The sequence below is a fragment of the Schistocerca americana genome, chromosome 9 (assembly GCF_021461395.2).
Source record: "Schistocerca americana isolate TAMUIC-IGC-003095 chromosome 9, iqSchAmer2.1, whole genome shotgun sequence".
Lineage (NCBI taxonomy): Eukaryota > Metazoa > Arthropoda > Insecta > Orthoptera > Acrididae > Schistocerca > Schistocerca americana.
Genome location: NC_060127.1, coordinates 135,886,216 through 135,958,304, shown reverse-complemented (window position 1 = coordinate 135,958,304; position 72,089 = coordinate 135,886,216). Strand labels below are relative to the sequence as shown.

At 42.5% G+C, this 72,089-nt stretch overlaps 1 pseudogene; it reads left to right on the top strand.

Moving 5' to 3' along the window:
• Positions 1-36,910: 36,910 nt before the first annotated feature.
• LOC124551650 lies at positions 36,911-37,027 on the top strand (annotated as a pseudogene).
• The last annotated feature ends 35,062 nt before the right edge of the window (positions 37,028-72,089 follow it).

The window sequence follows — 72,089 nt, the reverse complement described above, 5'->3', positions numbered from 1 at the left end:
AATTCTTCACCATAAATTAGTGTTAGTCTGTCAATTATATCTCTGCCGTCATTCATTCAAATATATTCAACTGGTTTTTCTGAATATTTGTTTTTACTTAGCCTTCGCCAACTTTTTCTGGTGTATCATTAAGATTTCTTTCTGAGAAACAAGGAAAATAGTCTTCAACATTTGTTTTAATGAAATCTTTCATGATAATGGATGACAGCCAAAAACAGTTGCAGGATAAAAATTTATTGTTTCTATATTTTTTATTTTACATAAATGTTTTTAAATGGTCTGATATGTTTTATTTATTAAGACAGAAAGTTTGAATTAATACAACTTTTAATAATTTTTGATGCGCTTATGTATGTATTCATGGATTTTAATATGCGTGAGTGTCTGGCACATACAAGTGCCCTCTCTCGGTGAAACCATCTGCCCTAGTGCTTTCACACTCTTGTCTCGATAGTTCATAGGCGAAGTAATGGTGGTGAACTGTTCGCTTTGACCCTGTGTCCATAGTCATGTTGTACAAATGGAGAAGATGTCTTAATTATTGATGACACCTTTGGCACAATTGTTTTATTAATCTCCATTGCATGATGTAATTTTAGATTTTTTACTTCTGATGAAAGTATATTTATATGTACCGAAACCTTGGTCAAGAATTTTAATAAATTTTTATCCTGCAACTGTTTTTGACTGTCATCCTTTATTGTAAAGAATTTCAACAGTTGCTGTTGCAGCCATGTTTGAAATCTTTTAATGAAATGTTTAAATTTACTTAATCTACTTATTTTTGAACAATTTTGTAATAAACTGATTTTGAATCGAAAAACAAAAATAGTTTTGTAAATCAAGAGTATCAAATTCTGTTCCTAAATCATCTATAGTTATTTGTTTTTTAGTTAAAAGTTTCATCAGTAGGTTCTTATTCGACTTTTTAACTCCAAATATTACATCAAAAGATAATAAACTTTATTGTGATGCAGAATTAACAGTTTGTCAAAATAAATCATATACTCACATAGAAATGATAGAAATTCCTGTTATGTGATACAGTTTGAAAAATTTAGAAAAATTTATGCAATTGACAAAGCCAATAGAGTTTATTGAAAGTGATGTTAACTTATTTATGGATAAAGAATATTGTGTTGCTAAAGTTTTAAGACTTAATAATCTCATTATTGAACCTAATAAAAAGCTGCTGCTAAAGATGTTCCTAAATTATTGATTTTGAATTAAGTAATGTAGATTTAATTTGGCTGACGGATTATTTTCATCAATAAACTAATATTATAGCTTCAGTTAAACCCAATTCTGAATTTGGTGGCGCAATAATTTTTGAACCAAACTATCCCATAAAAATTCCAGTATTCAGTACTATTCACAATTGAGAAATAAGTATAAATGATGAGAATGATGATTTGATTGACTTTAATTGTGCTAATGTAACAGTGATTTCGAAAATGAATTAATGAATATTTTCTTGTTAAATCATCATCAATTTTAATCTCTTTTCTTGTTAATGAGCAAAAACAAAAAAATAATTTAAACCTTCCTAACAAGGAAACCGTAATTTTTATTAATACTGATGATGGTTGGATTCATTCCAGTTTTTTTCAACTTTATGTGACTTTTGATATTATTCATATAGAAGGAACTGATTTTTCTGTATATGATGGTAAATCAAACATTAAACAAATTGATAATTATGTTTAAAAATTGTTTGACGTTATAACTATTAAAAAATAATATTTTATCTAGAATTGAACATCCTTTTATTTCCTCTTCAATTCTTGTTCATTCAACATCTTTTCTTTTAAATGTACTAAAAGTGGAAGGACATATTCTTAAAAATGGAAAAACTGAAACTTAACAACATGAAGTTCTTTATCCTTTAGAATTATATAGTGGGTTTTTTAAAAATTATGAAGAAATTATATTCGAAGGCGATTTAACTGTTATTTTTACTTGGAGTCCGAGAAAAGATCAAGAAGATTCTATTCTTCATTGGACTAATGGTAATGATAATTCTGCACTTCCAAAATAAGGTAAAATTGTTGTTAAAATTATGGAAATTTCTGTTCCTGTTATTAAATATGAGCCACAATAATCACTTGAATTAGAACAAGAAAGACTAAAAATTAAAAAATTCCAATTTCTTCCTTCAAACTTCGAACTACTGAATTTACTGGTTTACAGTGAAACGAAAATTTGAACTAGATATTACTAATTATTACAATTCTACATAATCAGATATGCCTTCTTTTCAAAAATAATTGAAAGAATTATCAATTACTCGACTGTTCTTTATTTGATCATGTTAAATTACAAAATATTTATGTTAAAAATGGAAGAAACGAAGTTTTTCCACAAGAATTACGAATCTTGATCCACCATATATCTTTTTAAAAGGTTACGATTCTTTTAGAAGAACTTAATTACATAATGATGTTAATGTAAGTCCTTTCAATTTTACAAAATTATCCTACTTACATAATTAGTATAACTAGAAGAATGAATGTTTTAACTACTCAAAAACAATAATGAAATGATATGCATCGTTTAACAAGAATATTCCAAATGTTACTATTGCATATGTTCTTATGTATGGTCAAAAGATTTTAACATATGACTTTGAACATAGAATGATGCTGAAAATTTTTAATTAATTAAAGGATTGAATAATTAGAAAAATAAAAAGATCTTTCAGCACATTGAATTCATTTCCTTCTGAAATATTTTCGTAAAACTATAGAAGATAAAAACTGAAAAGTTCAGTTCTTTACAAATTAAAAGTTCACCAAATGCCTGGAAAACATGGTAATTTCTTCATTCCTTAAATTTCCTCTTTATAAATAAAAATATTCATGAATGGTAGCACTGACAATCTATCAACTGAACTTAACAATTCTAGTAATGGTTGTTTGGATGTGTTGACTAAATTATCAGAACTTAAAAACATAAATCTTATGCAATTTGAAAAGCTGAATTGTTACCTTTGAGATGAAAAATATAAAATTACTCTTCAAGATCGATATACCAAAATCTTTAAATATGATGATGAAAAATTAGATAATCTTCTAAATTTACAGTTTGTTTATCGAGTTAAAAACGTAAATAAAGTCAGTCTATTCATGTTATCGAGTTTGAATAAGTTTTAAAAATTTTGTTTTGTTTCTTTAATTAAATCAACATTTCCTTTGCAATAATTTTCTAAGTTCTTTTAAATTGCTCAGATTTCTTCGTCACTTCTTTTTCCATTGTATTTTGGTAAAACTTAACTGTTTGAAATGGGGGAAATACGATATGTTAGTTGTGGAGAAACTGAGATATTAGCTTCTTGGTCAGCATCTGGGAAATTTGATTCAGAAATGCTCACTGCGCTAGACTCGGCATAGACATACTACTATCCACGTTAAAACACTTTATTCCAAGCGTCATATCCTTGGCGACGAAAAATGACTGTTTACCTGGATCCAGGTACTTCTATATCAACTTTTTCTTGTATTTCTCTTACTGCCACATACACATACCCATGTGCAAGAATTTTCCTGCACCAAGCAGAAGACATGCAAGTACACCCCCAATTTCGATCGCATTTTGGCGTATCTCCACCCAATTTATATGTATTTTTGATAATTTTTCGTAATAATATCAATTATATGTCACTTCCACCCATACGATCATGATCACTACACTTCTCGCCACGTATTCTAAAATTGCTTGTAAATGTAGTACAGTTGCCAACACCTAGCTCACATGCACTATTTTTCTGGCCTGATGGTACAGTATAGCACTATATGCGTATGCATCCAGTCACCTTGTAACCGAATCCGCCGATTCCATGTGTGACTGATTTGACTTTGTGTTTCAATTGTCCAAATCGTGTGTAATCAGACCGTTTTTCCATTACAAAGCAGGGAAAAGAATGCTTTTTAATTATGAACATGACAATATTTAGCTAGATGACTCGCCAGTATTCCTTAATATGAAAATAAAATTGTGCAGAATAATTTCTGCATCGTTCTCTAGTGATGGTCGCGCTACCGAAAGTGAATCCGTTTAGCGGCCGGATTTAAGTACGCCCATGTGTGTACCTCTAGCTTTAGGCAATAGCTAGCACAGACTGCACATGACATCATTTTACTGAAACCAACATCTAAGTCACATGACTCGGGGCACAAAGCCGAACATGTCATTACGTATTTATAATGCACAGTTTATAACGTATTTGCTACAGATCAAGTTTTGTGCTTTTTACTAGATGCAGAAGTAAAGACCTTCACCTATGCTCAGATTATGTATCCTACAGATTAGGTAAAGTGACGAAAATCTCTGTTGCGTAAGTGAATTACTTTAAAATACTTGTGGAGGTATTTCCACAAGTTGAAAGTTAGTATGGTTTCTGGTCCTTGGATGTAAAACTTTGTGAATGACCAAGATTTCGAGATGATATATCGTTGATATCTAGCTCAGTACACCAGTATAATCAGCATTTTGTAATATATTCTTCCTGTCTTGATATCGTATCGGTGTCTGTACTGGATTAAGCAAAAGTCAGAAAGCATACATGCTTATTTTGTGTAAATACCAAGCAATATGCTCATAAACGAATATCCTTTCTTACAAGAACGTACTGAAGTATTTCATACACATTCTTGTGGAATCGTTTGAAAACTGATCCTGCTTTTGAAACTGTTATTTTGTCTTCCACTTGTGTGGAAGCGGCGAACTACAATAATTCACAGCGCAAAAAAAAGTGTTCACTAAAGAACAGAGAGTCTGTCACTTGTTAGAAGAACTGTCAATACATTTCAACTTGACCATATGCAAAAACGATAACCACTGCTTTATTATCATCAACGTCAGAGAAACTAGGTTAACTGCACTACTACATGTGTAAGAGTGGTACTACAGTTCGTTGAATTGTCCAAATCAATGCTTGATTTCAGCTTTAAATGAGAGAAACTGTAACTGTCAGCTCCACTTCACACAGCATGTAGTGATGGGATCTTGGCTCTCTGCCCTGAGTCACGTGACTTATATGTTGGTTTTAAGCGTTAATACAGTGGAGATAGGGACATGCACAGTCTATGCCTCTACCTGCTGGGACTGCTGACTTACATGAAAGAAGAACCTTTATTCCTCCTGCACTGACTACATGTCGCTTCTCAAAAACATACAATTTTTAGATCGCACGGTAGAGCTTTTTCATCAAAATGCACAGCATTACACTGTTTTAGCTAACCTTAACAACAGTTCCCAACACAAATTTTTGACATGTGTTATCGAACAGAATACTATTATTAGCAAGACGCCTATTTATGTTTTAAATTTCTCTCCAAAGCGAGGTGTGGATAATGGGGTTAGATTTTCAGGATTCGTACGCCACAGAAGTTGTTACGCACACCTAGATTTGCTTTTATCCACACCACTGAAGAAAACAGCTTGCAGCTACGTAGTCTTACCTTAAATCCACTGAAAGAAAACTGTATTACGAAGACTGCTTTGGTCGCCTGTGAAGGAGCCATTTCAGTACTTTATGTCAGTTTATCTTTAAAGTGCCAGAAATAAATTTACTTTAACAACTTTTGAGGCAATAATTTTATTTGCAAACAAGAGGGAGGCAGATTGAAATATTCATACGTGCCTTAATGGCTGCCATCTTTAATTTGAATAATTATGTAAAGCTAATATTCTGATAAATAAATTTTAAAGGTAAGAAATCTCATTAAATTGAACTTTACAATGATATTTCGAATGGACCACACTTCTTATCCCTTCAGTTAGAAAGTAAACAATTATTACTGGAAGTTCCCCCCATGGGAATGTCTCACACCAGACGAGTGTAACCCCTATGTTTGCATGGTGGAGTCATTATGGTGTGTGCATACATGGAGACAGTGTTTGTGCAGCAATTGCCGACATAGTGTATCTGAGGCAGAATAAGGTGAACCAGCCCGCATTTGCTGAAGCAAATGGAAAACCGCCTTAAAAATCATCCACAGACTGGCCGGACACTAATACACTGGGCGGATTCGTGCCGGGGACCGGCACACCTTCCCGCCCAGAAAGCAGTGGGCGGGCCATATGCAATTTACAACAACTGTCTGTTCACTTCTAAGAGTTCACTATACAAAGTCAGCCATGGACGATGATCTCAAGTGGGCGAGAGCTGCTCTTCTATCGTCCGAGTAGGCTTCTGTCTGTTGTCGTCCGGTCATTGGCGGATAGCACTCGGCCGGCAATTGGCCGAGGCCAAGTCGATATCTTGAGCCTCAGCGGCGCCCGTGGCGCTGGTGGAACTCATGCAAGTGGCGAGTCTCTATGGCACTGGCACCTACTCCCATCTTTGCGCCTGTGGTGCTTTTGCCTTGGCTGTGTGTTGTTCGGACAACACCACACTAACATTCTGTCCCCTCTGCTCCCACTAGAAGTTATCACTTTTGGCAACAGAAGGCACCACAGTTACGGAGCTTGGTCCATGAGGATCACTTAGCGTTCATGAAAAAGAAATAATCCACACATCAGAACCTAGTCTCTCCGGAGTTCTTACACCTGTGTAGGACCTAGTGGCCTAGTGGTAAGGCTCGTTTCTGAAAACCGAGAGGTTACGGTATCGAATCCTGGCCGTACCACGGAAGTTTCCATTCTGTCTTTAATGTAACCTTCACCTCTCAGTGATGTGGAGAGTCGTGTGGAATGTATTCCACATTAACAGGAATAGGTTATGGACACGCAAGTCACCGATGTGGCGTTCAGTCGAAACTCTCTCGCCAGGCCACTAAGATTCCCAATCTGCCAGCCATTTCAGATGACCGTGAAGATCCAAAAACACAATTACTAAATTAGCTAAGTACGACAGTTATGTACGTTAGAAACGAAAATATGCTGATACTTACCTAAAGTATGATATTCGAACCAGTGGCAGCTCATGCGAAGTTACGCCAGTGTACCAAAATGTGGTGGCCTACAGCCTTTTGCCTTACAGTAATAATTACATCGAACTGTTTAAATATATTTATATTTATAATTAATATAATAAGATTGCGAGGAATAAAATAAGATGAAAAAAATGGATGCCAGCAGGAATCGAACTGAAGTGCACAAATTAACAATCTATTCTTTACACCACTGTCGCACAGTGGAGTCAGATAATGGAGCTTTATTAATTCCTCATAATCTAGGCTTCCACAGTATACTACACATAATTTCAAATAAAAATACTGACGTTTTGAATTTATTAATCTGTGGAAAATGATTGACTTCAGATTAAATATTTGTTTATAACAAGGTCTGCTCTTCCTAATACCACCTTGATACTCACCTAAATACTCTCCAATATTGTCTCTACTCTGTTTAGCAGGATCTCGTAAAATATGTTATATGAAGCTGATTGCAATGAAATTCCTATGTTGTTGTTAACATCTTGTTTATTGCCTTTCTCATATAGTGGATGTATCAAAGTCACCTTGAACTCTCTTGGGAGTTTTTCTGTTCTCAAAGTTTTCTCAAAGATTAGTTTTGGCTCATTATTTTATTTTTAGTTGAGAGCATTTCAAAAGTTCTGCTGTAATTGAAACTCCTCCACTACCTTTACAAGGTTTGATAATGTCTTCAATTTCTTTCATAGTTGGGGGTAAATGTTTTTCTAGATCTGAGAGTTTGGTTGTTTCAGCTTATGGATTGGTTCTGGACATCTAAGAAGCTGCTCAAATTACAAGTATTTCGAGATTTCAGTGTTACGTGAGGCACATCGGTGAGCCTCGTCCCTGCCCCTGTATTCTTAGATTTAAATTTGAAGTACATCTACCTAACTCTGTAAATCTCACTTTTTCCTCCAAAGATGTACTGTAAAACGGCCTCTTTAGCAAATCATCTACAGGAAACACAGGAAAAATTTTCTCGTATAGTTGCTAGCTATAGCCTTCCAACCTGCAAGGATAGTAATCGTATCTTTATCGAATTTATTAATTTCACGTACTTAAACTGAAGTGTTACTTATAAATTTTATAATCAACTGTTTAACATTGCGAGGAATAAAATACAATGAAATAAAATTGGTATGAATAGGAATGTAAGCTGGATCCACAAATTACCGGTCTGTACTTTACAAACCTCACCCACAATGCCGTCACAACGTCTCCCTCTCTATTTTTGCTCAGTAAACTACACGCAGTTCCAACGTTGCACTCGTAGTGCTGGAAGGAGTGACATCATCAGAGCGTGCGCACCCGAAAACAGGCGGCTGCGTCGCTTCTCTGAGTTTCTTGCAGTGCGGACGTACATCGTTTGGGCACTCCACACTGGTTTCCAAATATTGCGAAAAGAGTGCGACAAAACATACTTTCGTCCATTTTATTTGGATACTACCATGCATTCGAAGGGAAATGGCATATATTTAGCACGTTTCCAGCTCGCACTCGAAGAGAAATGGCGTAATTTAAGTGACTTCTTGCATTCGAAGCGAAAGGGTATAATTTTAGTGCGATATTTACAGTGTGCACATTGGTACAATATAACTGGCCGCCACTGCCTTTCCAACTGATTCGTAACTACAATTAGTTCAGTTATACACTGAACGTAGCCTACACTGGGCGTGATTTGTGTTCAACAAAAATACATTTTAAATTACATTACGAAGACAAAAATATAAAATTATGGAAGCAAGACTTAAGAAAAATCAAGAGATCTTCATTCACGAAATTTATTTGCAGTTGCAGAATCTTGCTGACATTAGCTGTATTAGGTATAAAGGTATCACATGTTCGTGACACATGAAAATTGGTGCTGGACTAGGACTTGATCCTGCATTTCCTGCTTCTCACAAGCGACCGCCTTAACCAGTTCGGCTATCTGAGCACGCTTCCGTGTGTCATACATACTGTAAACGTACCCATCGCTCGCAATTTCACCTGCATACCCATCACAAGGTTTCAAGGAGATGAACATATTCAACATTAATATTATGGTCGCCTTTTGCCCGTCGATGCTTGTAATACCTATTTTCAACTATGCCTGAGGAAGCAGACACTGATGACGATCTTGGAACTGTACTACATTTATGAAATTTATTCGCAGGTGTGGGATTTTCCTGACTTTAGCAGCACTGGGTAAGAAGATATTTTTGTGACACATGAAAATTTGTGCTAGACTGGGACTCGATCTTGGATTTCCTGCTTGTCACGAATGGTGACCTTAATCACTTTGGCTACCCGAGTATGCTTTGAGAACTGACAGTGACATATGGAAGTTTCGGTCGAGTCTGGAAATGCGCTCAGGTTCGACCCATACTACCGTGCCACGTCCAATTTCTATACTGCTTTCTTGTTCGGTTTTAGAAAACCAAACGACACATTTGGCGATACCGTCTGTGGAATGCCACTGGAATCTGTTTTTGTTAAAAATTATTTCTCAGCACAGCCCACCCTACAACCAAGCTTTTCGACTGCTCCTGACCACCCTGTAGATTGAGAGTAAATCGAAGAAAGACGAAAGTAATGGCGATTAGCGGAAATGAGGCTGGCTAAAACTTAAGATCAGAATTGGTGACCAAGAAGTAGACGAAGTTGAGGAATTCTCCCACCTAGGAAGCAAAATATCCCATGACATACGAAACAAACGGGACAGAGAAAGCAGATTAGTGCAGGGGAAGGGGGAATTCGTGATCAAGAGAAGTCTACTGGTTTCAAACATTGGACTTAATTTGAGGAAGATGTTTCTGAGAATGTACGTTTCGAGCACAGCATTGTATGGTAGTGAATCCTGGTCTGTGAGAAAACCGGGAAAGAAGAGAACCGAAGCGCGTGAAATGTGGTGCTACATAACGTTTAATGTTAAAAATTGGGTGGACCGATAAGGTAAGAAATGAAGAGGTTCTCTGCAGAATAGGACAGGAAGGAAATATGGCCGGCCGAGGTGGCCGAGCAGTTCTAAGCGCTACAGTCTGGAGCCGCGCGACCGCTGCGGTCGCAGGTTCGAATCCTGCCTCGGTCATGGATGTAGTTAGGTTTAAGTAGTTCTAAGTCCTAGGGGACTGATGACCTCAGATGTTAAGTCCCATAGTGCTCAGAGCCGTTTTTTGAAAGAAATATGGAAAACACCGACAAGAAGAAAGGACAGAAGGTAGGGCATGTGCTAAGACATCAGGGAATAACTTTCATAGTACTAGAGGGTGCTGTAGATGGTGGAAACTGCAAGGATAGACAGAGTTTGGAGTACGTCCAACAAATAACGCTGCTGAGTGGTGGTGCTTCTTTGAGATGAAGAGGTTGGGCGCGGACCGCATCAAACCAGTCAGAAGACTGATGACTCAAAAAAAAAAAAAAAAAAAAAAAAAAAAAAAGAAAAATGTGGAATGAGAGAGAGAGAGGAAACCCCAGCTTGGAGGAATATTCTCCCGCATACCGAATGTGGCGTAGGCGATAGTTACAGAAAAAGCACGCAGGCGCAGCCCGAGCGTCTGTGGTACTCAATTAAAATTTTAAAATTTTAACCAGAAAAATACTGAAAATTAGACGGGTAAACAGCATTAATAACAAGGAGACATTGAACTGAATTCTACAAAAAAGAAATCTGTACCACAACCTGACTATAAGATGGAATCGCGAGAGAGAGGCATGAAGGAATCAGCAGTTACGTAGTGAATACAGGTCTGGTGGGGTAACCATTACAGGAGACCAACATCTGACTACAGTCTACATTATGACGGTCCAGGAAATCAGTTTGCAAAAGTAAAAGCCAGACATGAGTTTGATTGCTCAAGGTAAACAATCGTTGAAAGCTGCGTCAAATAAATTTCAGGTTGAATACAATAGCAACAACAACACAGGGTACCAACAATCGTTCCTCCCGCACACGATCCGCTATTGAGTGGGAACAAGGGGAGTGCTGAGCTCAAACTGCGAGTTCCAGCTGGAGCGCTCGCGAACTGCAGTGCGGATTTAATATTCTAGGAATTGTCGCCGGGACAACAGGAAGTCGTAGGACCAAAAAGTGCTAGCAGCGGCAGCTTCTGCAAAAAGATAAAAGTAACGCTAATGAAGAGGCGCGGATAGTGGTTTCCATACTGGGGAAGGCTGTGACATTTATCGATCGGAACTAACATAGACCTTGGGCTACACTACAGATCAGTCTGTCACCATAACCAAGATTTCAGAACGGCGGGGTGGAAGCGATAAGGCGCACTGTATCTTCTTTCCGTTTCGTAAGCAACTACTAAATAAACATCAAAAGCTGGAATGAAATTTTTACTCTGCAGCTGACTGTGCGCTGATATGAAACTTCCTAACAGATTAAAACTGTGTGGCGTACCGAAACTCGAACTCGGGACCTGTGCCTTTCGCGGGAAAGTGCTCTACCGACTGACATCAACATCAAAAGCTACCTCCAAGATACAAAGCTACCTCCAAGATAAAATCTATAGATAGCTTATTTTTCTCCGAACGTCATGTTTCTCGACAGTGGACCGAAACAAATCGTACTAAATGACGCGTTTTGAAGAGATCTGTAATGCGATGTTTCGTAGCGTCGCTGAATTTTTAATGCTTTTGGTATTTTCGTTTGTAAACTGAGATGTTTGATGTATTGTGCGCTCAAATCGCAGCGTTTGAGTTCGCGTTACGAGAAAGTGATGTTTCTATGACGTCACAGATCTTGTGCAGTGACTGGTTGACATGAGGAACCCGAGTAACGCCATTGTAATTACACACTGTATGTATATTACAAACATAGGCATTTTAAGTGATATAGCGCACACAACTAAGCTGCTGTGTTAAAACTGTGTATACCCTTGTCTGGATTTACACTGTTTTTTTTTTTCTTCAATCTTACATCGGGTCTGGGCGCACCAAGTTCCTTCACTTTCATCATCCCATCCCAATCTGATAAATTGCACACTGCGTTCATATTGTGTTGTTTTCGAACACGTGGTGTGCTGTTATTGTTCGCAAGAACGTAAAGCTCACTAACCTCACTCAAAAAAAGAAACTTGCTAATAATGCACGTTACCCACAGGCAGCAAACAAGGAAATTAAAGTAAGGGGCCATATTTCGCGTCCGGAGTATATTTCGCGCGGTTTGCTCCAGTCATTCGTGTAACTCTCACTAGGTGCTAATACATGTGTTACTGTACTCTAGTGCACTCTGCTGGGACATTTGCAAACTTATTCCAACGATGCATAGAACAGCAAATGGTGGAAACAAAAAAAAAAAAAAAAAAACAAAAAAAAACGAGAGGTCTATTAATGATGTACTAAAGCGTGATACAGAACAGGGATCCGATAGTGAAGTTTCAACAACTCCGTTCACTCTCTTTTGATGCAAACAATTGTGATGATACTTGAATTACATAACCATTACGGCACCTCACCTCAACCTCTCGATACCAGCAATATTCTACTGTGTTTCTGTGAAATAGTTAACATATTTCTGTGATAATATTCAGATTTGATTTCATTAATGTAGAGGTGCTTCGATACATCGATATGTATATATTGCAATGATATTATTCTTATGTGTATTCTTTCTTTTGTTACTATGATCTTTGACATACTTGTAACTCTGATTTTTGGGCGCATAAGCGGTTATTAGAGAGTCAAGCTTTGGTTGTCATGTTAAAAAGACGCAAATTGCAGTCAGTTTATGAAATGTGAACTTTAATAGTGAGGAAGATACTTTCAAATATGTATTATATTGTGAAGTGATGTTTTGGAACGAGTTATGTGATATTGCGACAAAAGTAATAAAAAAGAAGTGTAACTTAAATTCGGAGTGCTGATTACTTTTTTACATCACCATTGTCCTAACTTGCAAAAGTTTAATCTTCAAGAACGGTTTATGAAACACATCTATAAAACTTTTGAATATCGCTGAATAACACCTACGCCTCTTTGCATCCGAGCTTGGAATCATCACTACCTAGATTTTCGACGATTGAGCCATGAGTTCACAACGAGACCAGCGTGGGAAACACGAAAAGATGAGTGCCTAGTTTATCCATTATTTCAAGAAATGACTTTATTAACTGTTCTCTAATGACACCTGCCACATAATATAACTTTGTTGTTGCCCGAAAATGCAATATTTAGCAGCGTGAGCAACACTACAATCATAATTAATTTTTTGATCTTTGTTGTGGTAAGGTTGTTAGACAGTGGAAACTGAAAATTGTTTGGAGGTTGGTAGGGTTGAAACACCAGAGCCTTCTGGACGCTATAGGAGCTGTACTCCGAGGAACCCACATCTTCAGACCTCTGCTACAGAGAGCTAAGCGAAATTTCATGGCGCACACCTAAGAATAGCTACTACCAATTCGAAAGACATCGCTTCATATCGCATATCAACAGTTCCAAAAACGTTGACAGGAATTATTTAGATCCGTGAGCAAAATGCGCGAAATGAGTTCTGATAATTTAAATTTTGCAACAAGTTATTGTAAAATTTATTTTAATATGTGTTTTGGGGCGCCTCCGCCCCACAGCCATGAGTTACGAGCCGTGCCTGCTAATGAATATACCTCTTGTCTTCCACTCGTGAATAAGACTTAATTTAACGGGACTCTCGTTTCATTTACCGAAGTTACTAAATATTTTTACAATAATGCGAGCCCAGATTCCGTGATTTCTCATTTCTGGCTCAGCATAGTGTCTTGCACAGTCTAGTCACATTAACGTAACCAGCACCTATGTTAGATGTCAACGTGTGTTAACCATTCACAGATGTAAGTTGACAGCACTAGAATTGGAGGGTACCCAAAACGTGAGGGGAGGGGGGGGGGGGGCGGAAGCGGATAACTGAGCTGTCGTTGTCGTAATGCGGAAACGCAGCGATTTACCTTACGAGCCATCGATGGAAGCATCTGCCAAAGCTTAAGTCCATAAACTGCTCGCGTGTCGCCGTGTTTGAAGTATACTGTGTATGGCTGGCGCTATCCCACACTGGCAGCGAAACAGTTGCGGTGCATCACGGGCCTCAGATCACAAGGGTGAACGGCGACTGCCGAGTTGTGTGTGAATAGGAGATCAAACGTGTAACTCCAGGCCCGGCGCAAAGCACGTGCGGAACGTGCGGCCGCACGGGGCGGCAAATCTGCCGCCCCATTTTTTTGCCTCCCCCCACTTTTTTTTTTTTTTTGACAAACTCAACATTCATGCCCAAGAGGGGATTCGAACCAAACCTCGGAGGGAGCGGCTTCGGGAACTGTGGCATGGCGCCTCGGCTACCTGCCGGCCGCCCTTGTTGAACAAGGGGAGGGAGGAGGACTAATTTCTTCCTCGCCACTGTGGCAGCACCATCGTGTTTACGCCGGAGGAACAGGGGGGGGGGGGGGAAGCAGTCTGGCGTATACGCCAGTATTCTCACAAGTGGAGCGCTGCCAGCCTGTTACGCGCCGCGCGTCTACTCACAACTAAATTTGCAGAACTTAATTTTATCCATTGTTTTTCAGTGTTTCGTCCGCGACTGTTTTACTTTCGTAAAACACACAGGGAACACAAACAAGTCAATAACACAACACAGTGGAATATACAAATTACAATGTAACAGTTGCCCTGCACTTCACATAGGAAAAACTGGAAGAACCTTCCACACACGATATAAAGAACACACCGACGCCTTTTGACTAGACCATTTTGAAAAATCTACAGTAGCTAACCACATGTAAATTAATAAACACAGACTTGACGACATACACAACAGCCTAAATGTGCTTCACACAGAACCCAACAGTAAAAAACTTAATCTACTAGAACAGCTAGAAATAATGCTACACAAAGAAAAATATTCCGAAAACTTGTTAAATGAACAAACAGAGTTTAACAGCCACAATTTTTTTACACCTTCAAAAGTTTATTTTTTCCTGAGGAATCAGATCTATGATAGTAAAAACAGCTGACAACCTACGACATGGTGCCAAATAATTATTTTAATAATACCTGTGTACTAATAATACTATATCATATTATCTTCTGTGAAATAAGAAAATCGATTATATTTAGAAGTAGAACATCTGTATGAACGAGAAGCTTTGGCATGTTGACGTTCTGCTACTACTATGTGAGAAAAAATGTATGACTATGTATATATCCAAGTATGTACTGCAAAATTAAAGATGTATATTCTGTATACCAACTGCACAACAGAAGCAGACATCATACAATGTTAAACTGTAAGTTTTCTCATATTATTAACGCTGTTAAACTTTTATCTACAATATACCATGTTGTAACACAAAAATGTAATATCAACAGGCAAACAACTAAAAAAAACCTGATGTAAATCACTAAAAAGCTCCTGAAGATGAGCCTCCAGGGATCGAAATGCATAGTGCAGTAAATAAACGCAAATCTTGCAGAAGACGAAATCTAATTTGGAAATTCGTATGCAATGTTCGATACTGCGGTTACATGTTAAGCCTGAAGAAATTTCGCTGAGCCCTTCAATGGCAGTTTCCGAGTTTTTCATTCTTCCCACATTACGGAAAAAAATTGTTGAACATTACTACAGTCAAACATGTCCAACACGTACAATGGCTAGAAGTATTCCGAATGGGTAAATACTCTGCGAGTAATTACAAGGAATAAAGACATTGCTAATAAGGCTGGCGTATGTTGGGTTTCGATGCATTTTTGAAAATTTTTGCTGTCCATTTCTGAGTGACAGTGGGACGTTTTGGTTTTTGAGCCATGAAACACCTGTCTCCGCCTGCATGAACACCAATTAAACTCTGACCGGCACTTCTGTTTGACGATACTACTCGCACACTATCACTCTGCCAACATTTATTTACTGTATAATGCGCGTGAATCCATGTTTCATCTTAGTAAACTACTGGTCGCTTTGATTCTGATGAAAACCTGAGAAAATATGGTCTTTTAGCAACAATGCCCTCTCGTCCGCACAAAACAAAACGTTAATTTTGACACCTTCTAAAACGAAAGTCCATAGACAGAACATTGCTTCTAAGGGTTTCTTTGCTAGCTTTGAAGGTCATTCCTGTTTGACTAAAGTTGTACACTTTTCGCAAAGTTCGTGTTTCTTTCTATTGTTCGTAACGCTATAGAAACTGCTGCCTGATAATGTATTTATCCACATCATCGCTCACATACTTATTGCGAGCTTCTTGCTTCTTCTTCTTCGGCGCTAGTTTAACTGTGGTCTCGCTGTACCTCGTCACGTGACCTAGTTCCTGGCACTGCCGCGTCACCACTTCGCCTTTCCAGGCATTAGATATTGTTGCGTTCTCTACAACAAAAGCTACAGAATTCGTTTCGTTAGTTAGCCGAGGGAGTCAAGATTGGTCAGAAGCACTTTCATTGCGTTTCGTAAGAACAGAAGAATTGGTGCGTCCGAATCTCTTGCAACTTGACATGTAATAGGTAAGTGCTCCTCATGTTTTTGTTGTTGTGGTCTTCAGTCCTGAGACTGGTTTGACGCAGCTCTCCATGCTACTCTATCCTGTGCAAGCTTCTTCATCTCCCAGTACCTACTGCAACCTACTTCCTTCTGAATCTGTTTAGTGTATTCATCTCTTGGTCTCCCTCTACGATTTTTAGCCTCCACGCGGCCCTCCAGTACTAAATTGGTGATCCCTTGATGCCTCAGAACAAGTCCTACCAACCGATCCCTTCATCTAGTCAAGTTGTGACACAAACTTCTCTTCTCCCCAATCCTATTCAATACCTCCTCATCAGTTATATGATCTACCCATCTAATCTTAAGCATTCTTCTGTAGCACCACGTTTCGAAAGCTTCTATTCTCTTCTTGTCCAAACTAGTTATCGTCCATGTTTGACTTCCATACATGGCTACGCTCCATACAAATACTTTCAGAAACGACTTCCTGACACTTAAATCTATACTCGACGTTAGCAAATTTCTCTTCTTCAGAAACGCTTTCCTTGCCATTGCCAGTCTACATTTTATGTCCCCTCTACTTCGACCATCATCAGTTATTTTGCTCCCCAAATAGAAAAACTTATTTACTACTTTAAGTGTCTCATTTCCTAATCTAATTCCGGCAGCATCACACGATTTAATTCGACTACATTCCATTATCCTCGTTTTGCTTTTGTTGATGTTCATCTTATATCCTCCTTTCAAGGCATTGTCCATTCCGTTCAACTGCTCTTCCAGGTCCTTTACTGTCTATGACAGAAATACAATCTCATCGGCAAACCTCAAAGTGTTTATATCTTCTCCACGGATTTTAATACCTACTCGGAATTTTTCTTTTGTTTCCTTCACTGCTTGTTCAATATACAGATTGAATAACATCGGGGAGAGGCTACAACCCTGTCTCACTCCCTTCCCAACCACTGCTTCCCTTTCATACCCCACGACTCTTATAACTGCCATCTGATTTCTGTACAAATTGTAAATAGCCTTTCGCTCCCTGTATTTTACCCCTGTCACCTTCAGAATTTGAAAGAGAGTATTCCAGTCAACATTGTCAAAAGCTGTCTCTAAGTCTACAAATACTAGCTTCTAAGGTACGTCGTAGGGTCAGTATGTCATCACGTGCTCCAATATTTCTACCGAATCCAAACTGATCTTCCCAGAGGTCCGCTTCTACCAGTTTTTCCATTCGTCTGTAAAGAATTTGCATTGGTATTTGGATCCCTGACTTATTAAACTGATTATTCGGTAATTTTCGCATATATCAGCACCTGCTTTCTTTGGGATTGGAATTATTATATTCTTCTTGAAGTCTGGGGGTATTTCTCCTGTCTCATACATCTTGCTCACCAGATGGTAGAGTTCAGTCAGGACTGGCTCTCCCTAGGCCGTCAGTAGTTCTTATGGAATGTTGTCTACTCCCAGGGCCTTGTTTCGACTCAGGTCTTTCAGTGCTCTGTCAAACACTTCACGCAGTATCGTATCTCCCATTTCATCTTCATCGACATCCTCTTCCATTTCCATAATATTGTCCTCAAGTACATCGCCCTTGTATAGACCCTCTATATACTCCTTCCACCTTTCTGCTTTCCCATCTTTGCGTAGAACTGGGTTTCCATCTGTGATCTTGATATTCATACAAGTGACACTCTTCTCTCTCTTTAATTTTCCTGTAGGTAGTATCTATCTTACCCCTAGTGAGATAAGCCTCTACATCCTTACATTTGTCCTCTAGCCATCCCTGCTTAGCCATTTTGCACTTCCTGTCGATATCATTTGTGAGACGTTTGTATTCCTTTTTGCCTGCTTCATTTACTGCATTTTTATATTTTCTCCTTTCATCAGTTAGGTTCAATATTTCTTCTGTTACCCAAGGATTTCTACTACCCTTCGTCTTTTTACCTACTAGATCCTCTGCTGCCTTCACTACTTCATCTCTCACAGCTACCCATTCTTCTTGTACTGTATTTCTTCCCCCATTCCTGTCAATTGTTCCCTTATGCTCTCCCTGAAACTCTGTACAACCTCTGGTTCTTTCAGTTTATCCAGGTCCCATCTCCTTAAATTCCCACCTTTTTGCAGTTTCTTCAGTTTTAATCTACAGTTCATAACCAATAGATTGTGGTCAGAACCAACATCTGCCCCTGGAAATGTCTTACAATTTAAAACCTGTTTCCTAAATCTCCGTCTTACCATAATATAATCTATCTGAAACCCGACAGTATCTCCAGGCTCCTTCCATGTATACAACCTTCTTTTATGATTCTTGAACCAAGTGTTAGCTATTATTAAGTTGTGGTCGGTGCAAAATTCTACCAAACGGCTTCCTGTTTCATTTCTTAGCCCCAATCCCTATTCACCGACTGCGTTTCCTTCTCTCCCTTTTCCTACTACCGAGTTCCAGTCACCCATGACACTTAAATTTTCGTCTCCCTTCACTATCTGAATAATTTCTTTTATTTCATCATACATTTCTTCAATTTCTTCGTCATCTGCAGAGCTAGTTGGCATGTAAACCTGTACTACTGTAGTAGGCGTGGGCTTCGTGTCTGTCTTGGCCACAATAATACCAGCACAGCAAGGCCGTTTTGGTTAGTGTTGCAAGGCCAGATCAGTCAATCATCCAGACTGTCGCCCCTGCAACTACTGAAAAGGCTGCTGCCCCTCTTCAGGAACCACACGTTTGTGTGGTCGCTCAACAGATACCCCTCCGTTGTGGTTGCACCTACGGCACGGCTATCTGTTCGCTGAGGCACGCAAGCCTCCCCACCAACGGCAAGGTCTATGGTTTTCATACAACGTATAATTAGTACTGCGCATGCACATTACTAATAAGTTAGAATTTTTCTCCTCCAAGATTGCAGAATAGGAAAATGTATTTTTCTTATGGTCTGTTACTTCAAAAATTGGCTATCGGCAAATAAGCACGCGTCGTCCCAGTAGCTAGAATGAAAATAAAGCGAAGAAAAGTGAAATGATACGGCGATGGCTAATTCATTATGCGACACGAAAGAAGTGACACATGGAAATTACGACAGATGTCGAGTGTCAGTTCTTTGAAATGAACAGCCGCAGTGCAGTGAGTTAATATGTCTCGACTAGCATTAGTACCCGTCGATGCCCGGGTGAGTATTTGTTGCATTATGATGTTACCCCATCTCCTTATTCTTTCTCTCTCCATTGTCTTCCGCCCCACTCTTTGACCGTTTCACCTGCGTCTGTAGTGAAATTCGTCCTGAAATTCAGTTTCATGCGGCTCAATTCTTATGACTTCATCTCGTGAACAATGTATCCTACAGTAATATAATTTTCCGCTTACGTGCAGTAGAAGTCACTAGTGCAAGAAGTCACTAGTAATTTCAGCTAACACTCTTGTGATACACGTAAGCAGAGCCCAACTTTTCAAATTTAGTGATTTAAGTCTTAATTACGTAAAAATGATGGGTATTTTGTGACGATATTGACTGTGTTTTTTTATGTTACAATCATTCACAGTAACAGCAATACAAACCATATTGCCGGCCGATGTGGCCGAGCGGTTCGAAGCGCTTCAGTCCGGAAGCACGCGGCTGCTACGGTCGCAGGTTCGAATCCTGCCTCGGGCATGGATGGGTGTGATGTCCTTAGGTTAGTTAGGTTTAAGTAGTTCTAAGTTCTAGGGGACTGATGACCTCAGATGTTGTCCCATAGTGCTTAAAGCCGTTTGAACCATTTTGAACAAACCATATTTCTAACAAAGGAAAACAGTCTATTATGAACTCACTTTCCACCTGGATGCATCCTGGTGATTCTTCAGTAACACAATCACTAAATCCGAAGCTAAAACCGCTCGATATGTCGAAAATAACAAATTCTAGGTGTAAATAAATCACACCATGGCAACGGCCTTGCCGCAGTTGATACACCGGTTCCCGCGAGATCACCGAAGTTGCGCTGTCGGGCGAGGACGGCACTTGGATGGGTGACCATCGAGGCCGCCATGCGCTGTTGCCATTTTTCGGGGTGCACTCAGCCTCGTGATGCCAATTGAGGAGCTACTCGACTGAATAGCAGCGGCTTCGGTCAAGAATACCATCATAACGACCGGGGGAGCGGTGTGCTGACCCCATGCCCCTCCTATCCGCATCCTCCACTGAGGATGACACGGCGGTCGGATGGTCCCGGTAGGCCACACCGAAACCTAAAACCTCACGTGCCAGCTGTCTAAAAACTGGCGGGAAGACCGATCGGTAACAAGTCTCAGAAGCTTACAGAATAGCAGCTTCGGATAAAGAACCGAAAATGACGTCACTACCGAGGCTAACCTACTGCGTCGATCAGTACGAATGATACAGAATAGGGCTCCAGGCCGGAGGAGGAAGTGTTAGGGTCTGGGAAATCCCGGGCTGATCTCGTCGTTCTGGAAGGCACAGCGGATCAACACAAGCGTGCATCTATCCTTGGGGAGCATGCCCACCGCTAGGTGCAGTTTGTTTTTCCTCGGCCCAATGACACGTACCAGGAGGGCAACGCAACGTGTTACAGAGCTCGCAGTGTTCGTGTGTGCATCGAAGAGCACCAGGATGAGTTTACTGTACTCCCCTGGCCACCAGACTCTCCAGAATTCTGGAACAGCTGGCCACGGCACTGGAATCGGCATGGCTCCACATCTCTGTCGGCGACTTCCAGAACGTGACATGAACGTGGCTGAACAATGTACAAGTCCCAGTTCGGTAAAAGAAAGTAATGAATAATGGTTCAATTTTTTTCTTTCTGGCTGGTACGTTTGGACATTATTACTCACTGTTTCAATAATGTCTACAAGAGAATGACAGAAAATAATTCCAGATCCGTATTTCTACACAACTTCCTACACTGTACATTCCAGTAGACTATCATAACAAACATTATGAAGCAGGTGTATGTTTTATTTAATTACGCTACTGGCCATTAAAATTGCTACACCACGAAGATGTGCTACAGACGCGAAATTTAATCGACAGGAATAAGATGCTCTGGCATGCAAATGATTAGCTTTTCAGAGCATTCAAACAAGGTTGGCGCCGGTGGCGACACCTACAACGTGCTGACATAAGGAAAGTTTCCAACCGATTTCTCATACACAAACAGCAGATTACCGGCGTTGCCTGGTGAAACGGTGTTGTGATGCCTCGTATAAGGAGGAGAAATGCGTACCATCACGTTTCCGACTTTGATAAAGGTCGGATTGTAGCCTATCGCGATTGCGGTTTATCGTATCGCGACATTGCTGCTCACGTTGGTCGAGATCCAATCACTGTTAGCAGAATATGGAATCAGTGGGTTCAAGAGGGTAATACGGAACGCCGTGCTGGATCCAAACGGCCTCGTATCACTAGCAGTCGAGATGACAGGCATCTTATCCGCATGGCTGTAACGGATCGTGCAGCCACGTCTCGATCCCTGAGTCAACAGATGGGGACGTTTGCAAGACAACAACCATCTGCACGAAAAGTTCGACGACGTTTGGAGCAGCATGGATTATCAGCTCGGAGACCGTGGCTGCGGTTACCCTTGACGCTGCATCAGAGACAGGAGCGCCAGCGATGGTCTACTCAACGACAAACCCGGGTGCACGAATGGCAAAACGTCAATTTTTCGGATGAATCCAGGTTCTGCTTCCAGCATCACGATGGTCGCATCCGTGTTTGGCGTCATCGCGGCGTGATGGTATGGGGTGCCATTGGTTACACGGATCGGTCATCTCTTGTTCGCACTGACGGCACTTTGAACAGTGGAAGTTACATTTCAGATGTGTTACGACCCGTGGCTCTACCCTTCATTCGATCCGTGCGAAACCCTACATTTCAGCAGGATAATGCACGACCGCAAGTTGCAGGTCCTGTACGGTCCTTTCTGGATACAGAAAATGTTCGACTGCTGCCCTGGCCAGCACATTCTCCAGATCTCTCACCAATTGAAAACGTCTGGTCAATGGTGGCTCGTCACAATACGCCAGTCACTACTCTTGATGAACTGTGGTATCGGGTTGAAGCTGCACGGGCAGCCGTACCTGTACACGCCATACAAGCTCTGTTTGACTCAATGCCCAGGCGTATCAAGGCCGTTATTACGGCCAGAGGTGGTTGTTCTGGGTACTGACTTCTCAGGATCTATGCACCCAAATTGCGTGAAAATGTAATCACATATCAGTTCTAGTATAATATATTTGTACAATGAATACCCGTGTATCATCTGCATTTCTTCTTGGTGTAGGAATTTTAATGGCCAGTAGTGTACAACCATTCGGTTCCTTCTTTCATATTTTCTATAGAATGGAATTCTAAAGATTATTATGTACCTGCTGCAAAGAAATAAACTAAATGTATGCATACATCCATTCTACATTAACAGTCCATAAATGTATATTTTTATAATTGTTCATTTTCCATCAGCATCCACTAAAAAGATGAATATTTCTATTTCAGTGTATTATTTTCAAGGTATAACATATATTTCGCTGATTTACATTGAGCTAAGTTGCTGCCATCTTTCGGTCCCTGCTTCAGTCCGGAACCGCGCTGCTGCTACGGTCGCAGGTTCGAATCCTGCCTCGAGCATGGATGTGTGTGATGTCCTTCGGTTAGTTAGGTTTAAGTAGTTCTAAGTCTAGGGGACTGATGACCTGAGATGTTAAGTCCCATAGTGCTCAGAGCCATTTGAATTTTTCGGTCCCTGTTGTCACTCTGTACTATCTATGAATCCACTAAGGGTAACCATTTAGGCAACACAAGGTTTGGCTCTGAGCACTATGCGACTTAATTTCTTAGCTCATCAGTCGCCTAGAACTTAGAACGAATCAAACCTAACTAACCTAAGGATATCACACACATCCATGCCAGAGGCAGGATTCGAACCTGCGTCCGTAGCGGTCACGCGGTTCCAGATTGAAGCGCCTAGAACCGCACGACCACACCGGCCGGCTGCAACAAAAGGCCCCCTACTCTTGTGTGGAGAACTGTAACTTGTTAATACAAATCAATAAAAAATAAACAAATGAACAAAACGCACCTATCCGTTATGAGACAATCACACATATCCGGCCTGGTCTCACATTGACTGGAGTAGAATTGTATGCAATGATGAATCCTGCTTCGAATTGAGGCCCCAATGACCATTAAGACATGTCTGACGGAATCCCGGATAGCGGTGGGATATTAACCTGATTGTAGCCCGCCTTATGGCCCGACAGGTACCATACGCCCCGTTTTGTTGCCCTTCATGTTAAGCCGTCCTGGGCTTACATTTCAGCAGGATAATGCCCGCCCGCATATGGCGAGAGTTTCCGTTGCTTGTCTTCGTGCTTGCGGAACCTTGCCTTGGCCAGCAAGGTCGCCGCATCTCTTCGCAATTCAGAACGTAATTGAGAACGTTTGGTGCATTATTGGCAGGACCCTCAGACCATCTCGGGATTCTGGCGATCTAACCCGACAATCGGACAGAATTTGGCACGATATCCCTCTGGAGGGCATCCAAAAACTCTGTCACTCACAGACAAGCCGAATAATTGCTTCCATAATGGCCAGAAGTGGACCAATTCGTTATTGACTAGTTCAGTTTCTGATGATAGATGATTGTAATGATTTGTTTGTCTGTACACGTACATCATATCTGCCTATTTCCGTCCCAGTCGGATAATTCCTTCGTGGTGCCTTGTTTTTTTTTCTTTTGTCTTACAGTGTAAATAGAAATTCCCACTTGTTTACTTTCAAGGAATTTTATGGTGGTTTTCATTTTTTAATAAAAAGAGGTACGAAGCCTGTGTTTATTCACTCCTTTCCAGCATTATGCAAGCATTAGCGTCTTTATCACATCCACGGTAGGATATTTGAGTGCTTCTATACCAGTCACATTTCTTTTCTTTTGACATTTGCACTGTGGATCTCTCGCATCCCAAGACCGCGTATCACATGTATAATCTTGTCTCAGTAATATTAAATTGTCTTAGAACCACTTTATCGCTCATACAACTAATTTGAACAACACCAAAAGTAAACAGCCGGCCGGAGTGGCCGTGCGGTTCTAGGCACTACAGTCTGGAACCGAGCGACCGCTACGGTCGCAGGTTCGAATCCTGCCTCGGGCATGGATGTGTGTGACGTCTTTAGGTTAGTTAGGTTTAAGTAGTTCTAAGTTCTAGGCGACTGATGACCTCAGAAGTTAAGTCGCATAGTGGTCACAGCCAACCAAAAGTAGACGTGGCAGCAGACGAAAGCTCTCTGTAGTGCTGGCTACAAAGCGGAGAGGATGTAAACTTTCTTCGATGGTTCGCTAAGGTATCGGCAAAAATCGGAACAGGAACGAACGCCAGTCGTACAGACCGAATGCCGTTTGCTCACTTGCGTCTGGCATTTACTCCAGAGAGAATTTTCGTTTCTGTTGCACATTCGCTTGTGCTTGCTTCAGTGTAAAAGCGGCTTAATTCTTAGCATAATGGGAAATAAAATACCATCGGCCATGCACTTCGGACTGTTTTGCAGGGTATGGATGTGTACATCAACACCATGAAGACTGGATGCTACAAACATTAAATTCGCACTAAGTGTACTACATGGTTCGCTTATCAAATGATCATCATTTCATCTTGACTGCAAAAAGAGGATGAGGTAACACCATCAACATGTTGTGTACAACATACTTCAGCTGTCCCTGAACAGGAAATTTTGTAGGAAATTTAAAGTTGTAAAATTTGGTTTTAGGATACGTTTTCGCTGGAGGTTGCGGTTTTCGAGTTATTCAAGCAGTACGTATAAAAGAGACCTCCTGCCACCGTACAAAAATTGCCGACTATACGAACTATTCCCGACATTCGACCTTTTTTAATCTCTCAATAGAGACCAAAAATTTATTATTTATTAGGCCACTAGCATAGTCGGCTATTTCGTAAACATTATTAATTTAAATGTGCCCACGAGGGAAATAAAGGAAAAACAACTTTTGTAAACGTAACGCTATTACTAATTGCCTTGACAATTCGATCCAAACTTAACACTTATTATCACGGTAGTTTCGTGATCAGAAGGCCTGAAGAATACAACGATGTCATTTTTCATTTCATGCTGTTAAAATTCCCAAAAGCGTTAGGTAAAATTTACACGAACGTCAGTTTTAGAATTTGTAAGTGCTCGACTAAGCCGGTGGCATAATCATGCCAACCAATGAAGACCAGAAAAAGCGGAACGTGGGAAACAATTCCTGGAGTCACAAGTTTTTGTAGAGTGGGAGCAGGTTATGCCATGAACAACATGCTGGAAAAACTGACTGGTGGAGGCTGCATTTGAAGGTCACTTTTTGATGTGTTTCATGAATAACTCGAAACTTCTTCCTGTAGCGAAAACATACTCCAGAACAAAATTTAACAAAATTAAATTTCCTACAAAAGGGTCCTGTGGATTTTTTGTGTAAGACTAATAGTTTGCACGTAGCCAGCGAGAGCATATGAAAGCCTCGCACGTGGTTTCTGAAGGCATTGTGGGTTGCATAAAACGACGTCAGTAAGGGCAGCTGAATCATCCTGTATAATGAGAGGTTATGCAGCGAATTTCTCATTAAGAAATCCCGTTGTATATCGATTGTTTGTGATGGGATCGTCTTATGCATCGTGTAAGAAGGAGAAATGTCTGCCAGCAGATGTCGGAATTCGATACTAACAGGATTGTGGCACATCGAGATTGCAGTTTATTATCGTTCCGCTCCTGGTAGTCAGAAATCCCGTGATTGTCAGCGAATATAGAATCTATGGGCTGTGGACGGTCAAACTGAACTCTATGCGGGACTTCAATGGTCCCACGTGAGTAGCGCCAGATAGGATAGCCGTATTGTTTGTTTGCCTGTGTAGGATCTTACAGCTATGTCACATAGCCTGAAACCTTCTCATCTCCTCTATATCTCTTTTGTTACGCAATAACCGTCTCCTTTATATCTCTTTTGAGTGAAACCTTCCCGTCTCCTCTATATCTCATTTGTTACGCAACCTTCCCTTTTACAATAACCTGTGAAACCTTCCCTTAGCATTTCCATCTCTTGCTTAATAATTACAAATGAAATCTTCCCTTTGAAATTAATTCTCTTTCTCAATCTTCGCATACAAATTTAAATGCTGCTTATTAAAAGTTATTTTATGATTATTTCGACGAAACATAGAATGTGTCGTCGTCGTGGCCCTCAGTCGTTACCTGCAATAACCCAAAACTGTTCCTTACTTTTTTTACTGTTACTGGACCGCCATTTGACTGCTACATCGAACTGCGACGTGAATATACTTACTCTGTTTTATTATACTCTATTAGCTACTGGCGGGCTGTCATAATAAGTGGCTGTATTTATTACCAAAGCTGACGTTATTCTTTAATAGCAAAGCTGACGTTATTCTTTAATAGCAAAGCTGACGTTATTCTTTAATTAATTTGACTGAAGTTACGTAAGTCATAGTTAAACTTTTTCTTGACAACAATAAAATTTTGCGAAGTTTTAGGTAGATGGTTTTTGAGATGGATTATAATTAGTAATGCAATATTACTGGCAAAAATTAATTATATTCTGAATGAAATGATTTTACAAACGTTCAAATGGGACTTACTTTTTACAATAATCTTACAACTAACATTGCGCAAACATACCTTCAATAGTCTTGAGTTTCTAAAAAAAAAAAAAAAAAAAAAAAAAAAAAAAAAAAAAAAAAAAAAAAAAAAAAAAAAAAGTTCAATAATATGAGTTCCTCTTATGATAATAGTTAGCTGATATCTCTGTACATCCGTTTATAATCTCTTATAAATCATAGCTGGTGGCTGGCAGGCACACCGCTCCTCTCAACCTCTCGCTTCAGGCCTGCTACCGACTCGCTTCACATCTCGCTTACTACTGACTTCCTACGAACGCTAAAGTGCGGTCTCTCCTGCCAACAATGCTTTCTGGTGCAGACAATCCCTGTTACCACTACAAAATGTATCAATGCGTGGTCTTTCCAGCTCTTTTCTTAAAATGTATCCATTCTCGGTCTCTCCCGCCAGTTTTAAAATTATTTCAATGTGCGGTCTCTCTTGCCAACAATACTTAGGTGCAGACATTCCCTGCTACCACAGTTATTTCCAACATGACAAATATTAATTATTCCTACTTAATCCTATTAATAAAATATAAACATCTTTCATAAATTGTGGTTTGACAATAGACAATAGAAATATACACGTCTTACATAGAATATAGAATCTATGGGCTGTGGACGGTCATACTGAACTCTATGCAGGACTTCAGTGGTCCCACGCGAGTAGCGCCAGGTAAGATAGCCGTATTGTTTGTTTGCCTGTGTAGGGTCTTACAGCTATGTCATGTAGCCTGAGTCAGGAAATGAGTTTGTTTTCAACAAGTCAAGTATCCAACTGGACAATGCAAGAATGTGTGGAGCACCACGAACTATCAGCGTGGTGAGCACTGCTGCGCCTTCCATTGTGGCAACGGCAGGGACATTGGTGGAACCTATGATGACAATGGACACAGGAGTGGCAGCTGCCTGTTCAGAAGAGTGCTGGTTGTGAGAAAAGCATCTCGACATCCTCACAACACAGTCACTTCTAGTTCAGAGACACAGTAATTTGGACAGCAGACATCATATTTCTGACGTGTTCAGAGACATTGTCCTGCCTTTGAGGTCTGTATGACCTAATCTTCCAACAAGGTAACGCAGGACCTTGTGGTATCCCTGCTGTCCTCACCTACCTCAATACAGATGGTGTTCGTATTTTGCTCTGGTTAGCACAATCTTCGTATCTCTCATATCTCTTTATATCTCTCACCCAATAAAAACACCTGGTCATTGTTTGGCTGGAGACTGTAATGCCATTGCTCACCAGCCAGTACGACTGATGAATTGTGGCAAAGATCTGAAGTAGCGGGAACTGACCTGTCACCCAATCTTAATTCGACTGGGTACCCAGCTAGATTAGACCCATCGCGTCTGATAGATGTAGCAGCTCTGTGTACTATTTTTCCCACGACATACCAGCAGTGAGTGCTGAGCCTGATGAGGAACTCAGTAACGACTGCCGCCACGCCATCCTCTGCCAATGGTTTTAGTGTGTAGGGGTACAGACTCAGGACACTACTCGCCTAGTCGTTGTCAGTTTTCCATACTTAGGAAATGCAACTTCTCACTCTAGCAGCTGTTCAGTTGGGGTTCAGTGAGCTCAAGTTCCCCGTCGTGCCCTCCCATCCCAGTTCCAAACCACCATCGAGGAAAGTTCCCTGGCAGTACTGGGAACTGACCATGGATGCTTCTCATAGCAGTCAGACACACTGACCACTAGGCGATGGTAGCAGATTACGCTGGATAAACATCTCCAAATCATCTGCTCATTTAGTTGTGTATTCTCTCTACTAATCAAATGAAACTGTATGGCTTCACAGACCTTTTCAAGTCTCAAACATCTATTATGTATATTTGCAGACTGAAGTGATGAATGAAAATTTGTACCAAGGCTGAGATTCGAACCAGGGTCTCCTGCTCACTGTACAGCTGTGCTACCCACTATGCCACGCTGTCATACTGGATTCGCACAGTGGCGTGGACAAACCTAGTATGCCACCCTCCTCAGTCCAAATTCCCATTCACTCCTCAGCCCACGTGATATTCCTCCTAAACTCGAACTACATTGCAGAGGTTCTACGACTGTATTGGAATAGTATGCCGGCCACTGTGGTCGAGCGGTTCTAGGCGCTTCAGTCCAGAACCATGCGGCTGCTACAGTCGCAGGTTCGAATCCTGCCTTGGACATGGAGGTGTGTGATGTCGTTAGGTTAGTTAGATTTAAGTAGGGGACTGATGAGCTCAGACGTTAAGTCCCATAGTGCTTGGAGTCATTTGAACCATTTTTGGAGAAGAAGCTCACCATAAAACGAAATGGGGGATCCTGCCTTTAATCCATGCAAAGATGCTTTAATCAAATGAACCTTTGGGGTTCCAAAGAAATTTTAAAATCTCAGATGTCTATGATGTATATATGCACTCTGAAGCGACGAATTGTACCATGGCCAGTATTTGAACTTGGGTTTCATGCTTACTGGGCAAGTGTGAATGGGAATTTGCATTGAGGAGGGAGGCATGGTAGAGTACCCATGCAGCTGTGCAAAGCCACAGTACCTGGATGGCACAGTGGTCTGCGAATCTGCTTAAAGAGCAAGACACTCCCCCACTCGCTTACTCTGTAGCAGGTATCATGTGAAATGCTCCTAGTAATGATATACCCAGTACATAGATCTGTTGACATCCAGTAATGATCCCGTGGATGCACTCCACACTGCAGGTGTCTACTATCTTCAGTATGAATGTAGTGAAGTCTATGTTGGTGAAACTGGGATACACATTAGTACTTGAGCATCAGAGCGTGAAAGTTACATACAACTGGGACAGAACAACAAGTTAGTGGCTGCTGAACACCACCAGAAATGTGACTGTTCTACCAATTTTCTAGAACCTCACTTGCTTGCACGACAGCTGAGGATTTAGCAGTGAAAAATAAGAGAGTTCGCTGAAAGAATCGAACGCCCTAACAACCTTGAAGAGGGAAGATGGCTACAAGTTACCCACGACATGGCTGCCAGCGTTCCAGGCTGTCAGACAGCCTGTGCCCGTCAGCCAGCAGAACCGCTTGCCCCCGGTTTAGGAGTACTAACAGTGGCCGCAATAGAACTGTCATGCAGTCTTAACGCTTTGCTGCAACAAAACACAATTGCTTTTTTCTACCAGTCACCAACAAGAGTTACCTATCAATCACTTACCAGGCCTACCAGTCACTTACTTGAGCGCTACTACCATAGCCTGCCAGTACTAGTAGGGGAGCAATATGTGTTCTGGGACATTTTGTTAATGCATTCATTTAGGGGCAAACACAATTGATTTATGACCCCTCCCACTCTCCTTAACCTATTGTTCTGCTAAATGGCTTGTGAACCCCTGAGGTTTGGTTTATGACCCTCTGAAGATAATCTGTCCTTCCAATAAACCCCCCTCAACCCTTATCCTCGAGCACCCCTACCTATCTGGAAACTTTCAACCGAGCTTCTTCCCCCTTGCCGATACAAGCACACTTTCAGGCCTGAGTTATTTGAATAGCCCCTTCCCACTTTATCAGTTTAATTGAGTAATTAATTAAATTTACCAATTAATTACCCTCCCACATACTCATTCCCCCCTCCCCTCCCTCACCTGGAAATTGGTGGGAAAAGACTCAGTTGATTGGATGTTTAGTGGGAAAGGCAATGTGAGGAGGCTCTGAGCACTATGGGACTTAACATCTGTGGTCATCAGTCCCCTAGAACTTAGAACTACTTAAACCTAACTAACCTAAGGACATCACACACATCCATGCCCGAGGCAGGATTCGAACCTGCGACCGTAGCAGTCCCGCGGTTCCGGGCAATGTGAGGAGTATTGTCTATTTAAACAATTTATTGAGTACAAGGCAGTGTGTGGAATACAGTTTGTTTATTGATTTATTGAAAGTGTTTGGCTGGAAATCGATTGCATTGCATGGAATATTGTTTAAGCAATTTCTGGTAGACAAGGCAATGTGTGGAGTATCGTTTATTTAAACAATTTATTGGATAAAAGGCAGTGTTTGGGACCTAGTTTATTTATTTATTTAAAGAATTTATTGAGAAATTGACTGCAGTGTATGGAATAATGTTTATTTAAACATTTTGAGGATGACGAAGCAGGTTGGAATATTTAAACAATTGCAGTGCTTTTATATTCTGACCACACGAAGAATACCATCATGAAACACTCATCGCACATAATTACAATGTTAAAAATCTTGTGCAACTACCACAGGGCATTGTGTGCCCATGTGTCGATCTCTTCGCCAGGCTGCACAACACACCAGTTTCCAAGAGACCGCACTACACCCGTGCAGGCCCCATGACCGCTGTCAGCTACTACGCCACCAGCCAGTTCCTGCAGCATGCAGATCAGACGTCGTGATAATCCCCAAACAAAGCATCAGGTGGCGGCACTTCTTTGATGTTAATAACCGAGAAATTGCTGTTGAAATAGATGCTCTCCCTCTCTCCTTCTCTCTACCCCTCTCTGTCTCTCTCAAGTGGTTGCTTCCTGTTCATGTGAACCATCATATGCAAACACAAACTGACCAAGATGCCCCCCGCCCCACCTGTCCTTCCTTCTACCCCTTCCCCTGCGAGAAGTGACATCATGATAGCATGGGCAAAGTGACGTAAAATCCATTCAGTTACGAAATGTGACAGATAAAACAAATAAATTGAAGGGAAAGACGCCGAAAAGCTAGAAAATTGAGGGGGAATGAGGAAATACTTGAATGTGTTCTGCTTGTTGCATGAAAATTCTTGTACATAGGAACGAGTATGTGACAGCAAGAGGAATACGAAAATAAGTTGACAAGGAAGCACTAGGAACCAGGGAAACTGTCATGTTTCGTCGACAGTGATAAGAGTCTTCCAATAGAATGTATACCATGGATGACCACCAAATGAAGAGTAATCAATTTATATACGTAGAATCACAAGCCAAGTTGTGACCACGAAGTTATCAACAACCATCTCATAGATTTTTATGGAGTGTCCTCAGCTAAAGAGAATTGTATAAGCCGGCCCTGGTGGCCGAGCGGTTCTCGGCGCTTCAGTCCGGAACCGCGCGACTGCTACGGTCGCAGGTTCGAATCCTGCCTCGGGCATGGATGTGTGTGATGTCCTTAGTTAAGTTTAAGTGGTTCTAAGTTCTAGGGGACTGATGACCTCAGATGTTAAGTCCCGTAGTGCTCAGAGCCATTTGAACCATTTGAAGAATTGTATAACCAGCTGGGGGGAGTCCAATGTACAACTACAGAATGGATTACATGTTTGACCCTGTGCAAGACTTTTTAGGTGCTTGAAACCCTAATAATCAGTATTTATAATGTGCTTCTCTGTACTCTCCACCAATCACAATCATGCAGTGTAAGCTAATAAATACCTTACAGAACAGTTGTTGATAATTCTTCCCGGTTATATGGCCGTGGTCCATGGACGTTTCGTCCAATACTACGTTGGACATCCTCAGAGGTATGGCTGGTCCTGATGAGTCCTGACGACAGGACTCATCAGCCCAACTCATTGTCATTATCTCTTTGTGTCTCTCTGTCATTGTCTCCTGTGCCACAGCCTCTGCTCCTTCGCTCTGTCCTATTACTACAGTCTCCTCTGTCACAGTCTCCCTCTTGCTCTCTCTTACTGCTAATGTCTCTTTCCTTCCTTTCCACTACTGCTGTTTCCACCCTCTTTCATCAACTCTCTCTTCTTTGTTATTTTCATACTCTGTCTCTCATTATCAATGGCTCTCACCCACTTCCACTTGCTCTTTCTCTCCACTCTTCCCACCCCACCCCTGGCATTCTCTTTCACTCTTTTCCAAGCACTGTTCTGTCACTTTCAACTATGTTCCACTGCCACTGTGTCCATCTCTTTCTCTCACACTGCCATTGTCGTCTTCGCTCTTTTTTTACCAACACAACTGTGTGCGACCTTCCAGTATTTATTAATTTGCCGACTCTTTGTCACTGCCACCCAAACTGTTAGGGGAAATTTTAATGGTCCTGGGGAAGGTAGTATGAGGCAGCTGGTACCCCACTTTTCAGTCAGTTTTTTAAATAAACAGGTAGTGCATCTTTTGTGACCCAATAGGAGCATTTTTCGGCAGGTTTTCCTCTTTTCCCTGCTACAGCAACAGGGCATTTACCACATGTGAAAAGAAATGTATTGTTCAGTAAAATTTAGATAGGTTCCTTATGAGAAACTGAAATAACACAAAATTAATTTTATACCTCAGACCAGATTTTACGTGTGAGAAATTTTGCATGTGCTCCAGTACAACAATGAGGTTTTCGTCTCACACCGGATTTAGATTCGTATTTTACGTGTACAAGTAGCGTAAATTTGAATCTCTGTATTTCGGAAACGAATAGAGATATGATGAAAATATTCAAGATTTTTCAAGATCATGACCTTAGGAATACATCGCAAAAATTACAGCCATATTCTGCTCATAGCCGTCTCGGAATCCGCGGCTGGGTTTTGGTACCCAAAAAGATAGTTTTTGGACTGTTTCTTGATAACGGATAAAGATCTTTGAAAACGCAAAAATAAGGAATCGATTTACTTCATTTGCCTAGACTGGAGGCATGGTGTGTACTGTAGCATAGTAACGCTATGACGATCCTTCTGTTGGGTACGCAAATGGTCCCTTGCCCAAGGGCACCCAAAACACTTGATCCTACTTTCTGTCGCCAATAGGACGCAAGGCATGACCCCGGGAAAGTTCTTTTTATGGACGGCGTTTTGGAGCATACACTGAGGTGAAGAAAGCCATTCATCTCTTGGTCTCCCTCTACGATTTTTACCCTCCACGCTGCCCTCCAGTACTAAATTTGTGATCCCTTGATGCCTCAGAATGTGTCCTACCAACCGGTCCCTTCTTCTTGTCAAGTTGTGCCACAAACTCCTCTTCTCCCCAATCCTATTCAGTACCTCCTCATTAGTTATGTGATCTACCCATCTAACCTTCAGCATTCTTCTGTAGGATCACATTTCGAGAGCTTCTATTCTCTTCTTGTGCAAACTATTTATCGTCCATGTTTCACTTCCGTACATGGCTACACTCCATACAAATACTTTCAGAAACGACTTCCTGACACTTAAATCTATACTCGACGTTAGCAAATTTCTCTTCTTCAGAAACGCTTTCCTTGCCATTGCAAGTCTACATTTTATATCCTCTCTAGTTCGACCACCATCAGTTACTTTGCTCCCCAAATAGCAAAACTCCTTTACTACTTTAAGTGTCTCATTTTCTAATCCAATTCCCTCAGCATCACCCGACTTAATTCGACTACATTCCATTATCCTAGTTTTTCTTTTGTTGATGTTCATCTTATACCCTCCTTTCAAGACAATGTTCATTCCGTTCAACTGCTCTTCCAAGTCCTTTCCTGTCTCTGACAGAATTACAATGTCATCGGCGAACCTAAAATTTTTTATTTCTTTTCCATGGATTTTAATAGCTACTCCGAACTTTTCTTTTGTTTCCTTTACTGCTTGCTCAATATACAGATTGAATAGCATCGGGGAGAGGCTACAACCCTGTCTCACTCCCTTCCCAACCACTGCTTCGCTTTCATGTCCCTCGACTCTTATAACTGCCATCTGGGTTCTGTACAAATCGTAAAGAGCGTTTCGCTCCCTGTATTTTACCCCTCCCACCTTCAGAATTTGAAAGAGAGTATTCCAGTCAACATTGTCAAAAGCTTTCTCTAAGTCCACAAATGCTAGAAACGTAGGTTTGCCTTTCCTTAATCTTTCTTCTAAGATAAGTCGTAGGGTCAGTATTGCCTCACGTGTTCCAATATTTCTACGGAATCCAAACTGATCGTCCCCGATGTCGGCTTCTACCACTTCTTCCATTCGTCTGTAAAGAATTCGCGTTAGTATTTTGTAGCTGTGACTTATTAAACTGGTAGTTCGGTAATCTTCACATCTGTCAACACCTGCTTTCCTTGGGATTATATTCTTCTTGAAGTCTGAGGGTATTTCACCTGTCTCATACACCTTGCTCACTAGACGGTAGAGTTTTGTCAGGACTGGCTCTCCCAAGGCTGTCAGTAGTTCTAATGCAATATTGTCTACTCCCGGGGCCTTGTTTCGACTTAGGTCTTTCAGCGCTCTGTCAAACTCTTCACGCAGTATCATATCTCCCATTTCATCTCCATCTACATTCTCTTCCATTTCCATAATATTGTCCTCAAGAACATCGCCCCTGTAGAGACCCTCTGTATACTCCTTCCACCTTTCTGCTTTCTGCCGGCCGCGGTGGTGTAGCGGTTCTAGGCGCTCAGTCCGGAACCGCGCGACTGATACGGTCGCAGGTTCGAATCCTGCCTCGGGCATGGATGTGTGTGACGTCCGTAGGTTAGTTGGGTTTAAGTAGTTCTAAGTTCTAGGGGACTGATGACCATAGATGTTAAGTCCCATAGTGCTCAGAGCCATTTTTTTCTGCTTTCCCTTCTTTGCTTAGAACTGGGTTTCCATATGAGCTCTTGATATTCATGCAAGTGGTTCTCTTTTCGCCAAAGGTCTCTTTAATTTTCTGTAGGCAGTATCTTACCCCTAGTGAGATAAGCCTGTGCATCCTTACATTTTTCCTCTAGCCATTCGTGCTTAGCCATTTTGCACTTCCCGTCCATCTCATTTTTGAGACGTTTGTATTGCTTTTTTCCTGCTTCATTTACTGCACTTTTGTATTTTCTCCTTTCATCAATGAAATTCAGTATCTCTTCTGTTGCCCAAGGATTTCTACTAGCCCTCGTCTTTTTACCTATGCTGCATGTATACCCACCCATAACTGCGAAACTGTTGGGGGATACAGGATTCTGTGAACGAAATGACTTCTCGATTACGTCCCACAAATGTTCGATGGGTGTCATGTTGGGCGACCTGTGTGGCGAAATCATTTGCTCGGATTTTTCAGAATATTCTGTCATGTAACTTTGTCATCCACAAAAATTCCATTGTTGTTTGGCAACAAGAAGTCCGTGAATGGCTGCAAATGGTCTCCAAGGGCCGAACATAACCATTTACAGTCAGTTATCGGTTCATCTGGACTAGAGGACTCAGCGGTTTCTACGTAAAAACAGCCCCCACCATTTTGGAGCCAACACCAGCTTACACAGTGCTTTGTTGAGAATTTGGGTCCTTGGCTTCATGGGATCTGCGCCACACTCGCAACCTGCCATCAGCTCTTAACAACTGAAACAGGGATTCGTCTGACCAGACCACGGTTTTCTAGTAGTTTGGGGTCCAACAGATATGGTCACGAGCCCAGGGAAGGTGCCGCAGGCGATGTCGTGCTTTTACAGGCACTCGCGTCGGTCGACTGGTGGTATAGCCCATTAACGGCACTAATGACCTCAGCAGTTGAGTCCCATAGTGCTCAGAGCCATTTGAACCATTTGAACCCATTAACGGCAGATTTCACCGTACCGTCCTAACGGCTAGTCTGTTGTACGTCCCACATTCGTTTCTAGGTTATTTCACGTAGTTTTGCTTGCCTCATAGCACTGATAACCCGAAGCAGACGCTGCTGCTCTCGGTCGTTAAGTGAAGGCCGTGGGACACTGCTTTGTCTGTGGTGAGAGGAGATACCTGAAATTCGCATGCTTGACATTGTGGATCTCGAAATATAGAAGACTCTAACGATTTCCGAAATGGTATGCCCCATGCGCGTAGCTCCAACTACCACTTCGAGTTCATAGTCTGTTAATTCCTGTCGTGCGTCCATAATCGAGTCGGAAATTTTTTCAGATAAATCACCTGAGTACAAAAACCAGCTCCGCTAATGCACTGGCCTTGTGTACACGATACTACTTCTATCTGTAAATGTGCACATCGCTATACAATGACTTTTGTCATCTCAGTGTAATTCTGTATTATCAAATGTTATTCGTCCGGCAACGGCCTTGCCGCAGTGGGTACACCGGTTCCCGTCAGATCACCGAAGTTAAGCGCTGTCGGGCGTGGCCAGCACTTGATGGGTGACCATCCGGGCCGCCATGCGCTGTTGCCATTTTTCGGGAAGCACTCAGCCTCCTGATGCCAATTGAGGAGCTACTCGACCGAATAGTAGCGGCTTCGGTCTAAGAACATCATAACGACCAGGAGAGTGGTGTGCTGACCTCATGCCCCTCCTATCCGCATCCTCATCTGAGGATTACATGGCGGTCGGATGGTGCCGATGGGCCACTTGTGGCCTGAAGACGGAGTGCAAATGTTATTCGTGATATACGTCTAGTTAATTCGGTAAATAACTTAAGAGTCCAGTTAAGTAAAGACGTGGACATGACAAGAGTTCCATTGATCAGCATTATTTTTCTTTCTTTCTACTGAGGCTGTCGCTGCGCACGAGTCAACAAATCGTTGGAAGTCCCCTGTAGGAACACTGAGTCACGCTGCATGTACAGGCGCCCATAATTGCGAAGGTATTGCCGATGCAGCATTTTGTGCACCAACTGACCTCTCGGTTATGTCCCATAAATGTTGGATGCGATTCGCGTCGGGCAGTCTGGTTGCCCAAATCATACACCCGAACTCTCCACAATGATCTTGAAAACCAGTGGCATGACACTCTGCCCTCCGGTGTGGCCGTGCGGTTCTAGGCGCGTCAGTCTGGAACCGCGAGACCGCTACGGTCGCAGATTGGAATCCTGCCTCGGGCATGGATGTGTGTGGTGTCCTTAGGTTAGTTAGGTTTAAGTAGTTCTAAGTTCTAGGGGACTGTTGACCTCAGCTGTTAAGTCCCATAGTGCTCAGAGCCATGACACACCTGTTCGGGAACATGAAGTTCATGAATGGCTGAAAATGGTGTCCAGTAAATGATCGGTTCCAAATGATTCAATTGGCTCTAAGCACTATGGGACTTAACTTCTAAGGTCATCAGTCCCCTAGAACTTAGAACTACTTAAACCTAACTAACCTAAGGACATCACTCACGTCCATGCCCGAGGCAGGATTCGAACATGCGACCGTAGCGTCGCGTGGTTCCAGACTGTAGCGCCTAGAACCGCTCGGCCACTCCTGCCTGCGATGATCGGTTCAGTTGGACAAGCGGATCAAATCAATTCCGTATGAACACAGTCCACGCCATTATGGAGCCACCTGCAGCTTGCATAGTGCCTTTTTGACAAATTGGTTAACTGAAGACCGTCGGCCACTGCGTTGTCTGTGGTGAGAGGCAATGCCCGAAATTTGGTATTCTCGGGGCACTCTGGACACCTTCGATCTCGGAATACTGAATTCCCTAACGATGTCCGAAACTGAATGTCCCATGTGTCCAGCTCCATGTTCAAAGTCTGTCCCGTGTGCGGCCTTAATCACGTGGGTAACCTTTTCACACGAATCACCCGAGTCCAAATGACAGTTCCGCCAATGCACTGACTTTTTATACTTTGTGTGGCCATTATTGTCGCCATCCGTTTATGTGCGTATCGCTATCGCATGACTTCTGTCCACCTCATAGTAGCTGGTATACAGGGTGGTCCGTTGATAGTGACTGGGCCAAATATCTCACGAAATAAGCATCAAACGAAAAAACTACAAAGAACGAAACTCGTCTGGCTTGAAGCGGGAAACCAGATGGCGCTGTGGTTGGCCCGCTAGATGGCGCTGCCATAGGTCAAACGGATATCAACTGCGTTTTTCTGAAATAGGAACCCCCATTTCTATTACATATTCGTTTAGTACGTAAAGAAATATGAATGTTTTACTTGCACCACTTTTTTCGCTTTGTGATAGATGGCGCTGTTATAGTCACAAACGTATAATTGGGGTTCCCATAAAAAAAAAAAACGCAGTTGATATTCGTTTGACCTATGGCAGGGCCAGCTAGCGGGCCAACCATAGCGCCATCTGGTTTCCCCCTTCAAGCTAGACAAGTTTCGTTCTCTGTAGTTTTTTCGTTTGACGCTTATTTCGTGAGATATTTGGCCCAGTCACGATCAATGGACCACCATATATATCAGCTCAGTTAAAGAAATTGTGAGAAGATGTACATTGTAATGACTGGTAGGACATTCGACACAAGATAGAAAGAACACATCAGAGGATTTAAATACGGAACAAATCATTCAACATTTGCGGATCATCTAAAAGAAGAACACCATAGACCGAGCAATATTGGAAACGATATGAATATCATGAAAATCATTAAAGAAAGACACCTCCTCCCTCTCCAAGAAAGTTTCCACGTAGATAAAGCATTAACACAAAATAAGCAGTTGCTCAATGACCAAATAAATATTGGAAACCAGACTCTATATAGAATAATTGATGAAATTACATGAAAGAGAAAAGAGCCTTTTTCCATCCTTCACTTCCTCCCACTCTCCTTCACCCCCCCCTCCCAAATCACAGTTTCATTAGTTTCATTGCATTTCTCGCTCCTCACCTTCTCTAACTCACACTCCATCACACTGCTACCTACTTATGTCAACTCCTTATGGTTTCTCCCTCCCCTAGATAAAAAAACCCTCAATCGCAATATGTTCTCTACTCTTACACAATACTTAAATACGCAGAAACATAATTAAAAAGAATTACACACATACAATAACCTAGTTTTAAAAAAAGTCAAACTAGTGGAAAGATTATGTTGGCAACAGTACAAAACACAACACGTACTTGAAATACAAAAACAAACGAAAGACAGTGGTGTGCATAAAAGTGTGGTGTGAAAAACATAAGAAATGCATAGTGCTCCAGAACATCCCAAAATTAGACAAAAATTATCAGTGTGTAACGATGTGCTAGCAGACGGCATTTCCCGATGTAAGCGAGAAATAAACCGAAAATCACCGTAAGTACAAATCAACTTATTCTTAACGAACTGTTTTCCGATCTAAAAGCAAATCAAAACATAAATAACTTACGTAAAATGAAGAACAAACCGCCTTCAGTCACAAGTTGCTTTTATTTACTGCACTATGCATTTCGAGCCCTGGAGGCTCATCTTCAGGTGCTTTTTAGTGATTTACATCAGGTTTTTTAGTTGTTTGCCTGTTGATATTACATTTTTGTGTTACAACATGGTATATTGTAGATATAAGTTTAACAGCGTTAATAATATGAAACTAACTTACAGTTTAACATTGTATGATGTCTGCTTCTGTTGTGCTGTTGGTATACGCAATACACATCTTTAATTTTGCAGTACATACTGGAATATATAAATAGTCACATACGGTATAAAGAACACATCGACGCCTTTCGACTAAACCATTTTGAAAAATCTACAATAGCTAACCACAAGTATATTAATAAACACAGACTTGACGATATCCACAACAGCCTAACTGTACTTCGCACAGAACCCAACAGTAAAAAACTTAATCTACTAGAGCAGTTAGAAATAATGCTACACAAAGAAAAATATTCCGAAAACTTGTTGAATGAACAAACAGAGTTTAACAGCCACAATTTTTTCTAGACCTTTAAAAGTTTGTTTTTTCCTGAGGAATCAAATCTGTAATAGTACAAACAGCTGACAACCTACAACATAGTGCCAAATAATTATTTCAATAACACCTGTGTACTAGTAATACTATACCATATTATCTTCTGTGAAACAAGAAAATCGATTATATTTAGAACATCTGTATGAACGAGAATCTTTGGCATGTTTACGTTCTGCTACTACAATGTGTGAAAAAGTGTGTGACTATGTATATATCCCAGCATGTACTGCAAAATTAAAGATGTGTATTGCATATACCAACTGCACAGCAGAAGGAGACATCATACAATGTTAAACTGTGAGTTAGTTTCATATTATTATCGCTGTTAAACTTATATCTACAATATACCATGTTGTAACACAAAAATGTAATATCAAAAGGTGTTGTGTACATAGTTCTGCATAGTCAGCGCGTACACAACTTTCCCACTAGAGCGCTCCGTGCTAAGCACAACAGCGCAGGCGCAGCGCTCGTCCGTCTCCGCACTACAAGATGGCGCTGTCTTAGAGACGGACCAAATTCTGCTTCCGCTGATCCGCATATTAATATGTAACGCAGCCAATGAGATTGCTGCTAATGTAGAACCTTTTCTCCTTGCGGATCACACTTGCGCAGTGATACCTGAACGCACGAGGTATTATAACGAGTGTACAGACCTCCGATTAGTCTGCATTAGTCTGTACGAGTCTGCATTAGTCTGCACCAGTCTGTACCAGTCTACATTAGTCTGTACCAGTCTATAGTCAAGTTTCAGTCTGCGCCTAATAAGATTATCATATTCCTGTACATAGCCATGAAGAGAAATGTATAGACACTTTGTCAGGTATCAGAGATATGTGAGAATAAGATTAACGTACCAAGACCAAAGGAACTTCAGATTGTCAATTGTAAATAGCATCCAGAATCAAGTTAAGCAAGGTTTATGATTGTTATTATTTTAATAAACGTGTGTGAAAATTAATCAAGTTCTGTTTAAAGTTGGTCACCGTCAATCGGCTACTCTAAGCGTGCAAGTGGCATTTCTATCGTCTGACCTAACGGCAGAAGATAAACACGCCACGATAAGACCACGAGACATATTGCTGACACTCGCCTACTTCGTTAGAGCGACAAGTCAAATAATCTGATGGTGTGTGTACCGAAGGTCTTACAGTACGCACACCACAAAAGGCAAACAATTAAAAAACCTGATGTAAATCACGAAAAAGCACCTGAAGATGAGCCTCCAGGGCTCGAAATGCATAGTGCAGTAAATAAACACAACTTGTGACTGAAGGCGGTTTGTTCTTCATTTTACGAAAGTAAAACAGTCGCGGACGAAACACTGAAAAACAATGGATAAAATTAAGATAAAACTTAATTACAGACCACTGATGATGCTTTAATTCAATGAAGCGAAACGCATCTGGTGTAAAAAATCACGCATTTTTGTCGTTGCAACAAGAGAACAAAAATATACTCAAGTACGCTATGGCTACACAAATGAAGAATGTAAGCCGTAGATACTTTTGTTCGATCCCGTGTCCCTAGCTACACAGTGGGTGTGGCTGGCCCAGTACAGACGTCACAGCTGTCGGCTGTACCATTAATCGCGTCGGAGGAATAAGGAACGAGGCGTCAACACTGGGAGGAGGAGGCGGCATTCCTGGGGTTATTACGGACGCGCAGGGTCCCGCTAGCGCGGCAGGGAAGAGGGTCGCGGTGTAACGGACCCTGCCTTACCTGCTGGCTGCTGCGCGCCTCCAGGCCGCGCCGCCTGCTACCTGCCGCCAGTGAGCCAGCGGACAGCAACCGGCAACGCCAGCGCACCGTCTCCACAGCTCCGCACCAGCCCCGCAACACACGGCGCACGGGCCGCCGCCGGCAAAGAACAGAGAGGTGAGTGCGCGCCCACCAAACGACGCCGCACCGAGTTTTGCGCACCTTCCCACGATCTGCGTCCGAACGTATTCAAACATTATGAATAAGGAACGATCTATTGATACATAATCAGCACGGTTTCAGAAAACATCGTTCTTGTGCAACGCGGCTAGCTCTTTATTCGCACGAAGTAATGGCCGCTATCGACAGGGGATCTCAACTTGATTCCGTATTTCTAGATTTCCGGAAAGCTTTTGACACCGTTCCTCACAAGCGACTTCTAATCAAGCTGCGGGCCTATGGGGTATCGTCTCAGTTGTGCGACTGGATTCGTGATTTCCTGTCAGGAAGGTCGCAGTTCGTAGTAACAGACGGCAAATCATCGAGTAAAACTGAAGTGATATCAGGTGTTCCCCAGGGAAGCGTCCTGGGACCTCTGCTGTTCCTGATCTATATAAATGACCTGGGTGACAATCTGAGCAGTTCCCTTAGGTTGTTCGCAGATGATGCTGTAATTTACCGTCTAGTAAGGTCATCCGAAGACCAGTATCAGTTGCAAAGCGATTTAGAAAAGATTGCTGTATGGTGTGGCAGGTGGCAGTTGACGCTAAATAACGAAAAGTGTGAGGTGATCCACATGAGTTCCAAAAGAAATCCGTTGGAATTCGATTACTCGATAAATAGTACAATTCTCAAGGCTGTCAATTCAACTAAGTACCTGGGTGTTAAAATTACGAACAACTTCAGTTGGAAAGACCACATAGATAACATTGTGGGGAAGGCGAGCCAAAGGTTGCGTTTCATTGGCAGGACACTTAGAAGATGCAACAAGTCCACTAAAGAGACGGCTTACACTACACTCGTTCGTCCTCTGTTAGAATACTGCTGTGCGGTGGGATTGACGGAGGACATCGAAAGGGTGCAAAAATGGGTAGCTCGTTTTGTATTATCACGTAATAGGGGAGAGAGTGTGGCAGATATGATACGCGAGTTGGGATGGAAGTCATTAAAGCAAAGACGTTTTTCGTCGCGGCGAGTTCTATTTACGAAATTTCAGTCACCAACTTTCTCTTCCGAATGCGAAAATATTTTGTTGAGCTCAACCTACATAGGAAGGAATGATCATAAAAATAAAATAAGAGAAATCAGAGCTCGAAAAGAAAGGTTTAGGTTTTCGTTTTTCCCGCGCGCTGTTCGGGAGTGGAATGGTAGGGAGATAGTATGATTGTGGTTCGATGAACCCTCTGCCAAGCACTTTAATGTGAATTGCAGATTAATCATGTAGATGTAGATGTAGATGAAACGTACGCTCGTATTTCGCAGGCCACTTTACGGTGCACGGTGGAGGGTAACTTGTGCACTCGAGTCACGTCCCTCTTCACTCTTCCAGCCGCCATCTTTTCGCGACTCCTTTAAGCGCCGGTCGCGGTGGCCGAGCGGTTCTAGGCGCTTCAGTCCGCAACCGCGCGACTGCTACGGTCGCATGTTCGAATCCTGCCTCGGGCACGGATGTGTGTGATGTCCTTAGGTTAGTTAGGTTTAAGTAGTTCTAAGTTCTAGGGGACTGATGACCTGAGATGTTAAGTCCCATAGAGCTCAGAGCCATTTGAACCATTTTGAACTCCTTTAAGCCCGTTTTATCACGAGCGACTTTTTCGGGTTAAAATGAACTACTCGATGTGCGCGTGCCTTTCGTGCCTGCGTGTAGCTCACACCAAAACCTCCAGGTGTCAAGGGAGTCAGATTGCTACCAAACGTTGTAGAAAAGAAGAGCCAAAGAAAGTGGTTGATGTTGTTGTGCTCTTCAGTTCTGAGACTGGTTTGATGCAGCTCTCCATGCTACTCTATCCTGTGCAAGCTTCTTCATCTGCCAGTACCTACTGCAACCTACAGCCTTCTGAATCTGCTTAGTGTATTCATCTCTTGGTCTCCCTCTACAATTTTTACCCTCCACGCTGCCCTCCAATGCTAAATTTGTGATCCCTTGATGCCTCAGAACATGTCCTACTAACCGGTCCCTTCTTCTTGTCAAGTTGTGCCACAAACTCCTCCCCAATTCTATTCAATACCTCCTCATTAGTTATGTGATCTACCTAGCTAATCTTCAGCATTCTTCTGTAGCACCACATTTCGAAAGCATCTATTCTCTTCTTGTCCAAACTATTTATCATCCATGTTTCACTTCCATACATAGCTACACTCCATACAAATACTTTCAGAAACGACTTCCTGACACATAAATCTATACTCGGTGTTAGCAAATTTCTCTTCTTCAGAAACACTTTCCTTGCCATTGCCAGTCTACATTTTATATCCTCTCTACTTCGACTATCATCAGTTATTTTGCTCCCCAAATAGCAAAACTCGTATACTACTTTAAGTGTCTCATTTCCTAATCTAATCCCCTCAGCATCACCCTACTTAATTCGACTACATTCCATTATCCTAGTTTTTCTTTTGTTAATGTTCATCTTATATCCTCCTTTCAAGACACTGTCCATTGCGTTCAACTGCTCTTCCCAGTCCTTTGCTGTCTCTAGGACGTCAAAGTTTTTATTTCTTCTCCATTGATTTTTAATACCTACTCCGAATTTTTCTTTTGTTTCCTTTACTGCTTGCTCAATATACAGATTGAATAACATCGGGGAGAGGCTACAACCCTGTCTCACTCCCTTCACAACCACTGCTTCCCTTTCGTGCCCCTCAACTCTAATAACTGCCATCTGGTTTCTGTACAAATTGTAAATAGCCTTTCGCTCCCTGTATTTTACGCCTGCCACCTTTAGAATTTGAAAGAGAGTATTCCAGACAACATTGTCAAAAGCTTTCTCTAAGTGTACAAATGCTAGAAACGTAGGTTTGCCTTTGCTTAATCTTTCTTCTAAGATAAGTCGTAAGGTCAGTATTGCCTTTCGTGTTCCAATATTTCTACGGGATCCAAACTGATCTTCCCCTCGGTCGACTTCTTCCAGTTTTTCCATTCCCCTGTAAAGAATTCGTCTTAGTATTTAGCAGCTGTGACTTATTAAACTGATACTTCGGTAATTTTCACATCTGTCAACACCTGCTTTCTTTGGGATTGGAATTATTATGTTCTTCTTGTAGTCTGAGGGTATTTCGCCTGTCTCATACATCTTCTTCACCAGATGGTAGAGTTTTGTCAGGACTGGCTCTCCCAAGGCCGTCAGTAGTTCTAATCAAATGTTGTCTACTCCCGGTATCTTGTGGTGGTACGCCTGCCTAATATCGTGTGGGGCCCCCGCGAGCACGCAGAAGTGCTGCAACACGACGTGGCATGGACTCGACTAATGTCTGAAGTAGTGCCGCAGGGAACTGACACCGTGATGTTGCAGAGCAGTTCATAAATGAGTAACAGTACGAGGGGGTGCAGATCTCTTCTGACAACCATCCGAGATATGCTCAACAATGTTCATCTCTGGGGAGTATGGTGACCAGCGGAAGTGTTTAAACTCAGAACAGTGTTCGTGGAGCCACTGTGTAGCAATTCTGGACGTGTGAAGTGTCACATTGTCCTGCTGGAATTGCCCAAGCAATGCATAATGGACACGAATGGATGCAGGTGATCAGACATGATGCTTACGTACGTGTCATCTGGCAGAGTCGTATCCAGACGTGTCAGGGGTGCGCTGTCACTCCAACTACACACGCCCAACACCATTACAGAGCCTCCCTCAGCTTACATGTAGGGTCCATGAATTAGTGAGGTTGTCTCCATATCAGTTCACGTCCATCCGTTCGATACGATTTGAAACGAGTCTCGTCCGACCGGGCAACATGTTTCAAGTCATCAACAGTCCAATGTCGGCGTTGAAAAGGCGTGAAGTGTGGTGTCACCGCCAGATACCACACTTGCTAGGTGGTAGCCTTTAAATCGGCCACGGTCCGTTAGTATACGTCGGACCCGCGTGTCGCCACTATCAGTGATTGCAGACCGAGCAGCCGGCCGCGGTGGTCTAGCGGTTCTGGCGCTGCAGTCCGGAACCGCGGGACTGCTACGGTCGCAGGTTCGAATCCTGCCTCGGGCATGGGTGTGTGTGATGTCCTTTGGTTAGTTAGGTTTAAATAGTTCTAAGTTCTAGGGGACTTATGACCTAAGATGTTGAGTCCCATAGTGCTCAGAGCCATTGGAACCATTTTTGCAGACCGAGCGCCGCCACACGGCAGGTCTAGTCTAGAGAGACTGCCTAGCACTTGCCCCAGCTGTACAGCCGACTTTCCTAGCGTTGGTTCACTGACTACATACGGTCTCATTTGCAGAGGCGACAGTTTAGCATAGCCTTCAGCTACGTCATTTGCTATGGCCTAGCAAGGCGCCATATTCGTCAGGAATGTATTCTGAACTGATAATATTGTGAATCATGTACCGTCAAGAGCGACGTTCATCATTAATGGATTAAAGTTAAGTATCAAGCTAATTACGTCCGCTTTCTGAATACTCATTCCTTGTCATGTTCCAGACCTCACGTCAGTATAGTTCTTCCCTCCTGACGCCAGCCTGCGTGAGCTAAAACGCGTGCATTTCGGCCTCCACTAGTAACACGATGTTGGCTCTTCTGCCAACACAACATGAAGCTTTGTGTCGCGCAATCATCAAGGGTACGCAAGTGGGCCTTCGGCTCCGAAAGCCCATATCGATGGTGTTTCGTTGAAGTGTTCGCACGCTGACACCCGTTGATGGCCCAGCTTTGAACTCTGCAGCAATTTGCGGAAGGGTTGCATTTCTGTCACGTTGAGCGATTCTCCTCAGTCGTCGTTGGCCCCGTTCTTGCAAGATCTTTTTCCGGCCACAACAATGTCGGAGATTTGATGTTTTACCGGACTCCTGATATTCATCGTACACTTGTGAAATGGTCGTACAGGATAATCCCCACTTCATCGCTACCTGTTTCCCATCGCTCGTACGCCAATAACACCACCTTCAAACTCACTTAAATCTTGAGAACCTGCCACTGTAGCAGCAATAACCGATCTAAGAACTGCGCCGCACACTTGTTATGTAGGCGTAGCTGACCGCAGCGCCGTATTCTGCCTGTTTACATATCTCTGTATTTGAATAAGCATGCCTACACCAGATTCTTTGGCGCTTCAAAAAAATGGTTCAAATGGCTCTAAGCAGTGTGGGACTTAACATCTGAGGTCATCAGTCCCCTAGAACTTAGAACTACTTAAACCTAATCAACCTAAGGACATCACACACATTCATGTCCGATGCAGGATTCGAACGGGCGACCATATCAGCCGCGCGATTCCGGACTGAAGCGCCGAGAACGCTAGGCCACAGCGGCCGGCCTTTGGCGCTTCTGTTTTTATCGACAGAGTATCGACCAAAACTCCGATATAGTCTGTAGTGTTCCCTGTCGTCAATAAGAACGTGTGTAGCAATGGGAGACTCATGACGTACGGAACACAGCAAATGCACAACTGTGAGCTCTCGCATGGAAATTGGTCGAGCCATAGTTTATTGTATCGAGGATCCCTTGTTCGAGCCACGTTCTTGCCAGTTAGGTGTAAGGTAGTACGTGTGAAACTGTTACATTGCCAAAATTTTACTGACGTATAAACAATATGTTCTACTTGCGGTGCACTTCCGCTTCGTTATTTGAAAGTAGCAAACATACTGAGAACGTTTGTAGTTTCACTTAATAAGCACAAACAACCGCCACAGATGAATAAATAAACTATTAAAATTCATGTTGAACCTTGAGCTTTCCTTTATTTTGCATAATGCGTTTCGCTACTAGTTTCGGTCAAATGACTGTTATCAAGCATAAGCTGGCATGAACAGCTGGAAAGTTATAGCCCAGCATAGTAGTAGTATGGTACAACTTTCCACGATAGTAGTACTAGCGTGAGCTCAAAAGAGCAAATTAGTCGTATTATGCTTTAACTTTCCAGCTGTTCATGCCAGCTTATGCTTGATAACGGTCATTTGACCGAAACTAGTAGCGAAACGCATTGTGCAAAATAAATTTTAACAAATATTTGGCTCCTGAATATCCTCATTACAAACATACATAAAGGAATAAATAAACAATAGCATCATACGTACGGAAGTATTAATAGTAATAATAATAATAATAATAATAATAATAAGAACAAGAATAATAATTGACTGCTAGATGGCAGCCCTGCCATACATCTATAAATTCCGAACAGTTCTTTTATACGTCAGGAGCATGCTGTCACATATAAAAATTCCACACGTACTAAGTACAAAAATTGCCATCAGAGGGGGCCTCGATACAACGTACTAACGCTCTACCGACTTTCCCATGGGAGTCCAAGACGAAAGACCGAAAGACGCTCACAGTTATGTTTTTCCTATGCTCTGTATGTAAGTTGTTACTTACAAGGGAACCTCCCCATCGCACCCCCCTCAGATTTAGTTATAAGTTGGCACAGTGGATAGGCCTTGAAAAACTGAATACAGGTGAATCGAGGAAACAGGAAGAAGTTGTGTGGAACTATGAAGAAAATAAGCAAAATATACAAACTGAGTAGTCCATGCCCAACATATGCAACATCAAAGATAATATGAGCTCAGGAGTGCCGTGGTCCTGTGGTTAGCGTGAGCAGCGGCGGAACGAAAGGTCCTTGGTTTAAGTTTTCCCTCGAGTGAAAAGTTTAATTTGGTATTTTCAGACAATTATCAAAGTTCAGGCACTCACACATAATTATCTTCGCTCTCCAAAATTCCAGGACATATTCAGATTTACTTGGACATATGCAGGATTTGAAGGTCTACACACGGAAAAATTTGAGTACGTTAAAAACATGTTTTGACAGAGCACAGGGAAAATTGTGCGACTGTGAAACTGTTGCATTCATTTGTTGCAGTTTATGTGGCAAACTCTTATGTTTTCGTCACTTTTTTGGGAGTGATTATCACATCCACAAGAAAACCTAAATCGTCAAGGTAGAAGAATCATTTTACCCATTCGCCAAGTGTACAAGTTAGGTGGGTCGACAACATATTCCTGTCATGTGACGCACATGCCGTCGCCTGTGTCGTATAGAATATATATGAGACGTGTTTTGTTGTGGAGGAATCGGTTGACCTATGACCTTGCGATCAAATGTTTTCGGTTCCCATTGGAGAGGCACGTCCTTTCGTTTACTAATCGCACGGTTTTGCGGTGTGGTGGCAAACCACAGACACTAAAGTTATAACAGTGAACAGAGACGTCAATGAACTAACGGACAGATCATAACTTTGCGAAAATAAACTTTTCACTCGAGGGAAGACTTGATCCAAGGACCTCCCATTCCGCAGCTGCTCACGCTAACCAAGGGACCACGGCGCTCCTGAGCTTACATTATCCTTGATGTTGCCTATCTTTCGCATGACCTTCTCAGTTTCTATATTTTGCTTATTTTTTTCATAGTTCCACACAACTTCTTCCTGTTTTCTCGATTGATCTGTGTTCAGTTTTTCAAGGCCTATCCTCTGTGCCAACTTATAACTAAATCTGAGGGGGGTGCGATGGGAAGGTTCCCTTGTTAGTATTTACCGGTTGCGCACGTTCTTCTGGACGACAGTGCATAGCACAACCTATATCGGTATTCTGGTCGATACTCTGTCGATATGCAACGTGTGGTACTGATCTGTCTGTCTGACAACTGGAGGTTTCGGTATGAGGAGCCAAGCACGTCGCGAGTGCCTCTGTGTCCAATGACGTCAATGAACCGCTGCGCCGACTGCCGAGTCTGGCGTTTAGAATTTCTTAGTATGCTGCACGCTGCGCATGCGTAGAAACACGGCGACGTCTCTTAACATGGAAAAACCTATTCTGGCCGAGCTCACTCCTACCAAAGAAGCAGATCTTGTGTTTCCTTAATCTTTATTGCGTGGTTTTGTTTGTTATCGTGATAAACCGAAAATGTTGCACGACGTCCTGCTGTTTTTCCTACTATTATTATCCTACAAGAAAGGCGATGTATGAGAAAGCAAAAATATTTTACACTTTACAGTGACAAAGCGCACATTATGCAAAAGTAAGAAAATAAACAGATAAACGTGTTAAATGAAAATTAATTCAACAGTGAAAAAGTCAGATTTATTTGATAAAACAATAGTTTTCGAAGTTAAATGCCGCTTAGCAAGAAGAGAAGATACAAAGGATAATTAAAGTACGTACTGCCTTCTATACGGGATATTTTCTTTAACTTGAGACAATCAATACAGCGAAAATGACGCATAGTACGAAAAAATGTCCTATTTGAAAAGTTGATATAAGGTGAACGGGATATTCGTCTGTGCTACAACTGGCCATCTACCAACCAGCCCCCCCCTCCCCCCCCCCCCCCTACATGGGCGAGGTAAGCTTTGTGTTTTCAAATTAGAACCTCCATATTTATCACATATTCAGATTCTACGCCAAAGGTACGTACGGTTTACGCAAACCATTGTTTTTCATTCGTGGCAAAATGGCGCCGTAATCGACAAATATCAAGTTTGCCTGTTTTTGCAAATAACAATAGGCAAATTTAATTCCACATTTTATTTACGATGTAAACGTAAACCATTGTGTCCTAACGGTTAATACTTTCAAACGTCACATGAGTGTTTGTAGATGCGGCTGCACAGTAGGAGTAATATGGCTAGACATAGAGATGTCTGGCAGATAAGCTACTTCCCTACGCCCCTGACCATCGGAATGCTTGACTTCGGTGGCCACCCCTCGAAAGCCGCCTTCAGGCTGACTGACTTCGGTCTGTGTTTCCACCCAACCGCCGGAACTCCCGCCGTGTCCACTACGCGGCTACCGGCGCAATACAAACCGCTACCACTGTAATAAAGTAATAAAACGTCTATGCAGTGAGAGTGTCGGGCACACCTGCCGTAGATACTCACCAGAATGAAGTACTGCAGCGGTGAGAGGCAAGGGGGATCATCGATACGAAGCACCCCAATGGGAACAGAAAACTATTACATGCACATCGTTGTTCCTGGATCACGCTAAACCTAGTTTCTAGCCAGACATTTAAAAGGCTAGGCATACTGTACTGTACAATCAAATTTGAGCACTAAAGTAAATTTTGATTATAAATTTCAACTGTTAGAACAGACAGGCTTAACTTTACATCGTAAACGAAATATAAAATCAAAGGCGTTAGTTAGTTACGTGTTCCATTGATCAGTCTCACGGTAACCGTTATAATGTGGAACGTGCCAAGTGCATAAGGAATGCACACAGGAATCAAGGTGTCTTTTTCGACTCTAAAGAGGCTATATATATATATACTAAGATGGTATCTGTTCTTTCGGACATGTCCGAAAGAAGAGATACAATCTTAGTATATATACAGGGTGTTACAAAAAGGTACGGCCAAACTTTCAGGAAACATTCCTCACACACAAATAAAGAAAAGATGTTATGTGGACATGTGTCCGGAAACGCTTAATTTCCATGTTAGAGCTCATTTTAGTTTCTTCCACCTACGCTCAATGGAGCACGTTATCATGATTTCATACGGGATACTCTACCTGTGCTGCTAGAACATGTGCTTTTACAAGTACGACACAACATGTGGTTCATGCACGATGGAGCTCCTGCACATTTCAGTCGAAGTGTTCGTACGCTTCTCAACAACAGATTCGGTGACCGATGGACTGGTAGAGGAGGGACCAAATCCCATGGCCTCCACTCTCTCCTGACCTCAACCCTCTTGACTTTCATTTATGGGGGCATTTGAAAGCTCTTGTCTACGCAACCCCGGTACCAAATGTAGAGACTCTTCGTGCTCGTATTGTGGACGGCTGTGATACAATATGCCATTCTCCAGGGCTGCATCAGTGCATCAGATATTCCATGCGACGGAGGGTTGATGCATGTATCCTCGCTAACGGAGGACATTTTCAACATTTCGTGTAACAGAGTGTTTGAAGTAACGCTGGCACGTTCTGTTGCTGTGTGTTTCCATTCCATGATTAATGTGATTTGAAGAGAAGTAATAAAATGAGCTCTAACATGGAAAGTAAGCGTTTCCGGACACATGTCCACATAACATATTTTGTTTCTTTGTGTGTGAGGAATGTTTCCTGAAAGTTTGGCCGTACCTTTTTTGTAACACCCTAAATATAGTTAAGGCTCACCGGCCACTTGACCATCTTGTTCTTCTGTGCGAATGCACAAACAGTGCCCGAACTCTTACGGGAATCGGCAACGCGCCGCGAGTAATGAGTATAATGGGCGGGGGCACTACGAATGTAGTGCGGCACAATACGTTGAGAATGTGGGTTTCGCGGGAGGTGTGCCAGAGATAAATCCCTGCAGTCGCGCTATCCTCTGTGTCCTCGGCGGCTCAGATGGATGCCGGCACGGTAGCTCAGCGTGTTCGATCAGAGGGTTAGCAGCCCTCTGTAATAAAAAAACTGAGTTAATGGATAAACGACGAACAGAAACGGGTGTCTTGCGACGTCCGCCCCGAGCAGATGCAACGAACTAAACCGAACAAGATAAGATAAAAAAAAAAGATGGATAGAGCGTCTGCCATGTAAGCAGGAGACCACGGGTTCGAGTCCCGGTCGGGGCACACATTTTCATCTGTCTCCGTTGACGTACGTCAACGCCTGTAAGCAGGTAAGGGTGTTCATTTCATTGTAATTTCTAAAGAGGCTCACTACATATTCATCGGTTACAGCGCCATCTACCACAAACAGAAAACAATGTTTGGAGTAAACTATACGTATTTTTGGCGTAGAATAAGAATATGCAATAAAAATGGTGGTTGCCATTTGAAAATACAAAGTTGACTCCACCCATGTAGGAGTGTATTTTTTGTCGAGCAAATAAACGTAAATGTTTCAATATGTTTGGATGGCACTTTTCCTATCCTGTCAGTTCTCGTGAGTTTACACACGGCTTTTGATAAGAATATGTGCTATGAATTTTGCTTTAGTTATCGTTGCTGGTTATTACATTTAGTTTCTATGTTGTTGTTGTGCTCTTCAGTCCTGAGACTGGTTTGATGCAGCTCTCCATGCTACTCTATCCTGTGCAAGCTTCTTCATCTCCCAGTACCTACTGCAGCCTACATCCTTCTGAATCAGCTTAGTGTATTCATCTCTTAGTCTCCCTCTACGATTTTTACCCTCCACGCTGCCCTGAAGTACCAAATTGGTGATCCCTTGATGCATCAGAACATGTCCTACCAACCGATCCCTTCTTCTAGTCAAGTTGTGCCACAAACTCCTCTTCTCCCCAATTCTATTCAATACCTCCTCATTAGTTATGTGATCTACCCATCCAATCTTCAGCATTCTTCTGTAGTACCACATTTCGAAAGCTTCTATTCTCTTCTTGTTCGAACTATTTATCGTCCATGTTTCACTTTCATACATGGCCACACTCCATACAAATACTTTCAGAAACTACTTCCTGACACTCAAATCTATACTCGACGATAACAAATTTCTCTTCTTCAGAAACACTTTTCTTGCCATTGCCAGACTACATTTTATATACTCTCTACTTCGACGATCATCAGTTATTATCTCCCCAAATAGCAAAACTCCTTTACTACTTTAAGTGTCTCATTTCCTAATCTAATTTCCTCAGCATCACCCGACTTAATTCGATTACATTCCATTATCCTCGTTTTGCTTTTGTTGATGTTCATCTTATACCCTCCCTTCAAGACACTGTCCATTCCGTTCAACTGCTCTTCCAAGTCCTTAGCTGTCTCTGACAGAAATACAGTGTCATCGGCGAACCTAAAAGTTTTTATTTCTTCTCCATTGATTTTAATACCTACTCCGAACAGTTATTTTGTTTCCTTTACTGCTTGCTCAATATACATATTGAATAACATCGGGGATAGGCTACAACCCTGTCTCACTGCCTTCCCAACCACTGCTTCCCTTTCATACCCCTCGACTCTTATAACTGCCATCTGGTTTCTGTACAAATTGTAAATAGCCTTTCGCTCCTTGTATTTTACCCCTGCCACCTTCAGAATTTGAAAGAGAGTATTCCAGTCAACAATGTCAAAAGCTTTCTCTAAGTCTACAAATGCTAGAAACATAGGTTTGCCTTTCCTTAATCTGGCTTCTAAGATAAGTCGTAGGGTCAGTATTGCCTCACGTGTTCCTATAGTTTCTGTATTTCGATTTTTTGTAAAAAGCGTAGTCCCTTTGCACCCAGTTTTCAGCGTACGTGTGTCAAACTGCAGAACAGACAGCCCTCACAACACACGGAGTTTTGGCACTGATGTGTATAAATGGAAAGAACCAATCGTGACAGGCGAAACAGTATTCCTATAAAACGCCAAGGGCGGGCGTTGCAACAGAATCACTCGCCGCGATTGGTCAGTTGCGACAAGAAAATCGCTCGTGTAAAAGGGACTGGAGAGGAGTGGCGCGTGGCCTGCATCTTCTCGGAACGTTGTTCGGAGGCGCCGTCAGTTGCAGCGCCGGTCTATCGCCTTCCGTGGAAATTTTTCACGGAACCCTCGAGTGATCTCCACGGAGCCGCAGAATTGTACGGAATTACTTTATTATTTACTGAGATTTTCCTCTGTACAAACGTTTTTCTCCAACATAACAAATACAGTAGACAACATTCCATTAGAACTACTGACGGCCTTGGGAGACCCAGTTCTGACAAAACTCTACCGTCTGGTGAGGAAGATATATGAGACAGGCGAAATAACCTCAGACTTTAAGAAGAATATAATAATTCCATTCCCAAATAAAGCAGGTGTTGACAGATGCGAAAATTACCGAACTATCAGTTTAATAAGTCACGGCTGCAAAATACTAACGCGAATTCTTTACAGACGAATGGAAGAACTGGTAGAAGCCGACCTCGGGGAAGATCAGATTGGATTCCGTAGAAATATTGGAACACGTGAGGCAATACTGACCCTACGACTTATCTTAGAAGAAAGATTAAGGAAAGGCATACCTATGTTTCTAGCATTTGTAGACTTAGAGAAAGCTTTTGACAATGTTGATTGGAATACTCTCTATCAAATTCTGAAGGTGGCAGGGGTAAAATACAGAGATTGAAAGGCTATTTACAATTTGTACAGAAACTAGATGGCAGTTATAAGAGTCGAGGGACATGAAAGGGAAGCAGTGGTTGGGAAGGGAGTGAGACAGGGTTGTAGCCTCTCCCCGATATTATTCAATCTGTATATTGAGCAAGCAGTGAAGGAAACAAAAGAAAACTTCGGAGAAGGTATTAAAATCCATGGAGAAGAAATAAAAACTTTGTGGTTTGCCGATGACATTGTAATTCTATCAGAGACAGCAAAGGACTTGGAAGAGCAGCTGAACGGAATGGATAGTATCTTGAAAGGAGGATATAAGATGAACATCAACAAAAGCAAAACGAGGATAATGCAATGTAGTCGAATTAAGTCGGGTGATGCTGAGGGAATTAGAGTAGGAAATGAGACACTTAAAGTAGTAAAGGAGTTTTGCTATTTGGGGAGCAAAATAACTGATGATGGTCGAAGTAGAGAGGATATAAAATTTAGACTAGCAATGGCAAGGAAAGCGTTTCTGAAGAAGAGAAATTTGTTAACATCGAGGATAGATTTAAGTATGAGGAAGTCGTTTCTGAAAGTATTTGTATGGAGTGTAGCCATGTATGGGAGTGAAACATGGACGGTAAATAGTTTGGACATGAAGAGAATAGAAGCTTTTGAAATGTGGTGCTACAGAAGAATGTTGAAGATTAGATGGGTAGATCACATAACTAATGAGGAGGTATTGAATAGGTTTGGGGAGAAGAGAAATTTGAGGCACAACTTGACTAGAAGAAGGGATCGGTTGGTAGGACATGTTCTGAGGCATCAACGGATCACAAATTTAGTATTGGAGGGCAGCGTGGAGGGTAAAAATCGTAGAAGGAGACCAAGAGCTGAAGACACTGAGGAGATTCAGAAGGAAGTAGGGTGCAGTAGTTACTGGGAGATGAAGAAGCTTGCACAGGATAGAGCAGCATGGAGAGCTGCATCAAACCAGTCTCAGGACTGAAGACCACAACAACAACAACAAATACCCGGAAATTATTACATTTTTTTTACATAAGATCTTAATGTATCTCCTCAGGATGTCCCTCCAGGTGTTTCGATCATGTATACCTTCTTCCTCTGCGCCAAGTCTTCTCATTGTTAAATTGTTAATCGTGCATTTTGGAGCCAGGTGGTCATAGGGCGTTCTATCCTCTTCTTTCCCTCCGGTTCCCATTCCAGGATCATTTTCGAAACTCTTGCTTCCTCCATTCTCCTTACATGCCCGTCCCATTGTAACTCCTTTCTGTCCGTTACGTCATGTATTCTTTCTCTTACTTGCATTCTCTGTATTACTACGTCATTTCTTGCTTTCTCTTTTCAAGAAATTCTTGCTGATCTTCTCCAGAAGTCCATTTCTATTGCTTGCAGCTTTTTAGGTGCTTCAGATTGGTAGTCCACGTGAGCACTCAATACATAACTACGCTCACTATTACCGATTTTGGTTCGGTTTATTACATTTCTGCTCCATAAGATTGAGTTGAGCATCCCAATGACCTTCCTTCCATTGCTAATTCTTTTATTAATTTCTACCTCTCATTTTCCCTGCAACTCTAAAATGCATAAAAAACAACAGAAAGTATTTTTTCCCCTCTATGTGTAAGTGATCTGGACCAGCAGTGAAGTATTCTGTTTTCTGGCAATTAATCTTCAATGCTCAGCTTCTGGATTCCACTGCTAACTGGTTACACATATAGTTTGCATCCTCCCCATCTTGTGCTATAACTACTTGATCATCAGCAGATAGCAGTTGATGTAAATAAACTCCATCTTTAATTTCTAGCCCCATCCCATTGTATATACGACACCATGTCCTAATACTGATATACTTTAAATAATGTTGGTGACATGGGGCAGCCTTGTAACAGACCCTTGCTTGCTTTAAATTTCTGTGAAAGTGTACTACCAATTCTCACTTGATATATGTACTTGTACACATATACTTGTACTGAATGCAGTTCAAGAAACTCTGAACTGCTACAAATAAGAGTCAGAGGGTGGGAACCGAGAATGAGAACAGAACGCTGCTCTGAAGGGTGGTGCAGAAATTAATCCAAGACGCTACCAGATTGTCAAAACGCCATTTTTGATGTATAACTGATTCAGAATGTATGATGCACCAAGAACTAAAACTGACAGGCAGTCCATAACACGTACTGCATCGCAAACTAGAGCTAGACGTCCACCTTTCATACCTGTTCGGTAAAAATATTCCATTGGTGGTCGCAAAGTGCATCTTTATTCTTATTGTTAAAACGGGAATGTTTATAAGTCAGCGTTCTGATATTAAATTTTTGTCGTAATTAATTATTTATATTACTCAATGGCTAAAAGAGTCACCCGTTCCATTTGCACCTTGCCTTCCTAACCGCTTCCAGGGCAACAAAAACTTAATTTTCAGTACTCCGTCGAATCATCGATGGTATTTAAAAATTTAAAATGCTGTTACACTCGGTAAGAGGTACTATCTTGGGTTAAAGATTTAACACATTGCTGCAAGAATAAAAATTAGAAACTTTATATACAGGGTGGTCCATTGATCGTGACCGGGTCAAATATCTCACGAAATAAGCGTCACACGAAAAAAACTACAAAGAACGAAACCCGTCTAGCTTGAAGGGGGAAACCAGATGGCGCTATGTTTGGCCCGCTAGATGGCGCTGCCATAGGTGAAACGGATATCAACTGCGTTTTTTTTTAAATAGCATCCCCTATTTTTAATTACATATTCGTATAGTACGTAAAGAAATATGAATGTTTTACTTGGGCTACTTTTTTCGCTTTGTGACAGACTGACTGACCCTCAGATGCGCACATTATTTCCAGTTAGGTGAAATGTTGAAGACGACACGGTACAATCTTCGTACCGTTGCAGCAACATTTCGTTTGCGAAGTTGGCACACCAACCGTAGTCTGTAGGCTTTAGACCTCGTAACAAGTGCATTGGATTAGAATGTACTTGTAGGCGTCTGCTTAGCAGTCTCCACACATAAGTAACTGCCACTGTTAATTCACAGCAACTAATTTCTTGGGGCTACACGTGAAAGGCTGTCACTCGTTCAGCACGTTCTTCAGCCTCTGTTGGTCGTTCCACACTCTCCTCTTTGCGGACGGGTGCGCAAACAAAACTGTTGAGTTTCTCTTTCATTTAACGTATGATGTATAATTGTAAGATGAATGTAATAAATTCTACAAAGCCTTAAAACCCACATATTCATTTAGAAGCACCCTGTATTTGCTTCGAGTGTTCGCACGACAACTACCATCGGTGTAGTTGTTCGAGGGAAAGTAAGGACATGTAACTGAGCGAAAGAGCCGTTGTAAGGCGGGCAGGGTTAAAATTTTAATTCTTTAGTAATCAGAGTCATTTGAATAATTTATATGCCTGCTTTGTTTTTATTTTTATTTTTATTGCGAACAGACCATCTGAGGACCATGTTCCAATTTCAGTTCTTCGTTCTTTTCTTTTCTTCCAGAATGCCTTCATCTGTCCACTATGTTTCTTCTTTCTGTATTCAGACCATTTTGAACCAGTCTTTTTAGCTATCCTGCCTTGGAATCCTTCCGTTTTCAATACTTTTTCTCGAAAGGCTTCTCTATTGTGTGTATCTTCTATTTTTATATTGTTTCTTTCTAAATCTTTCGTTGACTCAGCTTGTTATGGAATTCTTACCCCACAAATATCCGAACATCTTATTAATTAATCTAAGGTCTTGCAATCGAAACATATGTCGAAAAAGCGTGAGTCTTCTTTTTCTCATTACGTTTGAAATAATTTCTATATTTTGGTATATTATAACAATACGTCGTACTTTGCAACCTTCTGTCATGTTTTGCGGTCCTAATATTTTCCTTGTAATTCGTCTTTCTAGTACTTCTGATTTATCTTATCTATAGTTTAATTCTAGGCATTCGCTTGCATATGGGCATTCTGACTTCACTACTGAGATGTAATGCCTTATTTTTGCATTTTTGGAAATGGCAAGACGCCAGACCGCGCGGCTACTCCACGCGGCTTTGCATTTTTGGGTAGGCACTTTTTAATGCAATATGCTATCCACATTTTGTGCAACCTTTCCTCTACTGCAGATTTTTGCAAAGCATTTTATTGGATTATCTCCCCTAGATATTTGATTTTCTTGCCCTTTCTATTTGGCCAATATCTGTTTTCAGAAATTTTCGAGCATCCCTAACGTTTGTTACGAATTTTGTTTTTTCTGCAGAAATTCTTAAGCCAGTTCTGCTGGCTATTTCTTTCAGGAGATTTATTTGTCTTATAGCATATGCCACATTTTCGGAAAGTGTAGCGAAATCGCCCGGCCGCTGTGGCCGAGCGGTTCTAGGCGCTTCAGTCCGCAGCCGCTCCGCTGCTACGGTCGCAGGTTCGAATCCTGCCTCGGGCATGGATGTGTGTGGTGTCCTTAGGTTAGTTAGGTTTAATTAGTTCTACGTCTAGGGGATTGGTGACCTCATATGTTGAGTCCCATACTGCTTAGAGCCATTTGAACCATTTTTTATCTGAAGCGCCACTGGTAATTTCAGCTAACACTCATGTGATACACGTAAGCACAGCCCACCTTTTCAAATTTAATGATTAAAGTCTTAATTACGTAAAAATAATAAGTATTTTGTGACGATACTGAGTGAAACTGTTTTTTTATGTTATAATCATTCACAGTAACAGCAATACAAACCATATTGCCGGCCGTTGATCACCAAGTGGTTCTAGGCGCTCCAGTCCGGAACCACGCGGCTGCTACGGTCGCAGGTTTCAATCCTGCCTCGCGCATGGATGTGTGTGATGTCCTTCGGTTAGTTAGGTTTAAGTAGTTCTAAGTTCTAGGGGACTGATGCCCTGAGATGTTAAGTCCCATAGTGCTTAGAGCCATTTTGTCGCGAAATCATCTGCAAATGCAAGACAGCTGATTTCGATCTATTTGCTTCTTCTTTCTAATCTTGTAGCTGAGATGTTGTTATATGCCGGCCGAAGTGACCGCGCGGTTCTGGCGCTGCAGTCTGGAACCGTGAGACCGCTACGGTCGCAGGTTCGAATCCTGCCTCGGGCATGGACGTGTGTGATGTCCTTAGGTTAGTTAGGTTTAACTAGTTCTGAGTTCTAGGGGACTTATGACCTCAGCAGTTGAGTCCCACAGTGCTCAGAACCATTTGAACCATTTTTGTTGTTGTTACCATTCTTTATTGTTTTACTTACCTAATGAACCTCCTATCCTACTAAATGCGATACTAAAAAATAAAAAAAAAATGCAGATTTCACTTGGGAATCGAACACAGGTTCTCTGGCTCTGAGTCGGATGCATTAGTCGCTGCGTCGACAGCCGTTTTGTTGATCATCTGTTACCTTATGTGTACATAAGTGACAGTCTTAGAAGCTGTTTTTCTCGATTTATTGGGAAATATACCTTGCGTACCCCATATATGATGATGAAAAATGCTGAGTTTGCAATTATCTGTCAATCCTGAGTCGAATCGCATTATGAATTTAAAGATGGTTTTCTGAAGAACGGGAAGATGTTGACGAAAAATATGTTTCAGTATAGGTTGTACAGAAGCGACGTACCGATTATGAGCCGAATCAATTGGGTAGGTATGACTATACCTCGTACCTCTGCAGGACACAGGAAACTGTCTGCGCATGGATGAACACGCGCTGCGAAGCACCTGGTAGTGTTTAACAAGCGGCACATTAAACTAACAGTCTGGTGGGGCCGACAGTCTGTGGAGGACTTTCTTTCATCGGTAGGTTACTGGAAAAGTAGTAGTAGTCCACCCCGCCCTAGAACACTGCTCAAGTGTCCGGGATCCATACCAAACAGAACTTCCGGCGTTAAGAATTAGGGACGCTGGGGTATTCACAGATTCCTTTGAGGCACGGGCGAGTGTTGCGGAAATGCTGAGAGCCTGAACGCTCGAAGATGGAAGCAAATAACCCGCTAAAACATGTTTACATTGATTTTTCATGGTCAGGGTTCACAGTCATGTAGAATTTTTTAAAGCTCATCGTATTCGTCGTTGACTGTAGAGATTATTTATTTAACAATTGCAATTTCGGTCTTTGGGCCATTTTCAAGTGGTTCTGCAAAGGAGTTGCTTCTGTACATGTAGGACTTTGAAATCCTGCTACGGTGACATGTGTGAAAACGCTCCTTAGGCCGAAACTGCAACTGTGAAATAAATAATTTCTGCAGCCAACGTCGAATATGATGTCCTTTAAGAATGCAAACTTGAGAAGTTTCTGGAACTAGTTCTGTTCCTCTTTATCTTGCGCCTCTGTGCCGCATTAGAGCGTTATTAATGGTTATTAATGGATCAGCTGTTTGAAGCCAAGCGTTGCTGTGGCTCATTCTGGTTAAATGGGAAAACAAAGAAAAGAGGAAGCACGCGTTTCTAATATGTCTGAGGATTGGTTGCACGTCCTGCTCTCCTTCTATCCCCTTCCTCTCCCGTCTCTTCCTCTCCCTCTCTTTGTCCATCTCCTCTTCGTTCCCCCTCTCTCTGTCCACCACCTCCAGTGTTCCTGTGTCCATCTTCTTCTCTACTACTCACTCCATACTCTCCTACCCCCCATCTCTCTCTCTTCTTTTATCCTTTCTATTTCCTCCCGCCCCTCTATCGATTTCCTCTTTCCTCCTTTCTCTGACCTCGAGCCTCGTTTATTATTATTGCATATTGAGATTCTGTAGTAGTATTCTAATCATAAACCGATAAGGTGTAAATATAACTTTCCTCATTGCTAACAACCTTTCACAATATACATTACTGTATAAACAATTAAAGTAAAGCGGTCAAGAAAATGTCGAGATTTTTGGTAATAACGTTTCTCCTTTATACAGTGCATATTTATTTACGTGTTATATACTATTACAAACAGATCTAAGAATACGCACGTATTCCAATGCAATTTGGGATCAGAATTTCCGGAGATTTACAGTTTTGTGCGAATAAACATTTACGTTTTACTGATTGCCTCCATAATTATTACACAAATTTTTATATATTACCTGTGGCGCCTTAGTAGGTATACAAAAACGCGAGCTTATTCGGATGCAGTGTTTCGTCACAGTTTCGAAGCAACCAGTGACGGAGTTACGGAGATAAAAGATTTTACACACAAACATTTTCATTTTTATTTATGTATATGTAAATATTCCTTTGTACGAAACCGGAAGTCTCCGGAAGTTCTTCACTGAATGCGTTGAAATCTCGTCACAACATTGCATTGAAATACCTGCGTGGCCGTGCGGTTCTAGGCGCTACAGTCTGGAACCGAGCGACCGCTACGGTCGCAGGTTCGAATCCTGCCTCGGGCATGGATGTGTGTGATGTCCTTAGTTAGGTTTAATTAGTTCTAAGTTCTAAGCGACTGATGACCTCAGAAGTTAAGTCGTATAGTGCTCAGAGCCATTTGAACCATTTTGAACCAAATACGTGCGTGTTTTTACGTACCTTCTGGAGCGCCGTATGGTAAAATATATACATTATATATGCGTATAACGTTTGTATTTATCTTAGCATATGGTGCTCCAGCAGCTACTCGTATATAAAAACACCACTCATATTCGAATGCCATTGCTGTGATTAGCGAGCTGAACCGCCCGTAGAGTCTGAAGCAGCCTCAGGAACCTATGCACCATAACTAAATACATCTGTTTTAATGTTCTCTACGTCCTGCATTAATTTGAACGAATACTTTCGGAATAGCCTGTACTAGTATATAAGAGTGCAAATAATAAAGGAACGGAAATATAATTTTAAAAATGTGGACAGGAAAATACGGAGGGCATTTTTTTCGGTAAAAGGAAGCACAAAAGTTCATAGCTAACAACACGTTCCACTCGCAACAAAATTTTGTATGAATGACAAATGGAAATGGAAAACGTTTTAAGTGTCATGTTTACAAGAAACTCGTTTCCAGTGCTGTTGTGTTTCTGCACTCACTTGCATGTCGCTAAACATTATCCAGGTGCCAAATGATGGAGAAAGCCGTGCTTCCCTCTGAAGTTCCAGAAATTTAACAGACGTGTGAAATGGTTTTTGTTGACTGCAGTTGTACGAGTTAAAACCTAATTTTGTATGTCTGTACATGTACTATCTTAAATGAAACCTGGTGCCTCAGTATTAACCTCAGCAGGAACAAAAACTTTGTTCCTGCTATTTTCTCGACAACTGACATTTTGGAGGCTACGGTTGCGCACAGAATACGAATTGACTTTTGGAAAGAAGGAAACAGCAACCCGCCACTATTGATGATGCTATTTATTTACACAAGCGGCGCCGTTACCGGATTCGAACCGACGGGTTCGCCTTCAGACTGGTTATCTTTATTATATTACATTTGTTGTTGTGTACATTAGTTGTTAAAAAACAGCCAAAACAGTACAGTACAATGTGATCGTGTCAGTTTTCGACAAAATTTGCGTGTTATGACAACACAAGATATAATTTATGAACGACGGAAACAACGCATAATATACACTTAAGCGCCAAAGAAACTGGTAAAGGCATCCGTATTCAAATACAGAGACATGTAAACAGCTCTGCGGTCGGCAACGCCTATGTAAGACAAGTCTCGGGCGCAGTTGTTAGATCGGTTACTGCTGCTACAGTGGAAGAATACACTACTGGCCATTAAAATTGCTACACCACGAAGATGAAGTGCTACAGACGCGAAATTTAACCGACAGGAAGAAGTTGCTGTGATATGCAAATAATTAGCTTTTCAGAGCATTCACACAAGGTTGGCGCCGGTGGCGACACCTACAACGTGCTAACATGAGGAAAGTTTCCAACCAATTTCTCATACACAAACAGCAGTTGACCGGCGTTGCCTCGTGAAACGCTGTTGTGATTCCTCGTGTAAGGAGGAGAAATCCGACTTTGATAAAGGTCGGATTGTAGCCTATCGCGATTGCGGTTTATCGTTTCGCGACATTGCTGCTCGCGTTGGCTCCGAGTACTATGGGACTTAACATCTGTGGTCATCAGTCCCCTAGAACTTAGAACTACTTAAACCTAACTAACCTAAAGACATCACACACATCCATGCCCGAGGCAGGATTCGAACCTGCGACCGTAGCAGTCGCGCAGTTCCGCACTGAGCGCCTAGAACCGCACGGCCACCTCGGCCGGCTGCTCGCGTTGATCGAGATCCAATGACCGTTAGCAGAATATGGAATCGGTGGGTTCAGGTGGGTAAAACGGAACGCCGTGCTGGATCCCAACGGCCTCGCAGCAGCAGGATAATGCACGACCGCATGTTGCAGGTCCTGCACGGGTCTTTCTGGATACAGAAAATGTTCGACTGGTGCCCTGGCCAGCACACTCTCCAGATCTCTCACCAACTGAAAACGTCTGGTCAATGGTGGCCGAGCAACTGGCTCGTCACAATACGCCAGTCACTACTCTTGATGAACTGTGGTATCGTGTTGCAGCTGCATGGGCAGCTGTACCTGTACACGCCATCCAAGCTCTGTTTGACTCAATGCCCAGGCGTATCAAGGCCGTTATTACGGCCAGAGGTGGTTATTCTGGGTACTGATTTCTCAGGATTTATGCACCCAAATTACGTGAAAATGTAATCACATGTCAGTTCTAGTATATTTGTCCAATGAAAACCCGTTTATCATCTGCATTTCTTCTTGGTGTAGCAGTTTTAATGGCCAGTAGTGTATAAAGATTTAAGTGAATTTAAACGTGGCGTTATTGTCGCCGCACGAGTGATGGGACACAGCATCTCCGAGGTAGCGATGGATTTTCCCGTACTATCATTTCACTAGCGTACCGTGAATATCAAGAATCCGGTAAAACATCAAATCTCTGACATCACTGTGGCTGGAAAAAGGATCCTGCAAGAACGGAACGAACGGCGACTGAAGAGAATCGCTCGGTGTGACAGAAGTGCAACCTTTCTGCAAATTACTGCAGATTTCAGTGCTGGGCCATTGACAAGTGTCAGCCTGCGAAGCATTCAACGAAACATCATCGATATGGGCTTTCGGAGCCGAAGGTGGCGGAGGCTCTGTAACTGTGTGGGGGGTGTGCAGTAGGAGTGATATGGGACTCCTGATACGCCGAGGCACGACTCTGACAGGTGACACGTACGTAAGCATCCTGTCTGACCACAGGCATCCATTCGTGTCCATTGTGCATTTCGACGGACTTGGGCAATTCCAGCAGCACAATGCGGCACCCTACACGTCCAGAACTGCTACAGAGTGGCTCCAGGAACACTCTTCTGAGTTTAAACACTTCCGCTAGCCACAAAACTCCCCAGACATGAACTTTATCGTGCATATCTGGGATGCTTTGCAACGGGCTGTTCAGAAGATACACTATGAGATCAAAAGTATCCGGACACCTGGCTCAAAGTGACTAACAAGTTCGTGGCGCCCTCCATCGGTAATGTTAGAATTCAGTATGATGTTGGCCCAACCTTAGCCCTGATGACAGCTTCCACTCTCGCAGGCATACGTTCAATCAGGTGCTGATAGGTTTCTTGGGGAACGGCAGCCCATTCTTCACGAAGCGCTGCACTGAGGATAGGTATCGATGTCGGTCGGTGACGCCTGGCACGAAGTCGGCGTTTCAAAACATCTTAAAGGTGTTCTGTACGATTCAGGTCAGGAGTGTGCAGGCCAGTCCATTACAGGGATGTTATTGTCGTGTAACCACTCCGCCACAGGCCATGCATTATGAACAGGCGCTCGATCATGTTGAAAGATGCAATCGCCATCTCCGAATTGATCTTGATCAGTAGGAAGCGAGAAGTTGCTTAAAACATCAATGTAAGCCTGTGCTGTGACGGTGCCACGCAAAACAACAAGGGGTGCAAGCCCCCTCCACGAAGAACACGGCCACACCATAACACCACCGAAATTTACTGTTGGCACTACACGCGCTGGCAATTGACGTTCACCCGGTATTTGCCATACCCACACCCTGCCACATGATGTACCGTGATTCGTCACTCCACACAACATTTTCCACTGTTCAATTACCCAATGTTTACGCTCCTTACACCAGGCGAGGTGTCGTTTGCCATTTACCGGCGTGATGTGTGGCTTATGAGCAGCCGCTCGACCATCAAATCCAAGTTTTGTCACCTCCCGCCTAACTGTCATAGTACTTGCAGTGGATCCTGATGCAGTTTGGAATTCCTGTGTGATAGTCTGGATAGATGTCTGTCTATTGTATATTATGAGCCTCTTCAACTGTCGGCGGTCTCTGTCAGTCAACACACGGGGTCGGCCTGTACTTGTCCCTTCACACGTCCACTTTACTACCACATCGGAAACAGTGGTCCTAGGTATAATGCTACAACGATGAAAAATAATATTACGACGATGTCAAACCTTATTTTCATGATATAAAGAGGAATTGACGATATTAAAAATGTAATTATAATTTTATTATTTTAATTTTTGTGCTCAGTGAATCAAAGACTTTCTAGTTTACGCAATAAACTAGCATTGCTTGTACTACGAAACTATATATGATTGTTAAGTGAGAACTGATTCTATGTAAGACATTTTGTCTGGGCGGATTTTGTTTTCGTACTGGTCGGTAGAGAAAGAAAAGTTTCTTAATCGATGCATGTAATGTGAATGCATAAAGAGTATAAAAAGGAGAGAGAGAGAGATAATCCTTGCGGACAGTCACCATGTTGTATAAGAAAAGGTAAATACAAGTTATTGAAAACAAATATCTCTAAAGTGTATCGTCTTGTGATTTCTATGACTGAAAATTGCGTTGTTTAATCAAACCTGTCCTGAATAACAGCGAAGAACATTTATGTCATCATAAATTTTCCTCGTTTGACCACGGTTGTGATTCGCATGTTACTTTTTGTTACGCGACGTGTTAGGAATATTTTCATTATAGGCGCAAAAGTGCACACAGCTTTAATCGAACCTGCATCTTTCGGAAACGATAACTCTTAATCAGTACAATTACACGAATACCGTCTAAAACTCAACCGTGCTCACAAATGTTTCCTGGACCTGATTTTTATAAATGTGTAGACTTGAAAGCGAACAGCATTGCACCATCGCTGCCTCGCAACAACTGAAAGAAAACAAAACAAGGACTGGACAACTTTAAATTTTAACGCCGTCAGCGTTACGAAATCTGAACGACGTAAGTTGGTTCAAATGGCTCTGAGCACTATGGGACTCAACTGCTGAGGTAATTAGTCCCCTAGAACTTAGAACTAGTTAAGCCTAACTAACCTAAGGACATCACAAACATCCATGCCCGAGGCAGGATTCGAACCTGCGACCGTAGCGGTCTTGCGGTTCCAGACTGTAGCGCCTTTAACCGCACGGCCACTTCGGCCGGCAACGACGTAAGTTAATTAATTAAATATTAACAGGAAGAGAATTATTAAATTTTAAAGATTGAATCATAGCAAGAATTTAAAGCATTTTAGCATCATTACGTTTCTTTGCATTAGTACTTGAGTATCAGATACCATCATATCTATTTAAAAGACAGTGCGTAGATAAAATTTCCACCTTTTATAATTATTATTATAGCAATTCATAGGGATGTTTAGGAGTGTGGATATCTCGCGTGCAGACGCATGACACAAGTGACATCCAATCACGCGGGCACGTTCGAAGACCGTGAGATCCGCGGAACGCCCCATTCTGCTCTCTCACGGACTACTGTGGTCGTTGATAAGGAGTACCTGACAGTAGGTGGCAGCACAATGCACCTAATATGCAAATCGTATGTTTTGAGGCGTGTCCGGATACTTTTGATCACATAGTGTATCTCCACCCCCTCGTACTCTTACTGATTTGTGGGCAATCCTGCCGGATTGATGGTGTCTACTCCCTTAGCACTACCTCAGACATTAGTCGAGTCCATGCCACGTCGTGTTGCAGCACTTCTGCGTGTTCGCGGAGCCCTACGCGACATTATGCAGGTGTACCAGATGGTTCAAATGACTCTGAGCACTATAGGACATAACATCTGACAAGGGAACCTCCCCATCGCACCCCCGTCAGATTTAGTTATAAGTTGGCACAGTGGAGAGGCATTGAAAAACGGAACACAGATCAATCGAGAAAACAGAAAGAAGTTGTGTGGAACTATGAAAAACATAAGCAAAATATACAAACTCAGTAGTCCATCTGCAAGATAGACAACATTAAGCACAGTCTCAGCTCAGGAGCGCCGTGGTCCCGTGGTGAGCGTGAGCAGCTGCGGAACGAGAGGTCCTTTTACCTTCGAGTGAAAAGTTCAATTTTTATTCTCAGACAATTATTATCTGTCCGTCCGTCATGTTTTCATCACTTTTTTGGGAGTGATTATAACATCCACAAGAAATCTAAATCGGGCAAGGCAGAAGAATCTTTTTACCTATTCCCCAAGTGTACAAGTTAGGTGGGTCGACAACATATTCCTGTCATGTGACGCACATGCCGTCACCAGTGTCGTACAGAATACATCAGACGTGTTTTCCTGTGGAGGAATCGGTTGACCTATGACCTTGCGATCAAATGTTTTCGGTTCCAATTGGAGAGGCACGTCCTTTCGTCTACTAATCGCACGGTTTTGCGGTGCGGTCGCAAAACACAGACACTAAAGTTATAACAGTGAACAGAGACGTCAATGAACGAACGACAGATCATAACTTTGCGAAAATAAAGAAAGTAAACTTTTCGCTCGAGGGAAGACTTGAACCAAAGATCTCTCATTCCGCAGCTGCTCACGCTAACCACGGGACCACGGCACTCCTGAGCTCTCACTGTCCTTGTTGTTGCCTATCTTGCGCATGGACTACTCAGTTTGTACATTTCGCTTATTTTTTTCATAGTTCCACACAATTTCTTCCTGTTTTCTCGATTGATCTTTGTTCAGTTTTTCATGGCCTATCCACTGTGCCAACTTATAACTAAATTTGAGGGGGTGCTATGGGGAGGTTCCCTTGTGAGGTCGTCCACGAGACTCAGAGGGCGATAGACACGGGTTCACAGGTAGATGCCGTGTTTCTTGACTTCCGCAATGCGTTCGATACAGTTCCCCACAGTCGTTTAATGAACAAAGTAAGAGCATATGGACTATCAGACCAATTGTGTGATTGGATTGAAGAGTTCGTAGATAACAGAACGGAGCATGTCATTCTCAATGGAGAGAAGTCTTCCGAAGTAAGAGTGATTTCAGGTGTGCCTCAGGGGAAAACGCAGAATACGAGCAGCTGCTCGAGCGTCATCAGCTAAAACATCCGGTAAAGCAGATGGCAGGGACAGGACAACACGAAATTGACTAAAACGGGGACACGACAATAAAACGTGGCGCACCGTTAATGCCTGACCACAAGGGCACTGCGGGGCTGGGTCACCGGAGAGCAGGTAGCGGTGGCTAAACCGGCAATGCCCAATCCGCAACCTGGTCAGAAGGACCTCCTCGCGCCGAGATGGTCGGGAGGAAGTTGTCCAAGCAGTTGGGAGCGGTTTTACTGCCCGGAGCTTGTTTCCTTGGAGGGATGACCAAGCATCCCACCACAACGACACAAGCCTCTTACATACATCCCCACGAACGTCAGATGACGGGACACAATGGGAGGCTGGCCGAGGCAGGAGGACTGCAGCCTTGGCTGCAGCATCCGCAGCCTCATTCCCAGGCACTCCTACATGTCTGGGAACCCACAGAAAGCTGACAGAACCGCCATTATCAGCGAAAGAATGGAGGGACTGCTGTATCCGTTGAATCAAGGGATGGACCGGATAAGGAGCCCCAAGGCTCTGAAGAGCACTGAGTGAGTCAGTGCAGAGTACATACGATGAATGGCGGTGGCGGCGGGCATACTGAACGGCCTGATGGAGAGCAAAAAGCTCGGCCGTAAAGCTGGAACATTGGTCAAGGAGCCGGTATTTAAAGGTGGCGGCCCCGACGACAAAGGCACAGCCGACACCATCGTCAGTTTTGGAGCCATCGGTGTAAATAAAGGTGTGACCGGCAAGTCGAGCTCGAAGTTCGACAAACCGTGAGCAATACACTGCAGCCGGAGTACCATCCTTCGGGAGTGAGCTGAGGTCGAGATAAATACGAACCGGAGCCTGGAGCCAAGGTGGTGTCGGGCTCTCACCCTCTCTGAAGGTGGTAGGGAGGGCGAAATCCAATTGTCGAAGCAGGCGACGGAAGCGGACTTCGGGGGGCAGCAGGGCAGACACATACAACCCGTACTGACGGTCGAGAGAATCGGCGAAGAAGGACTTGTAAGAGGGGTGGTCGGGCATAGACAACAGCCGGCAGGCATACCGACACAGCAGTACGTCGCGCCGGTAGGTCAATGGTAACTCGGCAGCTTCAGCATAAAGACTCTCCACAGGACTAGTGTAGAAGGCTCCGGTCGCAAGACGTATCCCCCGATGGTGGATGGAGTTGAGCCGGCGTAAGAGGGATGGTCGAGCGGACGAGTAGACGAAGCTCCCATAATCCAGCTTCGATCGGACTATGGACCGATACAAGCGAAGCAGGACAGTGCGATCCGCTCCCCAAGATGAACCGCTAAGAACTCTGAGGACATTAAGGGAACGTGTACAACGGGCCGCCAAATAAGAGACATGTGGAGACCAACACAGTTTCCTGTCCAACGTGAGCCCTAGAAACTTAGTTGTGTCCACGAATGGGAGAACAATGGGACCGAGATGTAAGGATGGCGGAAGGAACGCTTTATATCGCCAAAAGTTGATACAAACCGTCTTCTCTTCAGAGAACCGGAAGCCATTTGCTACGCTCCATGAGTAGAGGCTGTCTAGACAACGCTGAAGGCAGCGCTCCAGGAGGCATGTTCGCTGGGCACTGCAGTAGATCGCGAAGTCATCGACAAAGAGAGAGCCTGAGACATTAGGTGGAATGCAATCCATAATTGGATTGATCGCGATGGCAAAAAGGGCTACGCTCAAGACGGAGCCCTGAGGCACTCCGTTCTCCTGGAGGAAGGCGTCGGACAATACGGAACCCAGACGTACCCTAAACTTTCGATCCGTTAAAAAGGAATCAATAAAAAGGGGCAGACGACCGCGTAGGCCCCACCTGTGCATAGTGCGGAGGATACCTCCTCTTCAACAGGTATCATAAGCCTTCTCCAAATCGAAGAACACGGCTACCGTTTGGCGCCTTCGCAAAAAGTTGTTCATGATGAATGTCGACAAGGTCACAAGGTGGTCAACAGCGGAGCGGCGGCGACGAAAGCCGCATTGGACATTAGTAAGTAGTCGTCGAGATTCAAGAATCCAAACTAACCGAGCATTAACCATGCGCTCCATCACCTTACAGACACAGCTTGTAAGAGAAATGGGGCGGTAACTAGAAGGAAGGTGTCTATCCTTCCCGGGTTTGGGTATAGGAACAACAACGGCGTCACGCCAACGCATGGGGACTTGACCGTCGGTCCAGACGTGATTGTAGGTACGAAGAAGGAAGCGTTTGCCCGCCGGAGAAAGGTGTGCCAGCATCTGAACGTGAATGGCATCTGGCCCCGGAGCAGAGGACCGGGACAGTGCAAGCGCACGTTCGAGTTCCCGCATAGTAAAGGGGGCATTATAAGTTTCCAGATTCAGCGAGTGGAAGGAAGGTCGCCGAGCCTCGTCTGCCTCTTTCCTGGGAAGGAAGGCAGGATGGTAATGGGCGGAGCTTGAAACCTCCGCGAAAAAGCGGCCAAAGGCGTTGGAGACAGCCACAGGATCA